The sequence below is a fragment of the Mus pahari genome, chromosome 1, assembly GCF_900095145.1.
Source record: "Mus pahari chromosome 1, PAHARI_EIJ_v1.1, whole genome shotgun sequence".
NCBI lineage: Eukaryota > Metazoa > Chordata > Mammalia > Rodentia > Muridae > Mus > Mus pahari.
The window spans coordinates 124,960,674-125,016,641 of NC_034590.1; the positions used below are offsets into that span (position 1 = coordinate 124,960,674).

The 55,968-nt window shown below is 37.4% G+C and overlaps 4 protein-coding genes and 1 pseudogene across 4 annotated transcripts; 2 read left to right on the top strand and 3 right to left on the bottom strand.

Annotated features, from left to right (window-relative positions):
• Nucleotides 1-12,477: 12,477 nt before the first annotated feature.
• LOC110330693 lies at nucleotides 12,478-15,910 on the bottom strand (annotated as a pseudogene).
• A 370-nt stretch (nucleotides 15,911-16,280) lies between these two features.
• Nucleotides 16,281-17,207, top strand: LOC110327430 (olfactory receptor 5B3-like). Its single transcript, XM_021206416.1, has one exon. It carries the CDS (start codon nucleotides 16,284-16,286, stop codon nucleotides 17,205-17,207), a length of 924 nt encoding a protein of 307 aa, XP_021062075.1. The 5' UTR covers nucleotides 16,281-16,283.
• A 4,290-nt stretch (nucleotides 17,208-21,497) lies between these two features.
• On the bottom strand, nucleotides 21,498-22,424 carry LOC110327614 (olfactory receptor 5B3-like). Its single transcript, XM_021206697.1, has one exon. It carries the CDS (start codon nucleotides 22,419-22,421, stop codon nucleotides 21,498-21,500), a length of 924 nt encoding a protein of 307 aa, XP_021062356.1. The 5' UTR covers nucleotides 22,422-22,424.
• A 16,335-nt stretch (nucleotides 22,425-38,759) lies between these two features.
• LOC110327351 (olfactory receptor 5B3-like) lies at nucleotides 38,760-39,686 on the top strand. Its single transcript, XM_021206266.1, has one exon. The coding sequence runs from the start codon at nucleotides 38,763-38,765 to the stop codon at nucleotides 39,684-39,686; it is 924 nt and encodes a 307-aa protein (XP_021061925.1). The 5' UTR covers nucleotides 38,760-38,762.
• An 11,946-nt stretch (nucleotides 39,687-51,632) lies between these two features.
• On the bottom strand, nucleotides 51,633-52,586 carry LOC110326566 (olfactory receptor 5B3-like). Its single transcript, XM_021205100.1, has one exon. The coding sequence runs from the start codon at nucleotides 52,584-52,586 to the stop codon at nucleotides 51,633-51,635; it is 954 nt and encodes a 317-aa protein (XP_021060759.1).
• Nucleotides 52,587-55,968: the final 3,382 nt, after the last annotated feature.

The following is a 55,968-nucleotide window of genomic DNA, read 5'->3' on the forward strand; positions in this document are numbered from 1 at the left end:
AGAATACAGACTCCATAAAAATCAAATAACCCTATGAAAAATTGGGGTATAGAGCTAAACAACAAATTCTCAACTGAGGAATAACAAATGGCTGGGAAGTTCTTAAAACAATTTTTCAACATACTTAATCATCAGGGAATTGCAAATCAAAACAACCCTGAGATTCCACCTCACACAAGTCAGAATGGCTAAGATCAAAAATTCAGGTGACAGCAAATGCTGGCGAGAATGTGGAGAAAGAGGGACATTCCTCCATTGTTGGTTGGATTGCAAGCTGGTATAACCACTCTCGAAATCAGTCTGGCAGTTCCTCAGAAAATTGGACATAGTACTACTGGAAGATCCAGCAGTTCCTCTCCTGGGCATATATCCAGAAGATTTTCCAACTTGTAATAAGGACACATGGTCTACTATGTTCATAGCAGCCTTATTTATAATAGCCAGAAGCTGGAAAGAACCCAGATGTCCTTCATCATAGGACTGGATACAGAAAATGTGGTATATTTATACAATGGAGTACTACTCAGNTATTAAAAACAATGAATTTATGAAATTTTTCTGCAAATGGATGGATCTGGAGGGTATCATCCTGAGTGAGGTAACCCAATCACAAAAGAACACACATGGTATGCACTCACTGAAAAGTGGATATCAGCCTAGATACTTAGAATACCCAAGATACAATTTGCAAAACACATGAAACTCAAGAAGAAGGAAGACCAAAGTGTGGATGCTATGTTCTTTCTTAGAATGGGGAACAAAGTACCCATGGAAGGATTTACAGAGACAAAGTATGGACCTAAGACTGAAGGAAAGACCATCCAGAGACTGTCCCACCCTGGGATCCATCCCATATACAACCATCAAACCCAGACACTACTGCATAAGCCAGAAAGATTTTGCCGACACGACCTTGACATAGCTCTCTTGTGTGAATCTATGCCGATGCCTGGCAAATACAGAAGTGGATGCCCACAGTCATCTATTGGATGGATCACAAGGCCCCTAATGAAGGAGCTAGAGAAAGTACCCAAGGAGCTAAAGGAGTCTGCAACCTTATAAGGGGAACAATGATATGAACTATCTAGTACCCCACAGAGCTTTGTTATGCATAGATAGCATGTCATATATAGCAGAGAATGGCCTAGTCAGCCATCAATGTGAGGAGAGGCCATTGGTCTTGCTAAGATCATATGCCCCAGTACAGGGGAATGCCAGGGCTACAGTGGGTATGGGTGTGTTGGGGAGTAGGGCATGGGAAGGGTATAGGGGGCTTTGTGGATAGCATTTGAAATGTAAGTGAAGAAAATATGTAATAAATAAAAGAAGATGGAAAATTCTCCCATGCTCATGGATTAGAATGATTAATATATTAAAAATGACCATCTTGCCAGAACAATCTACAGATTCAATGCAACCCTCATAAAAATTCCATCATTCTTTATAGAGTTAGAAAGAGTCATTCTTAGATTCATTTGGAATAAACAAATACCAGTAACTATTCTCAACTATAAAAGGAATTCTGGGGGAAATCACCATCCCTGACTTCAGGCTGTACTACAGAGTAATAGTTTTAAAAACTGTATGGTATTGGCACAGAGACAGGAATGTAGATCAATGGAATAGGATTGAAGACACAAAAATAGAGCCACAGTCTTACACATACTTGATGTTTGACAAAGAAGCTAAAAAGATGCAATGGAAAAAGGAAAGCATGTTCAATAAGTGGTGCTGGCCTAACTTGCTGTATGTATGCAGAAAATAAAAATAGACCCATATTTATCACCTTACACAAAGCTCAAGTTCAAGTGGAACAAGGACCTTCACATAAAACCAGATACACTGAATCTAATAGGAGTGGTGAAGAGCCTTGAGCACATGAGCACAGGGATATTTTCCTGAATAGAACACCAATAGCTTATGCTCTAAGATCAAGAATTGACAAATGGGACCTCAAAAAAATTGCAAAGATTCTGTAAGGCAAAGGACACCGTCAATAAGAAAAAATGGCAACCAACAGATTGCGAAAAGTTATTTACCAATCCTACATCCAATAGAGGGCTAATACCCAACATATAAAAAGAACTCAAGAAGTTAGACTCCAGAGAACCAAATAACCCTAGTAAAAATGGGGTACATAGCTAAACAAAGAATTCTCTACTGAGGAATACCAAGTGACTGAGAAACACCTAAAGAAAGGTTCAACATCCTTATTCATCAGGGAAATGCAAATTATAATGATCCTGAGATTCTACCTCAAACCAGTCAGAATCACTAAGATCAAAACTCAGGTGAGAGCAGATGCTGTTGAGCATGTGGAGAAAGAAGAATACTTCTCCATTTCTAGAGGGCTTGCAAGCAGGAATAACCACTGTGGAAATTAGTCTGGCAGTTTCTCAGAAAATTAGAAATAGTTCTACCTGAGGACCCAGTTATACCACTCCTGGGCTCCAAAAGATACTCCAACATTTAACAAAGAGACATGCTCCACTATGTTTATAGCAGTGTTATTTATCATAGCCAGAAGCTGGAAACAACCCACATGTCTCTCAACAGAGGAATGGATACAGAAACTGTGGTACATTTACACAGTGGAGTACTATTAATCTAGTAAAAAACAATAACCTCATGAAATTTTCAGGCAAATGGATGGAACTAGAAAATATCCTGATTGAGGTAACCCAGTCACAAACGAATACACATTGTATATACTCAATGATAAGTAGATACTAGGAAAAAAGTCTAGGAATTCCCATGTTAAAACTCACATACCATATGAAGCTTAAGAAGAAGAAAAACCAAAGTGTGGGTGTTTCAGTCCTACTTAGAAGGGGAAACAAAATAATCACAGTAGGAAGAGGGTGAGAGGGACTTGGGAGGAAGAGAGAAGAGGAGAGGACACAAGGAGAGCAGGACCAGGAGTGGGAGGAGACATGGGAGACTTACAGAGGATCAGGAAATTGAACAGAGGTGTGTAGCAATGAGGGATGGGTCACTGGGGGTAGCCACCAGAAAGTCCCAGAGGGCAGGAAAGGAAGAGGCTCCCAGGATCCAATAAGGAGGACATTAGCTGAAATACCCACCAAAGAGGGGAGAGAACTTGCAGAGACCATATCTAGAGGTTAGGCCTGACCCCCGTTTGAAGGATGGAGCTGCCCACCCATTTCTAAAATTTTAACCCAGAATTGCTCCTCTCTAAAGGAAATACAGGAACAAAGAGTGGAGCAGAAACTGAAGGAAAGGCCACCCAGAGACTGCCTCCCTTGGGGATACGTCCTATATTCAGCCACCAAACCCAGACATTATTGCTGATGCTAAAATGTGCTTGCTGACAGGAGCCTGATGGATATAGCTATCTCCTGAGAGGCTTTGCCAGAGTCTGTCCAATACAGATATGGATGCTTGCAATCAACCATCAGACTGAGTATGGGGACCTCAGTGGAGGAGTTAGGGGAAGGACTGAAGGAGCTGAAGGGGTTTGCAATTAATAAGGAACAACAGTATCTATTAATCAGACACCCTAGACTTACCCAGGACTAAACCACTGACCAAAGAATATACATGGAGGGACCCATGCCTTGATCTGCATTTGTATCAGAGGATGGCCTTATCTGGCATCAATGGCAGGGGAGACCCTTGGTCTGGAAGGCTGGATGCTACAATGTAGGGGAATGCTAGGGTGTTGAGGTGGGAGTGGGTGGTTGGATGGGGGAGCACCCTCATAGAAGCAGAGTCAGGGGAAAGGGATAGGGGGTTTGTGGAGAGGAAACTGGGAAAGTGGATAACATTTGAAATGTAAATAAATAAAGTATCCAAGAAGAAAAAAAAAAGATAAATGTAAAAAAAAGTTTCAGAGGACCCATGCATTTTAATGTCTGGGAATTCAGTAGCCATTCCGATCCTTGCAATTCCATGGGAGACAAAAGTCCTTGAAAAATTTTCGGGGGATGCCTTCTCTGCATCCTCTTCACTGGCCATGCAGAATTGGAATGATGCTCAGATCTATGTACATTTGGCAATTTCACTGGGTCCTCCAAAAATGAAAGATAAAGACCAACAGACTAATTAAGCCAATTATGAGTATAAAAGTCTTTTAATTTTGGCCAGTGACCAAGAACTAATTCTTAAGAGTCTCTTGGTTCCAGAGCTCAGGAATACTGTATTTTAAAAGGCAAATTTCAAAAAATTCACAGTAACATTACAGAGGCAAAGTAACATTGCAACATTTTATTTGGCAGAAAATAATGCTTTATATACAACATACAAATCAATTTTGAATTAAACATTATTTTGTTGAATACACCTGAACCATGAACCATGGTCAGAGTAATTTAAATCCCAAATGTGTTGGTAAGGCAGATGTGTCTATTGAGGAAAGGAGGACTAAGATTTTTTTAGTAGATAGAAAATGGAGTCAGGACAAGATTGTGTCACCTTAGTCACTTCGTTGACTTGACTTGTTTTCATAGTCTGAATATAAATACTTGATGCTCCATCCTGTAATATGTCTTGTTTTTATACTCATTTAATTTCATTGGTATCTTCAAAATAGCATACACAGAACAAACTCTTGGTTTTAGTTTCCAAATCTAAATTGTGAATATATTGAGAATAAATCTCAGAACTGTAGTCTAAAGGACTATATGACTCCAGAACTATCAGCATACTGATCATTTTCTACTTCATTTTTCTCTTTCTCTACATAGTCTTTTCAAACTGATCTTTGAACACAGGGTATATATTAACAGTTTACACATCTGAAGATATTTCCTTTGTCCATTCATCCAATGTGAACATTGAGCCCATTATATCTCTTGATGCTTATGGACAATGCCAAGACTGTATATATCTAATCCAAATCCTGTATTCAATTTGTGGACATCGGAAGGAAATACTAGCACTTGTTGTAATGCAATTTCTAAAATTTGGGCAGATACTTTACATTTTCCATAGCCATTTTGCTCTTTCCCCAAATAGTATGAAGACATTCTAGTTTATTTAAAATCTCAACTATACCTTTCAATGTTTATTTTCCATACTAGATACTTAAGAAGTATGAAGTAATATGTATATGCATATTATGCTTTTACTGTCCTGGTTATTTCTTTTCTCCCCTCTGCTTGTCATTATTATTATTATTATTATTATTATTATTATTATTATTATTACTAATTTCTTTTCTTTTTTTATTACACTCCAGATTCTATTCCCCTCCTGGTCTTCCCTCTGACTGTCCCACATCAAAAACCTCCTCCCTACTCCTGTCTCCACAAGGATGCCCCACACCCCTACCAGATCTCTAAACTCCCTGGGGCCTCCAGTCTCTTGAGAGTTAGGTGCATCTTCTCTGACTAAACACAGACCCAGCAGTCCTTTGCTGTTTATGTGTTGGGGGCCTCATATCAGCTGGTGTATTCTGCCTGGTTTTTGATCCAGTGTCTGAGAGATCTCGGAGGTCCAGGATAAATGAGACTTCTGGTTCTCCTACAGGGTTGCTCTCAACCTCAGCTTCTTCCAGTTTTCCCCTAATTCAACCACAGGGGTCAGCAGCTTCTGTCCATTGGTTGGGTGCAAAGATCTGAATCTGACTCTTTCAGTTGCTTGTTGGGTCTTCTGGAGGGCAGTCATGATAGGTCCCTTTTTTTGTGAGTGCTCCATAGCCTCAGTAATTAGGCCTTGGGGCCACCCGTTGAGCTGGATCCCATTTTGGGCCTGTTGCAGGACCTTCTTTTCCTGAGGCTCCTCTCCATTTGCATCCCTGCTGTTCTTTCAGACAGGGACAATTATGGGTCAGTGTTTTGACTGTGGGATAGAAACCCTATTCCTCACTTAATGCCCTGTCTTTCTGCTGTGGGTGGCTTCTACAAGTTCCTTCTCTCTACTATACTTTCTACTACAGGACATTACATCAAGGATCCCTACCTTTGAGTCCTGAGAGTTTATTTCCCAAATCTCTGGTACAATTTGTAGGGTTCTCCCAACCTCCTACCTTTGGAGGTTGTCTGTTTCCATTCTGGCCCTCAGGGCTTCAGTCCCTTTCCCCGACCCAATACCAGATCATGTTCCTATCTCCCTCTCTGCCTGTCCCATTTCCCTCCAAGGTTCCTCCCTCCCTCACCCCCCTTGTTGTTGCTTTTTTCCCCCTTCCAAGTGAAAATGAGGCATCCTCACTTGGGCCCTTCAGCTTGGTGGCTTTTTTGAGTTCTGTTGACTGTAGCTTACATATTCTTTACCTTTTATTTATTTATTTATTTATTTATTTTGCTACTATCCACTTGTTAGTGAGCAGAAGCCCCTCATGTCCTTTTGTGTCTGAGTTACCTCACTCAGGATGATATTTTCTAGTCCCATCCATTTTCCTGCAAAACGCAGGATGTCCTCGTTCTTATTAGTGGAGTAGTATTCCCTTGTGTAAAGGAAGCACATTTTCTGTATCCATTCTTCTGTTGAGGGACATCTAGGTTGTTTCCACCTTCTGGCTATCACAAACAAAGCTGCTATGAACATTGTAGAACACATGCTCCTATGGCCTGGTGAGGCATCTTTTGGGTATATTCCCAAGAGTGGTATAAGTGGGTATTCAGGTAGATCTATTTCCAATTTTTTAAGAAACCCCCAGATTGATTTCCAGAGTGATTGTACAAGTTTGCAATTCTACCAGCAATGGAGGATTAATCCTCTTTCTCCACATCCTTGCCAGCATGTGTTGTCACGTGAGGTTTTGATCTTAGCCATTCTGATTAGTGTAAGGTAGAGTCTTAGGGTCATTTTGATTTGTGTTTCTCTGATAACTAAGGACTTTGAACACTTATTTGGGTACTTCTTAGTCATTCTAGATTCCTCTGTTGTGAATTCTCAGTTTAGTTCTATACCCCATTTTTTGATTGGGTTGCTTGTTTGTTTTAGTGATTAGCTTCTTAAGTTCTTTATATATTTTGGATATTAGCCTTCTGTTGGATGTGGGGGTTTGTGAAGATTTTTTTCCTAGTCAGTACATTTGTCCTATTGTTCTTTGCCTTACAGAAGCTTTCCAAATTCATGAGGTTCAACTTATCAATTCTTGACCTTAGTGCATGAGTCTTTGGAGTTCTATTTAGGAACTCATTAGAGCCAATGAGTTCAAGGCTCTTTTCCACTTTCTCTTCTATTAGATTTAGTGTCTCTAGTTTTATGTTGAGGTCCTCGATCCACTTGAACTTGAGCTTTGTGCAAGGTGACAAATATGGGTCTATTTTTGTATTTCTATCTACAGACAGCCAGTTTGCAGCACCGCTTATTAAAGATACTTTCTTTTTTCCACTGTATCTTTTTGTGTTCTTTGTCAAAGATCAAGGGTGTAAGTGTGTGGTTTTATTTGTGAGTCTTCATTCCTATTCCATTGATCAAAGTGTCTGTCTCTGTATCAGTACCAGGCAGTTTTTTATCACTACTGCCCTGTAGTATAGCTTGAGGCCATGGATGGTGATTCCCCCAGGAGTTCCTTTATTGTTAAGAATTGTTTTTGATATTCTGGGGTTTTTCCTTTCCAGATGAATTTGAGTATTGTTCTTTCCATGTCTTTGAAGAATTTTGTTGGGATTTTCTTGGGGATTGCACTGAATCTGTAGATTGCCTTTGGTAGGATGGCCATTTTTACTATGTTAATTCAGCCAATCCATGAGCACGGGAGATCTCTCCATTTTCTGAGATCTTCTTTGATTTCTTTCTTGAGAGATTTGAAGGTATTGTCACACATATCTTTACTTGCTTGGTGAGAATTACCACAAGATATTTTATAATATTTGTGTCTATAGTGAAGAAAGTTGTTTCCCTAATATCTTTCTCAGCCTGTTTATCATTTTTCAAAGGAAGGCTACTGATTTATTTGAGTTAATTTTATATCTAGCCACTTTGCTGAAGTTGTTTTTCAGCTGGAGAAGGTCTCTGGTAGAATTTTTGGGGTTGCTTATGTATACTATCATACCATCTGCCAATCGTGATATCTTCATTTCTTTTTTGCCAATTTGTATCTCCATGGTCTCTTTTTTTTGTCTTATTGTTCTAGCTAGCACTTTGAATACTATATTGAATAGATATGGGGAGAGTGAGAATCCTTTTCTTATCCCAATTTTAGGGGAAATGCTTCAAGTATCTCTCTACTTAATTTGATATTAGCTGTTGGTTTGCAGTAAATTGATTTTATTATGTTTAGTTATGGGCCTTGTTTCCTGATCTCTCCAATACTTTTAACATGAAAGGGTGTTGTATTTTGTCAAATGCCTTTTCTGCATCTAAGGAGATGATCATGTGATTTTTTCATTTTTTCCCCAATTTTTTATTAGGTATTTACTTCAGTTACATTTCAAATACTATCCCCAAAGTTCCCTATACCCTCCCCCCCCCTGCTCCTCTACCCATCCACTCCCACGTCTTGGCCTTGGCATTCCCCTGTACTGGAGCATATAAAGTTTGCTAGACCAAGGGGCCTCTCTTCCCAATGATGGCCACCTAGGCCATCTTCTGCTACATATGCAGCTAGAGACACAAGCTCTAGGGGTACTAGTTAGTTCATATTGTTGTTCCACCTATAGGGTTGCAGACCCCTTCAGCTCCTTGGGTACTTTCTCTAGCTCTTCCATTGCAGGCCCTGTGTTCCATACTATAGCCGACTGTCAGCATCTACTTCTGTGTTTGCCAGGTACTGGCATAGCCTCACAAGAGAGAGCTATATTAGGGTCTTTTCAGCAAAACCTTGCTGGCACATGCAATAGTGTCTGGGTTTGGTGACTAATTATGGGATGGACCCTCCTGGGTTGGGCAGTTTCTGAATGGTCCATCCTTTTCTCTCAGCTCCAAACTTTGTCTCTGTAACTCCTTCCATAGGTGTTTTGTTCTCAATTTTAAGAAGGGGTGAAGTGTCAACATTTTGGTCTTCCTTCTTCTTGTGTTTCATGTGTTTTGCAAATTGTATCTTGGGTATTCTAAGTTTCTGGGCTAATATTCACTTATCAGTGAGTGCATATCATGTGAGTTCTTTTGTGATTGGGTTACCTCACTCAGGATGATACCTTCCAGATCCATCCATTTGCAGAGGAATTTCATAAATTCATTGTATTTAATAGCTGAGTAGTACTCCATTGTGTAAATGTACCACATTTTCTGGATCCATTCCTCTGTTGAGGGACATCTGGGTTCTTTCCAGCTTCTAGCTATTATAAATACGGCTGCTATGAACATAGTGGAACATGTGTTCTTATTACCAGTTGGACATCTTCTGGATATATGCCCAGCAGAGGTATTGCTGGATCCTTTGTTAGTACTTTGTCTAATTTTCTGAGAAACTGCCAGACTGATTTCCAGAGTGGTTGTAAAACCTTGCAATCCCACCAACAAGGGAGGAGTATTCCTCTTTCGCCACATCCTCACCAGCATGTGCTGCCATAGGTATTTTTCATCTTAGCCATGCTGGCTGTTGTGAGGTGGAAGCTCAGGGTTGTTTTGATTTGTGTAGAGAAAGGCCACTGATTTGTTTCAGTTAATTTTATATCCAGCTACTGCACTGAAGCTGTTTATCAGGTTTAGGAGTTCTCTGGTGGAATTTTTAGGGTCACTTATATATACTATCATATCATCTGGAAATAGTGATATTTTGACTTCTTCCTTTCCAATTTGTATCCCCTTGACCTCCTTTTGTTGGTTTGATTTGAATTTCCCTGATGATTAAGGATGTTGAACATTTTTTGTGTTGATTCTCAACCATTTGTTATTCCTCAGTTTAGAATTCTTTGTTTAGCTCTGTGCCCAATTTTTTAATGGTGTTATTTGGTTTTCTGGAGTCCATCTTCTTGAGTTCTTATATATATATATATATATTGGAAATTAGTCCCCTATCTGATTTAGGATTAGTAAACATCTTTTCCCAATCTGTTAGTGGCCTTTTTGTCTTATTGACAGTGTCTTATTATAATACAGACCTGCCAGACAAGATGGCCCTATGGGTGTAATGGTGATTATAACAGTTTTTGGTGTAAGCAATCACTTGATTTTCATTATATTTGAAACCTGATCATGGGGTGTTGGGGAAGGAGTATTCTTAGTTTTGTAACCCTTTTAAAACATAAATGACTAGAAAGGCCATTTACTTTGAGGGAAACCTACTAATGATTGCCAAATTTCTTTCTAAATATTTATATTTAAATCCATATATATGCGCTGCTACCAGACATAGATAGGGAATCTTCTTTTTTCAGTAGGCAGTGCTTAATTCAGTCTTATAACTGTGCAAAACTGTGAGGATAAGAACAATCACATGTCAGTGCTTGGTGTCAAGATTTTTGTAGCAGAGACATTGTTTTAATCTCCTGCCTATTCCAGTGGGAGTGAAAGCACATGGTGCCTCCTCCCAAACTGACCATATAATCGGTCACAAAGCAGGCTTCAACAGAAGAGTGGAATGTTGAAGTTTTCCACTATTATTGTGTGGGTTTCAGTGTGTGTTTTGAGCTTTAGTAATGTTTCTTTTATGAATGTGGGTACCCTTTCATTTGGGGCATATATGTTCAGAATTGACTTTCTCTTGGTAGATTATCCCCTTGAGGACTAAGATGCAAAATATACAAAGAAATCAAGAAGTTAGACTCCAGAGAACCAAATAACCCTATTAAAAATGGGATATAGAGGTAAACAGAGAATTCTCAACTGAGAAGCACTTATCTTTGATTAATAAGAATAGTTCAAATAACAATGATATTTCCATGGCAAATGAAAAATGCAAAGTTTTGATTTTAGGTTAGATACATTTCTAGAGATCTCCCAGTTTGGAGAGCACTTTCCTTAAACCCCACTGGAGTTCACCTCTGTGTACACCAGCCACTCTATGGCATACCTTCTTAAATATGGGTTGCACAACCCTACAGAGACCATATAACTGAATGTTGGGGACTGTCAAAAAGGTAACAACATAGGAATTCCTAAACATCTAGGATCCAAAAATTAAGCAAACTCACATATAATAATACCTAAGGTGTTTCTGGATGTACTTACCTTGCTCTATTGCAGATCCCTCAACCCCCAAGAAGTGTTGACCATCCTTAGTCATCAGTGAAATGAAAATGAAACTGACTCAGATTCCACCTCACACTAGTCAGTATGATTAAGAAAAAAATATCTGGTGACAGCAGATGCTGGCAAGGATGTGGAAAAAGAGGAACACTCCTCCATTGCTGGTGGGATTTCAAGCTGGTACAAGAATTCTGGAAATCAGTCTGCTGGTTCCTCAGAAAACTGGAAATAGTTTTATGTGAAGACTCAGCTATACCCTACTTGTTATCTATTAAGAACAAGGCCATCATTAGTTTTTCAGGCAAATGGATGGAACTTGGAAATATCATCCTGAATGAGGTAACCCAGTCACAAAAGAACACACATGGTATATACTTACTGAAAAATGGATATTACTCATAAAAAGCTCAGGATACCTATGATACAACTCACAGACCATATGAAATCCAAGAAGAAGAAAGACCATGCCAAAGGGTGGATGCTACAATCCTACTCTGAAGAGTCAATAAAATAATCTAGGGAAGTAGAAAGAGTTAGGGATCTGGGAGGGTGAGTGGAGGGGGTGGGGAAAATGGATGGTTCACATAGGGGAGGAGATGGGCAAGAATTTCAGAGGTTCAGGAATTTGAAAGGAGTTGTGTAGTAGTGGGAAAGGGGAGCCTGGGGCTACCCACTAAAAAGTCCCAGATGCCAGGGACCCAAGAGTTTCCCAGGACACAACAGGGAGGACACTAGCAGAAATACCCAACAACAGGGAGACAGAACCCTTAAATACCATATCTAGTGGATAGGCATCGCTCCTAGTTGAGGGATGGGCCATCCACCTACCTCAAAAATCTTAATCAAGAATTCCTCCTGTTAAAAAGAACTGCATGGACAAAGAGTGAGCAGATCCTGAAGGAAAGGCCATCCAGAGACTGCCCCACCTAAGGATCCATTCCATTTTCAGACACCGAACCGAGACACTATAGCTGTCTCTTCTTTATTTAAATGTGAGTTTTCTCCAAACTTAATTGATTTTGGAATTAAGATACCCTGAGCTTATTCAGAGAATTTGGAAGTTTGTCTCCCGCACCCCTGCTATTGATGTGATGTTCTATTACTTTCCCCAAAGTCATAAAGTAGTCTTTCATCTCATTTTTAAAAATCAATATTAGGTGAATTATCACTGAAAAGTTGATGATTGTTTGGATAATAAATTATTCTTTGGCTGTCAGAATCACTATGTTGCCTAACTCCTCTGGGTGATTTTGGTCCTTGAGGAGAGAATCTAGGTAGTTCTCAAGATGCTTGTTCTCACACACTTGGAACATCTGTAATTGAACTTCTAGTTTATTTCTAACGCTTGATTTTAGCAGTTCTTAAGGCAGAGAAGCAGAATCAGTGCGACAAGAAATGGTAGTCTTCTTTCTAACTATTCTAAGTTTTCCTTCATTTTTATGGTTTCAGCTGTTCAGTCTTTGCTTTATATTTGAGCTCAGGTTCATATTCAAGAGAAAATTCTTCTAATGGCTCCTCAATGACACGAATCAGAGGATGCACATCATGGCAACTGCTGTTTGCATTCTCTTGGACAAGTTTCAAAATGGCTGCCCTTCTTGCTCCTCCTCTACTTCATATTCTTATTCTTCACCAGTTCTGGTTGAGATTTACCACATACTTCATGTACATAGTGAAACCAATCATTGTATACATAAAAATCATTTGGACCAAATCTTTCAGGAGTCAGAACATAGGTTTGCATATACTTCTCTCTTAGACAGAAAGCCATACTTTGTACAATAGTACACCATTCCTAAAGATTGCACAAGTACTCGCATGAAACATTTTGGTATGACATTCACTGAAGTTAAGGGACAACACATCCACTCCACCGTTAATGTTGGAAGAAGTCCTGCCATAAAACCTATGTAAATACTCAGCAAAGTATAATATTGTCTCAGAAACTCCCACCATACTAGCAGTGGCTTTTCTGCAACACATTTCTTAGTTGCACAATGTCAAATGCTTGCATGAAAGCTTGGGTATTACATGCATTCATCCCACTGGAATAGACAGCAGATTAAAACAATGTCTCTATAAAAATCTTGACACCAAGCACTGACATGTGATTGTTCTTATCCTCACAGTTTTGCGCAGTTATGAGACTGAATCAAGCACTGCCTACTTAAAAAAGAAGAATCCCTATCTATGTTTGGTAGCAGCACATATATATGGATTTAAATAAAAATATTTAGAAAGAAATTTGGCAATCATTAGTAGGTTTCCCTCAAGGTAAATGACCTTTCTAGTCATTTATGTTTAACCAGGGTTACAGAACTAAGCATACTCCTTCCCCCACACCCCATGATCAGGCTTCAAATATAATGAAAATCAAGTGATTGCTTACACCAAAAACCATTATAATCATCATTACACCCATAGGGCCATCTTGTCTGGCAGGTCTGTATTGTAATATTCAGAATTTATAACTTGGGTAACAATATTAATTTCATTTCTAAGCAAGTTCCTGCATAGGACATTTTAGCAGTAACTTTTGATTTAGTTTGGATTTATATCCATACATCCTCAATAGTATGAAGTGTTTCCATAATAAACTCTACTAGTTTCAATAATAGCTTGACAAAATATCCACATGCTAATATTTGAAACCACTCAATAATATTATTTGTGTACCAAAAAAAACCCCTGCAGAGTTGTAAGACAATTATTTTTAATTTTTAAGAGAAATTTTGTTTGTAAGTATTTTAAAGATAATACATGTATTATAAAGTATAGTTAGGAAGAATGAACCACATAAGAAAGAGTAGTTGACAGCAAGACCAGAGAAATAACCCTGAAATAATGTGACTACAAATCATGAAATGCTAGCAGCCACTGTAGTAGCGAAGATGCAAGAAACAGTGTCATCTGGAGCATACAAGGAGCCATGGTTTTGATCATCCATAAGCTGAACCATGTGAAGCTTGAGATTTTGCATTTCTGGATTCCAGACATGGCAGATAAAAACATGCATCACTAGAAACCTTTATGTTTACAGTAATTTGTTAGAACAATTATAGAAGGCTAACACAAACTGTGACTTGTTTTATTCACTTGTAATAGAAAAACATAAATATTACATATTAGTTTCAGAGAATTTCCAAGTAAATTTCCGTCTGTTTCTTGGCTTTTATAGGTGAAATTGTTGTTTACTATTAATTCAAGATATGTTGGTTTACAGAATATTGCATTTATTTTCTCTCTGGAGTCAACACTAGAAAGTGAAATATTCCTGTATACAAATTATACATCAATTAGTAGATAAAAATGACATGTAATAAAAAATTGTGCAGAATAAAAATAACCAACTGAATCTCCACAGACAACTTAATTGCGTCTGTCCTGTAAGAGTAGGATGTTTAGATAATCTCACAAAATCGCTCTCCAGAGGTCTCAGGTCTCTAGAATTTTCCCCACAGATATCCCTGTATTGGCCTCTAATTGTAATGTAACTCAAAGTGATGCTACTTTATGAGGAACATACAGTAGGCCATGCTTCATTGGCCATGAGATATTGACAGACACTCTTAGCAGCTATAGCTTTCTTGATTTGTGGTTTTGCTAAGAGCCTTTAATCAAGATCTATGGGAAAAATAAAATCACATTGATTGGCTTTTAAATAATAATCACTTCATGACAAGTTTTGCAGAACTGCATTATTCACAGACACAGTTTGTGATTGACATGAGAGTTGTGGTAGTATCATTGTTCTAAAGCAAATTAAGAGGAAAATGGGAAACTCTTCCAGGCAACTAAGACTCAATTGAGGTTTGGAATTTAATCTGTGAAAATGCTCTTTCCTTCCTCATTCCCTGCATTAGAGAATTTGTAGCCTTTTGACAACTGCCTGAGAGGGAGCTTCTCTCATAGCACTTATACAGTATTCCATGGCTCATCTGGGGAGGTCAGTATGTTATTCAAGATTTGCTGTTTGCTCCTATGGGACTGGTAAGCTTCTACTTTCTATGAAATTTTTATGATTTTCGTATGGAAAACCAGCAAGGCAATTACATTCATTGTGAGTTATTCTAAAGAAAAATGGGTAATTTCAACATGCTTTCAAATTCTGAGGAAAATATGAAAAATTCCATCATATGAAATGTAGGCATTCGTATGACATATCATGCTTATTTCTCGATAAGATTGGACAAAAACCCTCCAAAACCATATGATGTCCTAGCTGATATAATCTAACATTAATTATGTATTTGTTCTTATTGGAGGAAAGAAACAAGAAAAGATAACAGCTAATCCTTAATGTGAAAGAACATTTCTTTCATGATGATAGCCTTTCCTTCATGATCTCATGTTAATTAACATTAATATACCTGTACATACTGACAATGATATGGATAAATCATAGATTTTTAATTAGGTTTGAGGTGAATTTAACTTTTGAATATTGACTTTTTTTTTAAAAAACTGGATATATGATTTTTAGGTTATTATACATGTTTTAATTTCCAATATTCTAAAAGTGAAGAATAAAAATGCTACTTGCTTCCTCCTCCAGACATAGACACAGAAACATACAGACATATATTTACATATACAGTTTTTATTTCTGATCATAGAGATAAGTATAGTGTAAGGTTTTTACATATTTGTTAAAGGTGAAAGCAATGTTAAAGAAAGGCTTATAAATTCACATTTGATTAATGTGAGGTGAACATAAAGTTGAGGAATAATAGAATTGGAAGGATGTTCTTCAAAAGCTTAAACTGTAATCAAGAAATGTAACATACTGTTATTACATGAGAAGAGACATAGATACAATAGCATATAGGATTGAACTTACCATCAAAATAAATTTCTGATTTAAAGACATCCTATGAATTGGTAACTCCAACTTATGGACTCTGTTTGGGTAATGTATCCCATTGACGGGGGATGGGATGATTATTAAGAGTTAATTCTTCATATCAAAAGTAGAATAAGACTTATCTACAATTTTTAAACTGTTTGCATTTTAGATAATGTAGCTATACAGTTGAAATTAGGCAGAACACTGCTGGAGATTCCACAGATTCAATAGTTTGCAACCTTGTATATTTCACAATCATTTCTTTCAAGCTCAAGCTTTTCTATAGAAAAACAAACTATATGTTCTTTGACAATGTCAAGTTCAATTCCACTTCTTTTGTCTTTTTGTAACTTTGACACTTTGGTACAGATTACCCATTGATTCTCTGATAACCTTGATGGAGAACAGGACAGAAGTGACACAGTTCTTCCTGCAGGGACTTGCCAATGACCCAGGCCTACAACTTCCTCTCTTTATCATCTTTCTCCTCATCTACACCATCACCCTGGTGGGCAACCTAGGAATGGTCCTGCTGATTGTCCTTGATGCTCACCTCCACAGTCCCATGTATATTTTTCTTGGTAATCTATCACTGGTGGACTTTTGTTACTCTTCAGGTGTCACTCCAAAAGTCATGGCTGGTTTTCTAGTAGGAGATAAAGTCATGTCATATAATGACTGTGCTGCTCAGATGTTCTTTGTTACAGGCTTTGCTACTGTGGAAAATTACCTGTTGGCCTCAATGGCCTATGATCGTTATGCAGCAGTGTGTAAGCCCCTACATTATGCTAACACCATGACTACAGGTATGTGTGTATGGATGATTGCAGGCTGCTATGCCTGTGGCTTCCTGAATGCCTGTATCTATACTGGGGATGCATTTAGTTTATCCTTCTGTAAGGCTGATGTGGTCCATCATTTTTTCTGTGATATTCCAGCAGTCATGGTACTCTCTTGCTCTAATAAGCATATAAATGAGCTGGTTCTTGTTTGCGTAGCCAGCTTCAATATCTTTTTTGCTCTCATAATCATCTTAATATCCTACCTAATGATTTTTACCACAATTCTAAAGATGCACTCAGCTTCAGGACATCAAAAGGCCATGTCCACCTGTGCTTCTCATTTCACTGCTGTTTTTATTTTCTATGGGACAGTAATTTTCATGTACTTGCAGCCTAGTTCCAGTCATGCTATGGACACTGACAAAACTGTGTCTGTGTTCTATACCATGGTGATCCCCCTGCTGAACCCTCTGGTCTACAGCCTGAGGAACAAGGAAGTTAAGAGTGCATTCAGAAAAATTATTTTCAGGCCAAAATGATATTATATTGATTTTAAATATTTGAGACATTCAACACCTGGATTCATTTTTCTCACATCCCTTTCACTGAATCAGATTTGATTTGTTATCTGTTTGCCTGTCCATCTGCCTACTGGTCTATCTATCTATCTATCTATCTATCTATCTATCTATCTATCTATCTATCTATCTATCTATCTGTCTATCATCTATCTATCCATCCATCCATTTATCTATCATCTGCCATTTATCTATTAATCCATGCATATATTTATCAGCTCTCTCTCTCTCTCTCTCTCTCTCTCTCTCTCTCTCTCTCTCTCTCTCTCTGCATGCATGTGTGAAGCCAGTTTTTCAGGATGAAATGGATTTGGGCTTTGTGTGGCACGTTTATGGTTTAAAATGTGTTACATAATATTTTAGTATGAAAGTATTCTTGTAAATGCATGGAATATCAACACTCAAGAGGCTGATATGCATAGATTAATAACAGTTTGAGACTAATTTAAGCTCTATACCAAAACAAAAAGATGAAGAAAAGAAAAAAATGGAAAAATTAACAAAAATGGCCCAACTGATGTCTTTCTGGGAGCTAGTAACAATGTTTTTGAAAGTAAATGCTCTTGGAAGCCATTGGTTTTACAATGATTTTTCCTAGTCTACGTGGGTGCCCGTCATCCATTCTAATAGGGCTTAGCTAGATAAAATGAAGTAGAAAATCAACCTGTCTATTTCTTTGTCTCTATTTATCATTCCTTACTTCCCTCCTCTCCCTGTCTTCATTTGTGTGAGAGAGATATCTATCTTCTGTCACATCTAGATCCCAGAACTACTGGATCAAGTCCTTGATTTCTCCTTCCCCTTCTTCTTTCTCACATTTGTGATCTGTGTCTTAACTCACAAGCCTGCCTGATTTACCAGATTTCACAGAAAACACAGTGGATATTTTTTGGCACCTATAATCACATGAACTGATTGCAACATTTCCATACATGGGGTTTGGCGCTTACTAACTGTGGAGATCTCATCCTTAAGAGGCCATCTGTATCATGCCTTCTACCACTATGGATCATGAAATAATATAGAAGAGAGGGTCAGAAAAACTGTTAAGAAACTGTTGTTGAGAGGACTTCTATGAAACAATGTCTTTTGGACATGACATAGCTACTGAATCTATGAACTTCAGTTATGGTTACCTGCATAAGGAATTCATAAGATTGGGAGCATCAACATTTTATCTTGTAATGGGGAAAGGCTTATTAGGGCTGACCCATACCTGAGGACTATTGCCAGTTAATGATGGATGGTGCATTATATTCTTTCATTAGTAAGTTGGTCATGCCCCAATAAATCATCCCTTCATGCCACTCATATAAGTAAACTTATTTTAACTCAGTGGGCCACACATAAAAGATATGAAAGTTGGAAGGAAAGTTGTTGAGAAGAAGGGTTTCATTGGGAGAAGAAAGGAGTGAGTAAGGGTAATAAGGGGTAAGAAGGGCAATACGTCCTTATAAACATGTATACAATTTTTGAAAAATAAATTTTGTAAATTGAATTGACACTTGATATTTAATTTTATGATCTAAATTCAAGCCTAATGTTTTGTTACTTCTACAACTTTAGATGTTTTTTTCTGTTCATTTATATACTATTTGTCATTCACCACATAGAATATCTCCTCACATGATATATCCTCTTCAAAGACTGTATTAAAGTTTACTTCATGGGCTTACTAGTAGCATTTCTATACTCTCTAATTAAACTCCTAATCACAGCATAGAAGTGACTCTAACTCATTTAAAGAAGCCAAAAATATACAATGGAAAAATGAAAATATCATCAATAAATGGTTCTGGTCTAACTGGCAGTTTGTATGTAGAAAAGTGAAAAAAGATCTATGTTTGTCACCTTGCACAATGCTCAAGTATAAGTGGATCAAGGATCTCAACATAAAGCCAGATACACAGAATCTAGTAGAAGAGAAAGTGGGAAAGAACCTCAAACGTATTGGCACAGGGGAAATTTCCTAAACAGAACTCCAATAGCTCAGGCTCTAAGTTTGATGATTGATAAATGGGACCTCATGAAATTGGAAAGCTTCTGTAAGGCAAAGGATATTGCCAATAGGACAAATCAGCAACCTACAGATTGAGAAACAAATCTTCATTAACCCCACATACCATAGCGGGCTAATATCTAAAATATATAAAGAACTCAACTCTTGTTTTTTTTTCTTTTTCTTTTTCTTTTCTTTTTTTTTTTTTTTTTTTTTTTTTTTTTTTTTTTGAGACAGGGTTTCTCCGTATAGCCCTGGCTGTCCTGGAACTCACTCTGTAGACCAGGCTGGCCTTGAACTCAGAAATCNNCCTGCCTCTGCCTCCCGAGTGCTGGGATTAAAGGCATGCGCCACCACGCCCAGTTAACTCAACTCTTGTAATGACCAAGAAACCATACAACTGAATCAAAATGTAAATAAAGAAAATATCTAACAAAAATATGGTATAGAAGTAAACAGAGAATTCACAACAAAGGAATATCAAATGGATGAGAAACACCTGAAGAACTGTTTGTTGTTGTTGTTGTTGTTGTTTTCTTTTTTTAACTTATTTTATTAGGTATTTTCTTCATTTACATTTTAAATGCTATCCCAAATGTCCCCTATACTCTCCCCCNACCCTGCTCCCCTGCCCACCCACTCCCACTTTTTGGCCCTGGCGTTCCCCTGTATGGGACATATAAAGTTTGCAAGACCAAGAGGCATCTCTTCCCAATGATGCCTGAATAGGATATCTGCTACATATGCAGCAGAAGAACCTGAGGGAAAGGAGGTCCAGTGACAGGCCCAGATTTGGCTCCAGGTCAAGGGGTGGCCCCAAGGCCTGACACTACTAATGATACTATGGTGTGTTCACAAACAAGACCCTAGCATGGTTTCCCTCAAAAAGCCCCAACAAGCAGCGGGAAAAGTCACATATATATATTTTCACCCAACCAATGGACAGGAGATAGTGAACCCTGTGGTTGAATTAAGGAAAAGCTGGAAGAAGCCTAGGAGGAGGCTGACCCTATAGGAAGACCAGCAGTCTCAACTAGCCTGAATCCTGGAGATGTCTCAGATACTGAACCACCAACCAGACAGCATACATCAGCTGATATGAGGGCCCCAACTCACATATAGCAGAGAACTGCTGAGTCTTGACTCAGCGAGAGAAGATGCACCTAACTCTTAAGAGACTTGACACCCCAGGGAGTGAGGAGGTCTGGTGGGGTGGAGTTGGGGTTTGGGGGCATCCCCTTGGAGATTGGTGTCTGGGGGGAGGTATGGGATGTGGAACAGTTAGAGGGTGGACTGGGCGGGAGATAAAGACTGGACTGTAAAAAAAATTAAAGAATCAAAAGTTAAAACAAACAAAAAAAGCAAACAAAGAGAAAAACATGGTCAATGGTACCTGATCAGAAGTCTTTGTTGTAGTATATCTCAAAAAGATATTTTCAACGAATAATTAGTAACATTTTAAGTGAATATTTTTTATTCTTTATGTATTTATTTAACTATTTGAGATTATTATTTTGTGGGTATTAGACAATACCCACCAGAAACAAAATAAGTTCTTGGTAAAACACAGGTTTCTCATTTATTAAGTGAGGGAGTATATTTGTATAGTTTTGAGTGCAATGGCACCATTTTTTAGAAATACAGGTCTTTAGTTCTTCTTCATCATCTCCTTCTCCTTTCTCTCTTTATTTTTTTACACTCAGGTACAAAATTTACAGGTCAGTTTCTAGCAAAACTGGAATTTATTTCATAGAAGAGAAATGAACTTATCTTCGCTATACGATTTATAGATTTTATAGAGCAGACAAACGTTTAAAATGTACTTTACCACGTGACATACTCAGGAGTGGCTTTTTAAAGTTATGTAAGGGCTCACAAATTTATAATAAAGATAAAATGTATGTGCTTCTCATATGCTCTGATTCTAACCCATTTTTATCATTCCATAAGCTTTGCTTGGAAGATCCATTAAGCTTGACCAAAATTATTATAAAGGATGGCTTATCTTCTTTATTTCAAGTAATGCATCTAATCTAGAAATTGCATTCGCAACTATTTGATATATCTATCTATATATAGTGTGTGTGTTATTGAAATATTACTAAAGAATATTTTCCCAATTCTTGCCCATTAATATGTCACTTTCAAAAGTATTTTCTGATGAAATAAACTTTGTAGATAATTAACAATAAAAAATATGAATGTATCCAAGTGTTTTGCATTCTAAAAGGCTAAAATCAAAGCCGTAGACATCATCTTGACCTCAATACAATCTTTGCGAATGCACTTTTCACATCCTTGTTCCTCAGGCTGTAAACCAGAGGGTTCAACATGGGGATGACCATGGTATAGAACACAGATGCAATTTTGTCAGTGTCCATGGAGTGACTGGAGCTGGGCTGCAAGTACATGAATATGATAGTCCCATAAAAAATAGAGACAGCTGTGAAGTGTGAGGCACATGTGGAGACAGCTTTGTGATATCCTGCAGCTGAGTGGATCTTTAGTATGTTGGTGAAAATGAACATGTAGGATACTAAGATGATTATAAGGGAAAAAAACATATTGAAGCTGACTACATAAATAAGAATCAGTTCATTAACATGTCTATCAGAGCAAGATACAATCATCACTGCAAGGACATCACAGAAGAAATGATGGACCACATTAGATTCACAGAAGGAGAGACTTAATGCATCCATAGTATAGATGGAAGCACTGAGGAAACCACAGATATAACAGCCAATGACTAGAGATGCACACACATGTGTAGTCATGATGGTAGCATAATGTAGGGGTTTACACACTGCTACATAACGATCGTAAGCCATTGAGGCTAAAAGGTAGTTTTCCACATCTCCAAAGTTTGCAAAAAAGAACATCTGAGAGGCACAAGCATTGTACGACATTATCTTATCTCCTGTAAGGAATCCAGCTATGACCTTTGGAGTTACTGTTGAAGAGTAACAAAAGTCCACTAAAGACAGATTACCTAGGAAAATGTACATGGGGGTGTGGAGCCGAGAATCAAAGAGAATCAACAGGATCAGTCCGAGGTTTCCTATAAGGGTGATCATGTAGATGAGGAGGAATGTGATAAGGAGAGGAAGCTGCAGCCCTGGGTCATTGGTGAGTCCCACCAGGATGAAACATCTCACTTCTGTCCTGTTCTCCATTAGTGATAACAGGTAATCAACAGAAGGCCTTAAAATTTTAAAGAAAATGTAGTAGAATAAAGGGCTGGAGGGGTGGTTTAGTTATTACAGCTCTGAATTTCTATTCCAAAAAACCCAGTTTCTATACAGCAGCTCACAATTTTCTGTAATCCAGTAGAAGGGGATCTGTCTGACAACTTCTTCTGGCCTGCTCAGGCATGAGACCCACATTTTGTGTAGGCATACATGTAGGCATGTCACCTATACACAAAGAATTAATTTTTAAAAATATTTAAGAGTAGGGTAATAAAACAATTGGAGTCTGAAAATTTAATTGATTGTCTTCCATATCTATCTATCTCTATCTATCTATCTCTATCTATCTATCTATCTATCTATCTATCTATCTATCTATCTATCTATCTATCTATCTATCTATCTACATGTACTTACCTGCCAAAGGATAGTATAGAAACAGCCTTGCTATGTTAATAGCATAATGACTTTGATAGATTATTATATCTGAGTCAATTGACATGCATAAAACATTTTAACATTTTTAAATAACACAATTATCACTTTCTGTTCTGTATCTTGGTAAACTGTTAACCTGTTGTAAGCTAGCAGTCGAAAATAATTTGCCTTAGTAATAATGAAAACAAAATTTATTTTGTTTCATCACAGTGAGCTGCATGGCAGACTATGTGGTAAGTTCTTGGTGAGTATATAATTTTTCTCATTGAACATCAATTGAGCAATCCATAACCAAACCATGAAACGTTTCTTCTGAATGCTAGAATGTTATCAATGAAGTAATGAGCTCTGGATTGCATTTTAACATTTTTTTCTACATAAATTCTCATGCTTTTAATATAACATATCTAGATACATTAATAGGGACATATCCAGAAGCATGAAGATATGACTAGGACACAAAAGGCTTAAACTTTAACCAGCATTATTCCACACTGAAATTGCTAGTTTTATTATAGTTAGAATCATGTTATAATAATGTTCAACTGCAGAATCAATTTGAAATAAAGATATAACCTTTAAACAGAGGGTAATTATTACAAAAATAAAAGAGCACATCAAATGCAATATGATGCAGGCTATTAACATGGCTTAGTGTGTACTACTGATCAGGATGCCATTGCTATGTGATAATAGCACAGAATGCTTTTGTTCTGGATAAGGTCAAGACATGAAATTTTTTCTCCAAATTGCCCATTCTGCCTTTAGGCCACTGGTATCGCCTCTGCCTTTTCATGGTCTTCGATTTGTTTTCACTCTAATACTATGCATTCTGGCCATGCTACTTCACATGAACCATTCCTTTCAAAGTTTCATTATTGTAGTCCTTAATTTTAGATACAACTTTTCTCCTTCTTAATTTTTTGTTTTCATTTTCTCCAGATACCATCCAACAGTGGAAACAGAGACCAAGATAGCCCAATTACCTAGGATATAGATTTCTTTTAAATCTGTGATACATGTAGATCTTACAGTCTAATGATACTTACATTTTCTTGTTTGGCTTACCATATTTGGAAGGATATCTACTCTATTATTTGCCATTATGTCTGCATTGAGCTTTTGGCAATTTTAGTTATATACTATACTTTTAAAACATTTAAGAGGTCAATCTTATCTCATATAATAACTTTCTGCAATGGCTATATTATATAAAAGTGGAGTTAGTGTGTACATGTGCATGTCTGTGTGTGTCTGCAAACACGCACATGCGATCATGTATAGAGAAGTAGAAAGGAAGTATCCTTTATTACTCTATTCATAAGTTAAATTACAATCTAAGAAGATAAATGAGAATCTCATTTTTTTGAGGATACTATGAGAAACACTCAGGTACAACATTTGCAGATTATATACAACATAAATCTGACCTAAGGGCATAAGATTTTAAATGTGACTGAAAGAGTATTCATGTATGTCTAAGCTTTCATCAGTGTACAGAAAGATCATTTTCTCTTCTAAGTCTGTGTCTTTTCTAATTGGTTCTTCTACCCATTTGAGTGAAGTATACACTGAACAATATAAATTTACATCAACCACCTTATACTTTCTATACTTTCTGAGAGGATTTTTTAATATTTGAATTATCAAAATTCCTGCAGTGTTTTGACATACTTTGACTCAGCATCTCAAAACTAGTTTAGAATAACCTTGGGCTTTTAATTTGTTTTAGCCCTCTAACCTATTTTTAAAGCACTGTTTTCATGTTACAGTAGGTATACACAGACCATTTATTTTATGGAACTTTCCTTCTCACTGGCTTATAAATGTCAAGTTTATAGAAGGATAATTACTCTAAATAGTTACTCTAAAAACTTAAAAATCTACTACGGAATATTTCTCAAATCTTCCACCTACTTCCTCTTTGGAAATGGTCAATGTTTCCAGGTTGTCTAAATCAAGAGGTCAGGACAAAATTTCCACACAGACCAAGTTCTGAATTCACAATGAATTCCTGCTCTTCCCTTGAAAGAGTCACATACCTTTTTATCTGGAATACCTACTACAGGAAAGAGGACAAGATCACTTTTATAATTCACAGGTGGTGTCTGTATATGAAAATACAGGAAACTGTCACTGGGCTCATGAAGAACTTGACAGACAAAAGTCAATCAATGTAATAAAAAACCAATAAATTTCATTATACTTACTGCAAAATAAAAACAAACAAATGAACAAAAAGTCAAACAATGTGACTTTTTATCTTTGAGTGCTTTCCTCACCTTTTCTGAAGGCTCATAGCTAATCCTCAAGTAAGTTCAAAGACCTGCATGTGTTAACAATGACTGCCATTAGTAAAGTAAATGGCATCTAATGGAGAATAGCACACAGTATTTATCCTAATTGTCATATCTGTATTTCAGAAACTAGTACATGGAGATGTGAGGAAAAGTTTAGATACTCAGAGATGTCTGGAGATTCCTCCAGAGTATAGCTGAAGATCCTCATTCTGTCTTCTTAGGGAAAAAATAATTAACTGGCCTTGGGGACCAAGCTTACTTCTTAGAAGTTAAATTTCATTTTTAATGGATGAATGAAAACACAAAAGTTATACATATTAATTACATGCTATGCAATAATTCCCTACATTATGTGCATTGTAAAATGTTCAAATTATATTAAGTATGCCTCTCTTCTCAAACACTATTTATTTACAATTAAAAAAAACTTTCTAGCTTTTTTCATTTCTTCCAGCCTATACACAGAGTATACTATATTATTTCTATGTATAGTAACCCTTTTGTCCAATAACACATCTGAGATTCATGATCCTAGCTAACTATAACTGTCCAAAATGTCTCATGATTACTTATTATTCTTTAAGTACTGTCCATTTTAGTATTCTACAGCATGGTCTGTGTTACTTTTTATAAAAATGTCTACTTATTTATTCTGACCATTAATTTTTAAAATTTTTTTATTACATGTATTTATTTATTTTTCTTCATTTACTCCTTTATGATATTAGTGTGTAGAGGTCCTAGAAAACTTAAAAAAGTCAGTTCTCTCCTTCCCTCACATGGATCCCAGGATTTGAACACTGATCATCATCTAGTAAGCAAGCTCCTTTATCCGTCAAGCCACCCTACTAGACACCATTTATTCATTACTCATATTGAGTTTTGGAATTATTTTTATACTTTGAGAACAAACCCACTTCCGAAATAATTTTGGCTCTTTTTCCCTATTATGAAATTGTTTCTTTTTATTCTACAGACTATGTACTTTGCCAAGCAGATTCTTTCTACCTTGAGACAATTATACTTTTTAATTTTATTTTTATTTGTTTTTGTTCTTTGTTTTTGATCTTCTTCAAAAAAAGGATGGAAAAAAACTTTCCACCCATTGCAGTCTAATACCTTCAAGTTTCTTCTGTATATTTCTCTCTAGTATTTTCATAGTTTGTGTCTTTTAATTCTAGTCTCTTATTTCTTTTGGATATCCTTCTGTAGTTGGAAGGTTATAGAGTATGTCATTTTGTTTTGTTATATGGATTTCTTCATCTCCCAATACCATATTGAAGACAGTTCAATGACCTGGTGTGGTATCTTGGGAAAATTTCAAACATTGCTTGACTATTGACATATATGCTTTGGAATCTAGAATCTCTATTTTATTTCTTTGAGGAAGATCTCATTTGATTATGATAAATACATTTTTTAAAAGTATTTCTCTATTTTGTTTCTGTGTACCTTGTTGAATTATTTTGACCTATGCTTTCTCTTGCATTGTGACCTATTTCAGTTTCATTTCTTGTTTCTATAGTAAAATGTTCAACATATACAATTGAAACATTAGCTGATTAATTTGGACCACAATTACAGGTTATAATATATCATTACCGGGAGCTCAAGGTAGAAGGAACCTGTAGCAGCCTGTCATATCAAAAAGCACAATCAAGAGCATATAGAACAATGAACTGTGTGCAAAATGATCAGTTCAGTCTCTACACTCATCAAAATTCAGGATTAAGGCTCTTTACCACTTTATCTTCTATTAGTTTCAGTGCTTCTGTTTTTATGTGGAAGTCCATGATGTACTTGGACTTGAGAATTGTAGCAGAGATAAGAAAGGATTGATGTGCACTCTTCTATAAGCTGACTACCAGTTGAACCAGCACCATTTGTTGAAAAGACTCTCTTTTTCCACTAGATGGTTTTAGACCCTTTGTCAAAGATCAAGTTACCACAGGTGTGTATGTACATTTCTTGATCTTCAATCATATTCTACTTATGTACCTGTCCGTCTCTGTACAAATACCATACAATTTTTGTCATTGCTCTGTAATGCAGCTTGAGGTCAGGGATGTTGATTTCCCTAGAAGTTCTGTTATTGTTGAGGTTATTTTTCCATATCCTAGGTTTTATGCTATTCCAAATTAAGTTGCAAGCTGCTCTTTCCAGCTCTATGAAGAATTGAGTTGGAATTTTGATGGGGATTGCATTNAATCTGTAGATTGCTTTTGGCAAGATTTCTGTTTTTACTATATTAATTCTGCCAATCCATGAGCACGGGAAATATTTTTAACTTCTGAGATCTTCAATTCTTTCTTCAGAGACTTGAAGTTCTTCTCATAGAGCTCTTTTAACTAGCTTTAGAGTCGCAAAAAGGTATTTTATATTATTTGTGAAGGTTCTTTTCTCCCTAATTTCTTTCTCAGCCTGTTCGTCCTTGAACACATGTGCACAGGGGGAAAATTCCAGAACAGAACACTAAGGGCTTATGCTTTAATATCAATAATAGACAAAAGGGACCTCATAATACTGCAAATCTTCTGTAAGGCAAAGGACACTGTCAATAGGACAAAACAGCAACCACTAGATTGAAAAAGATCTTTTCCAACCCTACATCCAAAAGACTACTCATATCCACTATATATAAAGTACTCAAGAAGTTACATTTCAGAGAATAAAATAATCCTATTAAAAATATAGAACAGACCTAAAGGTCATTCCCAAGTGAAGAAATTTCAATGGTTGAGAAGCACCTAAATAATTGGTCATCATTCTTAGTCATCAAGGAACTTCAAATCATAATGACCCTGAAATTCAACCTCATACCAGTCAGAACAGCTATGTTAAAAAACTCAGGTGACAGCAGATTCTGATTAGCATGTGGAGAAAAAGGAACACTCCTCCATGACTGGTAGGATTGCAAGCTGGTACAACCACTCTGAAAATCTGTCTGGACCTTCCTATGAAAATTGGACATAGTACTACCTGAATACTCAGCTATACCTCTCCTGGTCATATATTCAGAAGATGCTCCAACTTATAATAAGGACAAATTTTCCACTATGTTCATAGCAGCAATATTTATAATAGACAGAACCTGGAAAGACCCCAGATTTCCAACAGAGGAATGGATACAGAAAATGTGGTACATTTACACAATGGAGTACTACTCAGCTATTAAAAATGATGACTTCATGAAATTAGCAGGCAAATAGATTGACCTAGAAAACATCCTGAGTGAGGCAACCCAGTCACAAAAGAACACACATGGTATGCACTCACTGATAAGTTAAAATTAACCCAAAACCTCAGAATACCCAAGATACAATTCATAGACCATATGAAGCTCAGGAAGAAGAAAGACCAAAGTGTGGAAGCTTCAGTGCTTCTTAGAAGGGAGAACAAAATACTCACAGGAGGAAATATGGAGACAAAGTATGAAACAGAGACCAAAGGAAAGGTCATCTAGAGACTGCCCCACCTGGGGATCTATCCCATACCCAGACACCAAACCCAGACACTATTGCAGATGCCAAGAAGTGCTTGCTGATATGAGCCTAATATAGCTGTCTCCTCAGAGGCTTTGTCAGAGCCTGACAAATACAGAGGCAGATGCTCGCAGGCAACCACTGGACTGATCACAGGGACCCCAATGTAGGAGTTAGAGAAAGAAGTGATGGAGCTGAAGGCATTTGTAATACTAAAGGAAGAAAAACAAAATCAACCAACCAGAGCCCCTCCCTCCCCAGAGCTTCCAGGGACTATAGTCCAAGCCAAAGGGTACACATGGAGGGACCCATGGCTCCAGCCATATATGTAGCAGAGGATGGTCTTGTAGGTCATCAGTGGGAGGAAAGGCCCTTGGTTCTGTGAAGGCTCAATGACCCTAGTGTAGGTAATGCCAGGGTGGGGAGGAAAGAGTGGGTAGATGGGTGGAGGAACACCCTTATAGAAGCAGATGGAGGGGGATGGGGATATGGGGTTTCCAGGGCAGAGAAACCATAAAATGGGATAACATTTGAAATGTAAATAAAGAAAACATCCAATAAATAATTTGAGTATTAAATACAAAAAAAAAAAAATTCAGGATTCCCCTGCCCAAGAAATGTTGCCTTCCAATGTGTAGGTCTTCCAATAAGTCAAGACAATCTTCCAAAATTAAAGGTTATCCTAATCTAGACTATCCCACACTAGACTCATTTGCCAGGTAACTGTAGATTCTGTCAATTTGCTAAAACAAACCTCTACCTTTCCTTATCTGACTTTGGTTACAAGATAAAGTAAATTTCATATAAAGTATTTGAAATAATAGCATTCTCATCTATAGTTTTTTAATTAAAAATTTAAAATATATTAAAATTGAAAAATAAAATATATGAATTTCAACTTTTTCTTTCTTTTCTCCAATCCCTATGATCTGCAATTTTCTTTATGGCAAAATAAGCTAGGGCAATGGTGGAACAAAATTTATAGAAGTAACCAACCAACATTTGATTTGACTTAAGGCTCACTCCACAGGATGGGAACCCATTACCCCACACTGCTTGGGTTATCAAGAGCCAGAGATTATATAATGCAGAAACCTAAGGCAAAAACAAATCCTACTGGTATTTAAAACAAACAAAGGTAATAATAAAATTATTCATAATAATATTCTGCATTGTTGGGCCATCATGAGGAAGTCTTCCTCCTACTGCAGATGGAAATGAATACAAAGACCCATACCCAGACATTACCCAGGGAGAGAACAGGGAACACACAGCTCTACATGGACTATTTCCATCAAATCCCTTACTTCATGGAGCCCTGTAAAAGGAAGAATAGTGTAATAGCCAGAGGGGATGGCACACACCTGGAGAACAGGACCTCTAAATCAACTGAAAAAAGCTCATAGGAACTCACAGAAACTAAAGCAGCATGCATAGGGTCTGCACAGTCTTTGTTCACCAGGCTTTCTGTGTATATATTATGGGTTTCAGTTTTGGTGATTTTTATGTAATTTCTGAGTATGTGAACAAGCTGGTCTCTGATTCTTGTGCCTTCTCATGGGCTCCATTCCTTCTGTTGTTTTGTTTTGTCCACATTCAAACAGATGGGTTTTGTTTGATCTTAATATATTCGATTTTCCTATGTTTTGTTGTTATCTCTTCAAATTTTTCTTCTATAATAAGAAATAGAAATGGTGTGGAACTGGATATGAAAGTAATTGGGAAATTGGGGTGGGGACAGACTGAGAGATGCAGAGAGAAAGAGAGGAAAATGTAAATTGGATATATTGTATGAAAAAAGAAGCTATTATCAATAAAAGGAAAAAATGAAAGATTTTGAATTTGAAAAAATTAAAACATAATTATATTAAATTTTGCTTCTTTTCTTCTCCTCAGTTCCTCTCATATTCTCCCTTTACTTCTTCTATAATTTATGACTTATGGTCTCTTTTTCTCTAATAGGTTTTTCACATGCACATTGTACTCAATGATAACTAGGTAAAGGAAGAAATAAAGAAAGAAATGATAGACTTTTTAGAATTCAATAAAAAGGAAGTGACAACATACCCCAAATTATGGGCTACAGTTAAGCAGTGCTAGGAGGAAAAAAATCATTGCTCTGAATGCCTTCAAAAAAATGAACAAAGCATACACTAGCAACTTGACAGCACATTTGAAAGCTCTAGAACAAAAAAAGCAAATACACCCAAGAGGTATAGATGGCAGGAAATATCAAACCCAGGATGGAAATAAACCAAATGGAAACAAAAAGAACTATACAAAGAATAAACCAAACTAGGAACTGGTTCTTTGAGAAAATCAACAAGATAGATAAACCCTTAGCCAGACTAACCAGGGGACATAGAGACTGTATATAAATTAATAAAATCAAAAATGAAAATGAAGACAGAATAATGGAAAATGAGGAAATCCCCAAAATCATCAGATCCTACTACAAAAGCCTATACACAACACAACCAGAAAATCTGGATGAAATAGACAATTTTCTAGCTAGAAACCACTTACCAAAGTTAAATCAGGATCAGATAAACCAGCTAACAGTCCCATAACTTACAAAGAAATAGAAGCATTTCAGAAAATCACTGTTTTTAATAGCTGTGTAGTACTCCATTGTGTAAATGTACCACATTTTCTATATCCATTCCTCTGCTGAGGGATATCTAGGTTCTTTCCAGATTCTGGCTATTATAAATAAGGCCACTATGAACATAGAGCATGTGTTCTAATTACAAGTTGGGGCTACATCTGGTTATATGCTCAGGAGTGGTATTGCTGGATCTTCCAATAGTACTATGTCCAGTTTTCTTAGGAACGCCCAGACAGATTTCCAGTTTGGTTATACCTACCAGCCATGGAGGAGTGTTCCTGTTTCTCCACATTCTCACCAGAATCTGCTGTCACCTGATTTTTTGAACTTAGCCATTTTTAGACAAATGGATGAATCTAGAGGATATCCTAAGTGAGGTAACCCAATCACAAAAGACCACACATGATATGCACTCACTGATAAGTGGATATTAACCCAGAAGGTCAGAATACCCAAGATACAATTTGCAAAACACATGAACTCAAGAAGAAGGAAGACCAAAGTGTAGCTACTTCGATCCTTCTTAGAAGGGGAAACAAAATACCCATGGAATCAGTTACAGAGACAAAGTTCAGAGCAGAGACCGAAGGAATGAGCATCCAGAGACTGCCCCACCTGGGGATCCCATAAACAACCACCAAAACCAGACACTATTGCAGATGCCAACAAGAGCTTGGTGAGAGGAGCCTGATATAGCTGTCTCTTGAGAAGATCTGCCAGTGCCTGACAAATACAGAAGTGGATGCTTATAGTCATCCATTGGATGGAGCACAGGATCCACAATGAAGTAGCTAGAGAAAGTACCCAAGGAGATGATGGGGTTGCAGGCCCAGAGAAGGAACAACAATATGAACTAACCACTATCCTCACAGCTTCCTGGGAATAAACCACCAATCAAAGAAAACACATGGTGGGACTCATGGCTCTAGCTGTATATGTAGCAGAGGATGGCCTAGTTGGTCATCAATGGGAGGAGAGGCCCTTGGTCCTGTGAAGGTTCTATGTCACAGTATAGGGGAATGCCAGGACCAGGAAGTGGGAGTGGGTGGATTGGAAAGCAGGTGGAGGGAGTAAGGGATAGGGGATTTTCAGAGGGGAAATGTAAATAAAGAAAATATCTAATAAAAATAAACATAAAAAAGAAGAAATAGAAGTAGTCATTAATAGTCTCCCAACAAAAATAAAGCCCAGGACCAGATGGATTTAGTGCAGATAAGACATAATGCCAATACTCTTCAAACTATTCCACATAATAGACACAGAAGGAACACTACCCAGTTCATGTTATGAAGCCAGAATTACTCTGATACCTAAACCACACAAAGAACCAACAGATAAAAAGAACTTCAGACTGATTTCCCTTATGAATATCAATGAAAAATACTCAATAAAATTTATGCAAACCGAATCCCTGAACACATCAAAATGACCATCCATCATGATCAAGTAGGCTTCATTCCAGGGATACAGAGATGGTTTAATATAAGTAAATCTATCAACATAATCCACTATATAAACAAACTCAAAGGAAATAAACACATGATCATTTCATAAGATGTAACCTATTTTTACATTGCATAACTTTTTGATATCTAGTGCATGAATTCTTTTAAGTATTTTAAGTATGTACTCTACTAAATGTGGAATTTGTAAAAATCTACCTCAATTCTAAATGATGCAACTGTGTAAGAAAGACTGTGCCATTTGCCTTTCAGAATCTTTTCACTTGCATTAGGTCCCATTTATTGATTGTTGAAACCTATGTCTGTGCTATTGGTGTTCTGTTGAGGAAATCTTATTTGTGCAGACGAGTTCAAGGTTAGCTCTCATTTTCTCTTACATCAGATTCAGTGTATATAATTTTATGTTGATATATTTTTTTAAAAAAATTATTAAATATTTTCTTTATTTACATTTAAAATGCTATCCCAAAAGTTCCCTATACCCTCCCCCTGCCCTGCTCCCCTACACACTCACTCCCACTTCTTGGGCCTGGCATTCCCCTGTATGGGGCATATAAAATTTACAAGACCAAGGGGCCTCTCTTTCCAATGATGGCCAACTAGGCCATCTTCTGCTGCATATGCAGCTAGAGACACGAGCTCAGGGGGTACTGGTTAGTTCATATTGTTGTTCTATCTATAGGGTTGCAGCCCCCTTCAGCTCCTTGGGTAATTTCTCTAGCACTTCCATTGGGGCCCCTGTGTTCCATCCTATAGATGACTGTGAGCATCCACTTCTGTATTTGCCAGGNACTGGCATAGACTCACAGGCGACAGCTATATCAGGGTCCATAAACTTAGAAGCCCAGAAACTTAGAACATCCAAGATACAATTTGCAAAACACAAGAAAATAAAGAAGAAGGAAGACCAAATTATGTATACTTCATTATTCCTTAGAATAGGGAACAAAATATTCCATATATTCCATATATAATTCCATATATAATATGGAATTATTGCATGACCCCTAATTAATACGGAAGAGTTTTATGTTTTCATTCATCCATTAAAAATGAAATTTAACTTCTAAAAGTAAGCTTGGTCCCTAAGGCCAGTTAATTATTTTTTCCCTAAGAAGACAGAATGAGGATCTTCAGCTATACTCTGGAGGAATCTCCAGACCTCTCTGAGTATCTAAAATTTTCCTCACATCTCCATGTACTAGTTTCTGAAATACAGATATGACAATTAGGATAAATACTGTGTGCTATTCTCCATTAGATGCCATTTACTTTACTAATGGCAGTCATTGTTAACACATGCAGGTCTTTGAACTTACTTGAGGATTAGCTATGAGCCTTCAGGAAAGGTGAGAAAAACAGTCAAAGATAAAAAGTCTCATTGATTGACATTTTTCTGTCAAGTTCTTCATAAGCCCAGTGACAGTCTCCTGTATTTTCATATACAGACACCACCTGTGAATTATAAAAGTGATCTTGTCCTTTTTCCTGTAGTAGGTATTCCAGATAAAAAGGTATGTGACTCTTTCAAGGGAAGAACAGGAATTCATTGTGAATTCAGAACTTGGTCTGTGTGGAAATTCTGTCCTGACCTCTTGATTTAGACAGCTGGAAACATTGACCATTTCCAAAGAGGAAGTAGGTGGAAGATTTGAGAAATATTCCGTAGTATATTTTTAAGTTTTTAGAGGAACTATTTAGAGTAATTATCCTTCTATAAACTTGTCATTTACAAGCCAGTGAGAAGGAAAGTTCCATAAAATAAATGGTCTGTGTATACCTACTGCAAGTAACGTGAAAACAGTGCTTTAAAAATAGGTTAGAGGGCTAAAACAAATTAAAGGCCAAAGGTTATTCTAAACTAGTTTTGAGATGCTGATTCAAAGTATGTCAAAACACTGCAGGAATTTTGATAATTCAAATATTAAAAGTCCTCTCAGAAAGTATTGAAAGTATAAGATGGTTGATGTAAATTTATGTTGTTCAGTGTTTACTTCACTCAAATGGGTAGAAGAACCAATTAGAAAAGACACAGACTATGAAGAGAAAATGATCTTTCTGTACACTAATGAAGGCTTAGACATACATGAATTCTATTTCAGTCATATTTAGAATCTTATGCCCTTAGGTCAGATTTATGTTGTATTTAATCTGTAAGTCTTGTACATGAGTGTTTCTCATAGTATCCCTAAAAACGGAGATTCTCATTTTTCTTCTTAGATTGTTATTTATCTTATGAATAGAGTAATAAAGGATACTTCCTTTCTACTTCTATATACATGATCACATGTGCGTGTTTGCACACACACACAGACATGCACGTGCACACACTAACTTCATTTGTAGGTAATATAGCGAATTCAGAAAGTTATATGAGGTAAGATTTGCCACTTAAATGTTTTCAAGGTTTAATACATAACTAAAATGGACAAAAGCTCAATACAAAGATAATAGCAAATAATAGAGTAGATATCCTTCCAAATGTGGTAAGCCAAACAAGAAAATGTAAGTATCATTAGACTGTAAGAGCTACATTTATCAGAGATTTAAAAAAATCGATATCCTAGGAAGTTGTGCTAACTCGGTCTCTGCTTCCCGCTGATTGATGGTATCTGGAGAACAGTAAAACAAAAAATTAAGAAGGAAGAAAGTTGTATCTAAAATTACGGATTACAATAATGAAACTTATTCCATTTTATTATTTTTTGCTGTTTCTCACTTTTATTTTTAAGCATGAGGTCTCTTTTCATATATTGCAACCATACAGCACATTATTGCTCTTACCGACATCTTCAAAGTTTACTTTTACTTCTACAACCCACTTCAATTTCAGTCATTTTGTGACTACAATTAGTTCTTTCAATCATTCAAATTTAAATACATCCTAGATTTTTTTGTAGATGCATTTATTTTTATTTTATTATAATTTTTACTTATTCATTTTACATCCTACTCACTACCTCTTTCCTGGATACCTCCTTCCACAACCTTTTCCATTATTCCTCTTCCCCTTCTCCTCTGAGCAGTTGGGGGTTCCCTGGGTATACCCTCACCCTGGCACTTCAAATCTCTGCACGGCCAGGCACACCCTCTCCCACTGAGGCAGACAGGGCAGCCCAGCTAGAAGAACATATCCACATAGAGACAACAGCTTTTAGAATAGCCCCTATTCCACTTGATGAGGGTCCATATGAAGACCAAGCTGCACATCTGCTAAGTATGTGTGGGAGACCTAGGTCCAGCCCATGTTTGATCTATGTTTGGTGATACAGACTCTGAGAGCCCCAAAGATCCAGATTAGCTGACACTGTTGGTCTTCCTGTGAAGTTCCTTTCCTCCTATTCTTCCACAAGAGTTCCCAAGCTCCATCAACTGTTTGGCAGTGGCTGTCTGCATATCTCTGAGTCAGCTGCCTAGTGGAGCTCTCGAAAGACAGCCATGCTAGACTTCTGTCATGCATGCCCTTTTGAGACTGGGTACCTCACTCAGGATGATATTCTCAAGATCCATTTGTTTGCCTGCAAAATTTATGATGTCTTTATTTTAAATAATCGAATAGTATTTCATTGTCTAGATGTACTACATTTTCTTTATCTATTCTTTTTTTAAAAATTCTTTATTAGATATTTTCTTTATTTACATTTCAAATGCTATCCTGAAAGTCCTCTATACACTCTCCCCACCCTCTTCCCCAACTCACCCATTTCTGCTTCCTTGCCCTGGCATTTCCCTGTACTGAGGCATATAATCTTCACAAGACCAAGGGCCTATCCTCACATTGATGGCCTAATATGCCATCCTTTGCTACATATGTAACTGGCGACACAAGCTCTGGGGGGGGGGCTACTGGTTAGTTCTTATTTTTGTTCCTCCTATAAGGTTGCAGACCCCTTCAGCTCCTGGGGTACTTTCTATAGCTCCTACATTGTGGACCCTGTGTTCCGTCCAATAAATGACTGTGATCATCCACTTCTGTGTTTGCCAGGCACTGGCATAGACTCACCAGAGACAGGTGTCTCTGGGTCTTTTGAGCAAAATCTTGCTGGCATATGCAATAGTGTCTGCATTTGGTGCCGTATTATGGGATGGACCCCCCGGGGGCAGTCTCTGGATGGTCCATCCTTTCGTCTCAGCTCCAAACTCTGTCTCTGTAACTCCTTCCATGGGTGTTTTATTCCCTATTTTAGGGAGGAATGAAGTATCCATGCGTTGGTCTTCCTTCTTGATTTTCTTGTGTTTTGGAAATTGTATCTTGGGTATTCTAGGTTTCTTGGCTAATATCCACTCATAAGTGAGTGAGTGCATATCAAGTGAGTCCTTTTGTGATCGGGTTACCTCACTCAGGATGATATCCTCCAGATGCATCCATTTGCCTACGAATTTCTTGAATTATTATTTTTTAAAATTACTGAGTAGTTCTCCACTATGTAAATGTTCCACATTTTCTGTATTCATTCCTCTGTTGAGGGACATCTGGGTTCTTTCCAGGTTTTGGATATTATAAATAAGGTTGCTATGAACATAGTGGAGCATGTGTCCTTATTACAAGTTGGAACATCTTCTGGGTTTATAGCCAGGAGAGAAATTGCTGGATCTTCTGGTAGGAATGGTTCAAGTGAAATAACATGACCAGCATACATATTCTTAGAGTGAAAACAAACCGAGTATCTTGAGAAGGCACAGACAATACCAGTGGTCCATAGGCAAAACATGCAAGTTGGAGAAAGAATCTCAGGACTTGACCTTACACAGAACTAAAGCCTTATGTGCTATTATCACATAGCAAGGACACCATGACCAGTCATATGCACTAAGTCATATAAACAGCCGTCAACATATTGCTTTTGGCATACTCTTTTTTTTTTGTAATAATATCACAAATTAGACCTCATTACTGTCTTCAATTTACAGATGGCAAAATGATGTTTAGAGGACGTAGATGCTTTCTAGGTAGTTAGCCAATGATCTTGTATATACCTCTTATAAGAACTTGAAATGTCTTTTAACTAATATGTCTTTATTCAAAACTGATTTTGTAGTTGATCATCCTCCCAACATAATTCTAAGTGCAATAAAACTATCAATTTCAGTGTTATACAAGGCTGACTAAAGTTAAAGCCTTGTGTGACCTAGTCATAACTTAATAATTCAGGATATGTCTTTGTTAATGTATTTAAATATGTTATGTTAAAAGCATAAGAATATATGTAGAAAAATGTTAAAATGCAATCCAGAGATCATTTCTTCATTTATAACATTCTAGTATTCAGAAGAATCAGTTCATGGTTTGGTTAGGGATTGCTCGTTTAATTGATGTTTAATGAGAAAAAATTATGTAGTCACCAAGAAGAACTTACTACATAGTGTGCCACTCAGTTCACTGTGGTAAACAAAAGAAAAAATATTCATTATAATTAAGTCAAATTATTTTAGACTATTAGCTTGCAATGGATTAGCAATTTACCAGGATCCAGAACAGAAAGTCATAATTGTGTTATTTAAAAGTGCAGAAAATATATATGTTTTATGCATGATAATTTACTTGGATGTAATAATAATCTATCAAAGTCATTATGCTATTGACAGAGCACAGAATGTTTCTATACTATCTTTTGTCTTGTAAGTAAAGTAGTGTTAGTTTTACATGGTCCAGGAATAGTTTACAGGTACATAGGCACAGTAAAAGAAACAATTTTCATAGTTACAATACTCTCTATATTTATCCATTCTTAGTAGAAAATTAAATAAATTTTCATGGATTCCAACTATTTTATTACCTCATCTTAAATACTTTTAAAAATTAATTCTATGTATACAGGTGCCATGCCTACATGTATGTCTGTACAAAATGTGGGCCTCATGCTTGAGAAGGCCAGAAGAATTTGTCAGACAGATCCCCCTTTACTGGATTGCTGACAATTGTAAACTGCTGTGTAGATTCTGGGTCTTTTGGAATAGAAAGCCAGAGCTGTAACAACTAAACTACCTTTCCAGTCAAAATTTTAAGGCCTTCTGTTGATTAACTGATATCACTAATGGAGAACAGGACAGAAGTGAAATGCTTCATCCTGGTGGGACTCACCAATGACCCAGGCCTGCAGCTTCCACTCTTCATCACCTTCCTCCTCATCTATACCATCACCGTTATAGGAAATCTGGGGCTGATCCTGTTGATTCTCTTGGATTCTCGACTCCACACCCCCATGTACATTTTCCTAGGTAATCTGTCCTTAGTGGACTTCTGTTACTCTTCAACAGTAACTCCAAAAGTCATAGCTGGATTTCTTATGGGAGACAAGATCATGTCTTACAATGCTTGTGCCTCTCAGATGTTCTTTTTTGCAAACTTTGCTGATGTGGAAAACTATCTTTTGGTCTCAATGGCCTATGATCGTTTTGTAGCAGTGTGTAAGCCCCTACATTATGCTACCACCATGACAACACACATGTGTGTGTCTCTAATCATTGGCTCTTATATCTGTGGTTTCTTCAATGCTTCCATCTATACTGTGGATGCATTAAGTCTCTCCTTCTGTGAATCCAATTTAGTCCATCATTTTTTCTGTGATGTTCTTGCAGTCATGATTATATCTTGCTCTGATAGACATGTTAATGAACTGATTTTTGTTTATGTAGCCAGCTTCAATATCTTTTTCGCCCTTATCCTCATCATAATATCCTACATATTCATTTTTACCAACATACTAAAGATGCAGTCAGCTGCAGGAATTCGCAAAGCTCTCTTTACTTGTGCTTCACATTTCACTGCGGTGTCTATTTTCTATGGGACGATCATATTCATGTACTTGCAGCCCAGCTCCAGTCACTCCATGGACACTGATAAAATCGCATCTGTGTTCTACACCATGGTCATCCCCATGTTGAACCCTCTGGTCTACAGCCTGAGGAACAAGGATGTAAAAAGTGCATTCACAAAGATTGTATTGAGGTCAGGATGATGTTTACAGCTTTGATTTTGGTTTTTTAGAATGCAAAACACTTGGACACATTAATCTTATCTTAATTCTGTTATGAATCACATTTTCCCACCCTGTACCAAATTCAAGATTGTGAAGTGATGGCCTCACCTCTGCAGTAGCGTGTTGTTTTTCAGAATGTTCTTGTATTATTCAGAAGAATAACAAATGAATAACACAACTGTGATAAGTTTGTGGTGTACTGTAAAAAACTTAATTCACTATATTATCATATTCAGTCCTTTTCCATGCAATGTTCTTCCTGTCATATCAATACAAATCTATGTATGCAGGTGCATAGGAAGTCCTTTGAATTGAAGATATACTCATGGCTTTCTTGAGAAGACTAGTACAAATGGATGTCAGAAATTTGCAGTAATATGACAGGGATTTCTTATGTGTTTACACTTTTGTGTTCAGTTAGTTGTGCTTATTTTATAGAGACATCCAGATGAACATAACAAAAATTTGCTCTTTTTAATGACTAGTATGAGGTTATATTTAAAAGTAATCTTGGAACAAGTAGACTTCATTAAAAAATGTTAACTCTTATCATCCTCCAACCCACTGAGGTCTTACTTGGATAGATTCAAAAGTCATAGAAAAAGAGGCTACCTCCTTCTTTCTTTATATTTTATTTTTCTATGCCTATTTTTCATATATTTTTATTTGCTTTACATCCTGATCACATCCCCCTCCCTCCTCTCTTCCAAATACCATCCTTACTATTCCCTCCTATGTTGCCCCTCCCTTTATCCTAATAGAAGGGGAGACTTCTTTGTGTACCACCTCACCCTGAGGCATCTAGTCCCAGCATGACTAGGCACATTCTCTCCCAATGAGGCCTAAATCAGGCAGTCCACGAAGTAGGATAGGGAATCCAATAGCAGGGAACAGAGACTGAGACAGCCCCTGGTCTACTTCTTAGGGGACACACATGAAGACCAAGCTGCACATTTGCTACAAATATGTAGGCTGTCTAAGTCCATCTCCTGCATGCTCTCTGTTTGGTGACTCCAGCACTGTGAGTCCTCATGGCTCCAGGTTAATTGTCTCTGTGATTCTTCTTGTGATGTGTTTAACCTCTCTGAATTGTACTTGTATCCTCAACTTTTCCACAAGACTGGGCTCTGCTTGATGTTTGGTTGTGGTTCTCTTCATCTGCTTCCATCTGCTGCTGGTAAAGCCTGTAAGGTGACAGTAATACTAGGTTCCTATCTTCAAGCATAGCAGAGTATCATTAGTAGTGTCCGGATTTGGACTGTTCACATGGGATGAGTCTCAAGTTGGGGCAGTCGTTGGTTGGCTGTTTACTCAGTCTCTGCTCCATTCCTGCATAACTTGTAGGGAAGACAAATTTTCAGTTGAAAGTTTTGTCACTCGATGGATGATCCTTCCCTCATGTGGAAGTCCTGCCTAGCTACAGGAGGTAGTCACTTCAGATAGGAATCTCAGCTAGGTGCATCCCCATATGCTCCCTGTATTTTCTTACATCCCAGGCTTCCAGCTAATCACCATAGATTCCACCCCAGCCAATTTCCATTTTAACTCCAGCTTTTTCTTGCTTAATCAGGGATGGGGAATGATGAAACAGAGAGGGAGTTTTAGCTAAATGAAGGCTGTTTAAAAAAGTAACATGAAAACCGACTTTTTTGCAATTCTTTTTGTTTTCTGATATTATATAATTACATCATTTATCCCTTACCTTTCTTCTCTCTAAACTCTCCAATATACCCCTAGCCACTCTATTTTCAAATTCACATCTCATTTTTCCCACTAATTGTTCTAGTATGCATTAATGTACTTCTATAAACATATATATTCCTAAATATCACCTGTTCATTCTGAATAATGTTATTGTATGCATGTTTCTGACAGTTTTGTATTAGACATCAGATTGATTTACCTTACCCTGGGGGAAAGCAACTTCTGTTCCAGCTTTTCTCATTTGCCCATAGATGTTTGTGTAGGTTTGAGGCCTGATGAAGTTTCCCTTATCCACTTTTGCATGTGTATTGGTGTCATTGCTCATCTTTGATCAGCCATGTTGGTGAGACTTTATGGGTGTGGTTTTTGATGCTACTAGGCATAGTTTTACTATTACTTCTGATTCTCTTACTCTTACAATTATTCCATGTCCTCCTCAGCAATGCTCCCTGAGCTATAAGTGCAAGAGTGTTTTTTAGATATATCTATTGGGACTGGGTTTTATAATTTTGGATTTTGGTTAGTTACGTGTTTTGGTATCCAGGAGAGAAGAGTGAAGAATAACTGGATACAAGTGTTCTCATATGAACAAAGGTAAAAGGTTTGCTTCTTAGTGGGAGAGACAGAGTTTGAAAGAGAGAGAAAGTATAAGAAAGTCACAAAGAGAGATTCTATTAACTATCTACATAAACAAACTTTATAAAATACACAATTCAGTATAAGTATACATATATACTTTTAAAAATAGTTCTCATATGTGCTGACAATAAATTCTCTAAGACCATATAGCAAAATCATTAATACAAGACATGAAAACCCTTCCTTTGAGTTGTTGGACAAGGATGCTCAAGAGATTACCAAAACATATAGCTAATCACTATTCTACTTCATTGCTCCCCAGAGATGAAAGAGAAGTCAACATTGCTCAAGATAAAATGCACTTCAGAAACAGAACCCATAAAACTCTGAATTGAAGCTTACTTGAAGGACACAACCCCTACCTCCATTGTGACTAGTTTTCATAAGAACAGAAGACACCACACAAACTTCCAAAGGACAGAGAAAACCAAGGGTCCTACCCAGGTACTCTTATGAACCTTATCAACCACTGACATTACATGATAACCCTAATGGGTGACAGGCCCAAACTGGGGTCCAGCTCAGGAGGAGGCCCCAAGGCCTGACATTATTACTGATGCTATGGTATACTTAAACACAGGGGTCTGTCATGACTGTCCTCCAAAAGGCACAACAAGCAGCTGAAAGAATCAGTTGCAGATATTTATACCCAACTAATAGACAGAAGATGCTGACTCCTGTGGTTGAATTACAGAAAAGATGGAAGAAGCTGAGGTGGCCCTATAGGAAGATCAGTAGTTTCAACTAACCTGGACCCCCAGGAACTCTCAGACACTGAGCCACCAACCAGGCAGCATACACTAGCTGATATGAGGCCCCCAACACAGCAGAGGGCTGCCAGGTATGGGTTCAGTAAGAGAAGATGCACCTAACCCTTGAGAGACTTTGGACCCTGGGGAGTGGGGAAGTATGGTGGTCACAATTTATAGACTAGACTTATAGTATCACTCATAAATTCCCTTTTATTGAGAATGACTTAAGTGTACTTAGACATTGTTGGTTGCTCCACACACATAGGAATTTATAGAAAGACACACACACACACACACACACACACACATACACACACACACACACACACACACACTTATTATAGGAGCACTGCTTCTCTAATGCAAAGAAAACTGGCAGAAGAACACAAGAATGGATCAAATTTCAAATGAACATGAAATCTATGGAATTCTTTTTCCTGGGAAAAATCACTTACCTCCTCTTCATAGGTAAAACAATTATGTTGTAATCCATTCTTGTACAACTTACATGTAATTTCTGTAAATAATGAAGTACCGTTAGCTACCTGATACAGAAGCAATAATTCAAAGTCAATCAATTAGTAGTGGCTATGAGCCACGTACATTATATACATGTAGAAAACTTTACAATGAACCTCACTCTTCTGCACAGTTAATATGCACTCATAGTAGACAAGAGCATCCTATGAGTATTCCTTGTGAAAATATCTTTGATGCTGGCTAAACATTGACAACAAAGCTTCAAGTAAGTAGAGGATTTTTGTACTTACAACGATGATCACTCACATGGTTAATGATGTCCACTGAATCATGCCCTGCAGGATGTAGTTCAAAACACTGTGACCACAGTGAAATAGGTATTTAGAGGCTAGTGCAAGGAGAACTTGAGAGAATTAAATAGACTGGACAAACTCTGGAGGTTTCCTCTATGAGAATAGTTGAAGAGTTGCCATCCAGATTTCCTGGGGACGAAGCAATTTACCTGCCTGCAGGGACCTAAAGTGTTTTTACATTTTTAAAAATGAAAGTGTTTTTTAGTGTTAACTGAAGTTATGTAAATAGCAGATAAATCATACTTTTTTCATTATTTTATAATTTTATTCAGTTTGCACATTATGCCTTCTATTATTTTCACTCCATTCTAGCCTGTCTTCCTTTCTCCTGACCTTTACTCCTGATTTTCTGGACTCATGGTGTTTAAGCAGGATTATTTAAGTGGTCTGAGGTTTGCATTTACTCCTTAATACTGTAATAACTACATCACATAAATAAATGAAGACTTTGATTGTGTCTCGCCAATAATCTAACAATGGCTAACCGTTCAGTAGTATGTTTAATCCTGTGAACTCTCTCTAGCTATAACTGCACCCGGTTGAGTACAAGGAGTCCAGGAAGCTGAAGCTGTTTTAAGAACACGATTTTAGTGCCTGTGTCTTAACATGACCACACTATTTTGTAACCATTATCCATAATTTCTGGCAATCATGTAGTTTATATCTCCTCCACTGTAGTTATTTGACTCTTGAGTGAATAGCATAAATGCCCTCTCTGGAGCTGAAAAGTGAATGTCACTTTATCTCTCTACCTTCAATGCTGTGAAATGCATGTCCTTACTCACTGCCCTTCATACCAAAAAAGAAACTTTTCTGAACAAGGCTCATAATTTTCTGTGGTTAGGGCTGAGGTGTATTGTCTTTTTTTTCTGATGTGAACATAAATATTTAGAAAGTAGTTTGACACCATCTCAATTTACCTAAACAAAAGTAGCAGGTGTGCCCGGTCATGTTTTTTTGTTTTTTTTTTTCTGTTTGTTTTTTGTTTGTTTGTTTTGTTTCCTTTTCACTAGTATTTTCAGCCATAAATTCCCCTCTATAGCCTAGGCCTCAAATCAAGGGGACTCTTACTTGCCTTCCTAACAGCCAACCTACTGTTGCACTGAGTCTATATTACCTGGGAGGTTAGTCTTTTAGTTCAAAGTATTCAGAGCAGTGGAAGACCATTGAAAACTTTTTTCTCACAACAGAATTTCTAGCACCTTCTAGAATTATGAATGCTCATTTCTTGGCTAAATTTTTTATATCATGCAACAATTCTTTTTCTTTCAAATTTTTATTAGGTATTTACTCCATTTACATTTTAAATGCTATCCCCAAAGTACCCTATAACCTCCCCCCCCCCCGAGCTCCCCTACCCATCCACTCCCCCTTCTTGGCCCTGGTATTCCCCTGTACTGGGGTATATAAAGTTTGCAAGACCAAGGGGCCTCTCTTCCCAATGATGGCTGACTAGACCATCTTCAGCTACATATGCAGCTAGTGACATGAGCTATGGGGGTGCTGGTTAGTTCATATTGTTGTTCCACCTATACAGTTGCAGACCCCTTCAGCTCCTTGGGTACTTTCTCTAGCTCCTCTATTGGGGGCCCTGTGTTCCATCTGATAGCTGATTGTGAGCATCCACTTCTGTGTTTGCTATGCACTGGCATAGCCTCACAAGAGACAGCTATATCAGGGTCTTTTCAGTAAAATCTTGCTGGTGTATGCAATAGTGTCTGTGTTTGGTGACTGATTATGGGATGGGCCCCTGGGTGGGGCAGTTTTTGGATAGTCCATCCTTTTGTCTCTGCTCCAAACTTTGTCTCTGAACCCCTTCCATGGGAGTTGTGTTGCCAATTCTAAGAAGGGGCAGTGTCCACATTTTGGTCTTCCTTCTTCTTGAGTTTCATATTTTACAAATTGTATCTTGGGTATTCTAGGTTTCAGGGTTAATATCCTCTTATCAGTGAGTGCATATTATGTGAGTTCTTTTGTGATTGGATTACCTCACTCAGGATGATACCCTCCAGATTCATCCATTTACCGAGGAATTTCATAAATTCATTGTTTTTAATAGCTGAGTAGTATTCCATTGTGGGAATGTACCATATTTTCTGTATCCATTCCTCTGTTGAGGGACATCGTGGTTCTTTCCAGCTTCTGGATATTATAAATAAGGTTGCTGTGAACATAGTGGAGCATGTGTTCTTATTACCAGTTGGAAAATCTTCTGGATATATGCCCAGGAGAGGNATTNCTGGATCTTCTGGTAGTACTATGTCCAATTTTCTGAGGAACTGCCAGACTGATTTCAAAAGTGGTTGTACAAGACTTCAGTCCCACCAGCAATGGAGGAGTGTTCCTCTTTCTCCACATCCTTGCCAACGTCTGCTATCCACTGAATTTTTCATCTTAGCCATTCTGACTGGTGTGAGCTGGAATCTCAAGGTTGTTTTGATTTGAATTTTCCTGATGATTAAGGATGTTGAACATTTTTTGATGTGTTTCTTAGCCATTCTCTATTCCTCAGTTTAGAATGAACCCACACACTTGATCTTTGACAAGGGAGCTAAAACCATCCAGTAGAAAAAAGACAGCATTTTCAACAAATGGTGCTGGCACAACTGGTTGTTATCATGTAGAAGAATGAGAATTGATCCATTCTTATCTCCCTGTAGTATGGTCAAGTCTATGTGGATCAAGGATCTCAACATAAAACCGGAGACACTGAACTTATAGAGGAGAAAGTGAGGAAAAGCCTCGAAGATATGGGCACAGGTGAAAAATTCCTGAATAGAACTGTAAAGCCTTGTGCTATAAGATCGAGAATTGACAAATGTGACCTCATAAAATTGCAAAGCTTCTGTAAGGCAACAATTCTTAAAAATTATTTATTGGAAGACTTTCTTCCAGCCTTTAACTCTGAGGTAGTGTCTGTCTTTTTTATTGAGGCGTACTTCTTGCATTCAGCAAAGTGCTGGATCCTGCTTGTGTATCTAATCTGTTAGTTTGTGTCATTTTATTGGGGAAGTGTGTCTGTTGCTATTGAGAGATATTAAGGACAGAGAATTGTTAGTTTCTGTTATGTTTATTGTTGTAGGTGGCATTATTGTGTATGTGATTCTTTCTTTTTGGTTTTCTTGCAAGATGATTAATATCTTGTTTTTTTTCCCCTTTGGTGTAGGTAATCTCCTTGTGTTGGAGTTTTCCTTCTAGAATCCTCTGCAGGGCTGGATTCTTGAAAAGATATTGTTTAAATTCGGTTTTTTCACAGAATATTTTGTTTTTTTCCATCTAGGTTGATTGAGAGTTTTGCAGGATATAGTAGACTTGGTTGGCATTTGTGTTGTCTTAGTATCTGCAGGACCTACCTATGTCCAGGCTCTTCTGGCTTTTAGGGTATTTGTTGAGAAGTCTTAGGGTAATTCTGATAGTCCGTCTCTATATGTTACTTGGCATTTTTCTCTTAGATCTTTTAATATTCTTTCTTTGTTCTGTGCATTTGTTGTTTTGATTATTATGTGGCAAAGGATTTTTTGTGGTCCAATCTATTTGGTGTTCTATAGGGTTCTTTCCATTTTGATATGTAATAATATAGACTTTCACCCAAATTTTATCAAAAATGATGGGGAAGGACACTTCACATTAATCAGAGGAAAAATCTACAGAAAGTAATTCTCAATTCTGAACATTTATGTCTCAAATGCAAGGGCCCCCTCATTCATAAAAGAATTTTTACTAAAGCTCAGAAAACACATTGAACCCCACACAATAATAGTGGGAGATGTCAATAGCCCATTCTCATCAAAGGACAGGTCATTGAAACAGAAACTAAACAGAGACATAAGTTTCACTTTTCATTCCTGATTTTGTTAATTTGTATACTGCCTCTTGGCCCTTTAGTTAGTTTGGCTAGGGGTTTATCTATCTTGTTGATTCTTTCAAAGAACCAGCTTCTGGTGCTGCTGATTCCTTGTATTGTTTGCTCTGTTTCCATTTGGTTGATTTCAGCTCTGAATTTGACTATTTCATAACTTCTACTCCTCTTGGGTGAGTTTGCTTCTTTTTGTTCTAGAGCTCTCAGGTGTTTGGATAAGTTGTTAGTGTAAGATCGCTCCAGTTTCTTTAAGAGGGCACTTCGTGCTATGAGCTTTCCTCTAAGCACTGCTTTCCTTGTGTCCCATAAGTTTGGGTATGTTGTGTAAACATTTTCATTAAATTCCAGGAAGGCTTCAGTTTCTTTCTTTATTTCTTCCTGGACCAAGTTATAATTGAGTAAAGAGTTGTTCATTTTCCATGTATATTTGGGCTTTCTGTAGTTTTTGCTGTTCTTGAAGAGCAACCTTAGACCAAGGTGTTCTGTTAGGATGCATGGTATTATTTCACTTTTCTTGTATTGGTTGAGGGTTCTTTTGTGACTATTTATGTGGTTGATTCTGGAGCAGGTACCATGAGGTACTGAGAAAGTATATTCTGTTGCTTTAGGGTAAAATGCTCTGTAAAAATCTATTAAATCCGTTTGGTTCATAACCTCTATTTGTTTCACTGTCTCTTTTTAGTTTTTGTTTCAATGACCTGTCCATTGATGAGAATGGGTCTTGAAGTCTCCCACTATTATTGTGCGAGGTTCAATGTGTGTGTTGAACTTTATTAAACCTTATTTTATGAATGTGGGCACTCTTTCATTTGGGGCATAGTTGTTCAGAATTGAGACTCTCTCTTGGTGGATTTTCCCCTTTATGAATACGAAGAGTCCTTCCTCATCATGGTTGATAACTTTTGGTTGAAATTCTATTTTATTGGATATTAGGATGGCGACTCCAGCTTGTTTCCTGTAACCATTTGCTTGGAAGACCCTTTTCCATCCTTTTACTCTGAGGTAGTATCTATCTTTGTTATTTAGGTTTGTTTCTTCTATGCAGCAAAATGCTCCACTATGCTACAGGGGCACATGTTCCACTATGTACATAGTAGCCTTATTTATGATAGCCAGAAGCTGGAAACACCTCAGATGTCCCCTGACAGAAGAATGTACACAGAAAATGTGGTTCATTTACACAATGGAATACTACTCATTTATTAAGAATGAAGGACATTATGAATTTTGCAGTCAAATGGATGGAACAAGAAAATATCCTGAGTGAGGTAACTCAGACCCAAAAGACACGCATGGTATGTACTCACTAAGTGAATATTGGACAAAAAAAGTACAGAATACCTAAGATAAAATCTACAGAACTCAAAACTGTCAGGAGGATGAAGGACCCAAGTAAGGATGCCTCACTTCCACTTGGGAAGTAGAAGAAAGCAATCACAAGTGGGAAGGGAGGGAGGGACCTGGGAGGGAAATTACACCAGGGGTGGGGGGAGGGGATCCTAATCTGGAATTTGGTGAGGGAAAGGGACTGAAGTCCTGAGGGTCAGCAGAATGTATGGGAACAGGATACCTAGGGAGGTAAGAGGTTGGGGGATCCCCCAGAATAGACCAGAGATCTAGGACATGAGAGACTCTCAGGATTCAAGGAGGGACCTTGGTTGAAATGCCCAAAGTAGGGCCCAAATCCAGCAGGAAGACAGGATATCAAAAGAGGTGGGGGAACTCCATCCCACAGTCAAAACTCTGACCTATAACTGTTCCTGTCTGAAAGAACTGCAGGGAGAGAAATGGAGAGGAACCTGAGGAAAAGAAGGCCCAGCTACAGGCCCAAAGTGGAATTCAGCTCAAGGGGAAGTCCTAAGACCTGACAATATTACTGAGGTTATAGAGGGCTCAAAAAATGGACCTAACATGACTGTACTCCTGGAGACCCAACAATCATCTGAAAGAGTCAGATGCAGATATTTGCAAACAACCAAAGGACAGAAGCTGCTAACCCCTGTTGTTGCATAAGGGAAGGTTGAAAGAAGTTGAGGAGAAGGGCAGTCCTGTAGGAGGATCAGCAGCCTCAATTAGCCTGGATCCCTGAGATCTCTCAAATATTGGACCACCAACCAGGGACCATGTACCAGCTGATACAAAGTCCCCAACACATATACAGCAGAGGACTGCTGAGTTTGGGTTCAATCAGGCATGATATACCTAACCCTTCAGAGACTGGAGGCACCAGGGAGTTTAGAGGTCAGGTGACATCAGTGGTGGAGACATTCTCGTGGAGAGCGGTGGTGGGGAAGAGATATGGGATATGGAACAGGGGAGAGTAGATCATTGGGTGTCTTAGTCAAGGTTTCTATTCTTGCACAAACATCATGACCAAGAAGCAAGTTGGGGAGGAAAGGGTTTATTCAGCTTACACTTCCATACTGCTGTTGATCACCAAAGGATGCAGGACTGGAACTCAAGCAGGTCAGAAAGCAGGAGNTGATGCAGANGCCANGGAGGGATGTTCTTTNCTGGCTTGCTTCCGCTGGCTTGCTCAGCCTGCTCTCTTATAGAACAAGACTACCAGCCCAGAGATGGCACCACCCACAAGGGCCCTTCCCCTTGATTACTAATTGAGAAAATGCCTTACAGCTGGATCTCCTGGAGGCACTTCCCTAACTGAAGCTCCTTTCTCTGTGATAATTCCAGCTGTGTCAAGTTGACACAAAACTAGCCAGTATATCAGGGAAGGGTAATAAGATCTGGAGTGTAAAAATGAGTAATTAAATAAGTAAATAATTAAGTAATTATAATCTTAAAAATTCATTTTACATGCCGTTCAATTCATATTTAACATGTCACATTATAGGCTTTTGTGATCTGTTATAAGACTGTTCCTATCACATCATTTACCACCACTGTATTGAGGGCTTGTTTATCTGAAATTTTACAGTTATTGTAAAAAAATGATATTTAAGGGACTTTCAATTTAAATGGTTATGACCTTAGGAAATACAATATAAGCCAGTAACCACACTCTTGGGTGCATGAATGTATGAAATCAGAATTTTGTACAATTATTTTATTAGTTTCTAGTTCACAAATGTATTAAGATTAGTAAGAATAGTCTCCACAGGGGAATGATAACTTTCCTTCTGGTAACTGTATGCCATTTTTTGTATCCCAATGTAGAGCTTTGAAACTCTAGTTTAGATAATGTCTAGAGAATGCATTTCACAGAACTACTAAAAATGATTTTAAAAAGACATGTAATGTCACCATTATTGAAGTAAAACACATCTTTAGCATCCTTTGATCTGAAGCTTTAGAGCTGACTGCCAATTTCTTAAAAAACTAATTCTTTACATACAGTAAGAATTTATGTAAAAGCACCTAGTTTCCGAGCATAAGAGACACATTAAGTCACTGTGATCTAATCATTCCTTTTTAGAAATTGTGCAATTATAGTATGCTTCAATGACCTATGTTATCAATTCTTACTTCAATGGCTATATGTGGCTCTTGCTTATCCCACATAAAATAAACAACTACTATATAAATCTTCACTGACCAATAAAAAAAGTAATACTCAAAAAATGTCATTGTTGGGCTGGAGAGATGGCTCAGCAGTTAAGTGCACTGACTGCTCAGCCAGAGGTACTGAGTTCATTCCCAACAACCACATGGTAGATCACAACCATCTGTAATGGAATCCAATGCACTCTTCAAGTATGTCTGAAGACAGATACAGTGTACTCATATAAATAAATAAACGTTAAAAAATGTCATTGAAACATAAGGCAAAGGTTCAAAATGTGCCAGCCTAGAAAAATGTATATGAAACGTTTCTTTTTGAGCTGTCAATTAACATCAAATATATAAATGCATGTTTATAATTGAGTTTGAATATATTGTTTATATTTTCCTAATATTAGGATTACACTTCAGCAGAGTGTAATTAAAAGAGTACATAAATATCCTTCACAGGGGTATTGTCATGAAGGCAAAAAAAAAAAAAAAATCCTCATAAGCTCTGGAATTCAATAGAGTTCATTTTTCTATACCTCTATACCTTACAGGTACAGGAATATCTGAATCCATTCTGGAATTTAATAGTATGGAGCATTAAATGATGAATATTATTTATCTTACAACATTAAAAATAAATCATTCCAGACTGTTTTGCCACCTGAAAAATTTTTGTGAATGCTTTCTTGACTTCTTTGTTCCTCATGCTGTAGACCAGAGGATTCAGCATGGGGATGATCATGGTGTAGAACACAGAGGCTACTTGGTCAGTGTCCATGGAATGACTGGAGCTGGGCAGCAAATACATGAATGTGACAGTCCCATAGAAAATAGACACTGCAGTGAAGTGTGAGGCACAAGTGGAGGCAGCCTTTCCATATCCAGCCCTTGAGTGCATTTTAACAATTGTGATAAAAATGAATATGTAGGATATAAAAATAACCAAAAGAGCAAAAAATACACTGAAGCTCCCTACATAAACAAGAAGCAGCTCACTGACATGCCTGTCGGAGCAAGAGAGAACCATGACTGCTGGAATGTCACAGAAGAAATGGTGAACCATATTATACCTACAGAAGAAAAGAGTAAAAGTATTTCCAGTGTTGATGGAGGCATTCAGGAAACCACACACGTAAGAACCTATAGAAAGATAGATGCACACTCTTGTAGTCATAGTGCTGGCATAGTGCAATGGCTTACACACTGCTGCATAACGATCATAGGCCATTGATGCCAAGAGATAATTTTCCACAGTACAGAATGCTACAAAAAAGAACATCTGAGTAGCACAGTCATTGTAGGAAATGACCTTTTTCCCTATTAGAAGCTCAGTCATGACTGTGGGTGTGACAGCTGAGGAGTAACAAAAATCAACCAAGGACAGATTTCCTAGAAAAATGTACATGGGAGTGTGGAGACAAGAGTCCAGGATAATCAGCAGGATCATTCCCAAATTTCCCACCAGTGTGATGGTGTAAATGAGGAGAAATATCATGAAGAGGGGAAGCTGTAATTCTGGGTCATTGGTGAGTCCCAGCAGGAGAAACTCTGTCACTTTTGTGTTATTCTCCATCAGAGTCATCTTTCAATCACTAGAATATTCACAGATATTGGAAATGAGAAACATGATGATAAAGAAGAATTAAAATAGAAATGCATAAGTGTGGAACTATGACTTGGTTGAACAATAATTGGTATTTTGGAATTACATAGAAAATAAACCTTTCCCAAATTAAATTTGGCATTTTAGTTATATGAAAGGTTAGATGTGCCAAAATTTAGTGATTATTAATCATTTTCCTATGTTGTTACCCAAACTTAAATTTGTGTTGTTCATGTACAGAAATTGAGATTATTTAATAATGTGATTAAAGTGATGTGTGAATGACTTCCAATTCAGTTCTGAGTACAATCAAAATTTACTTTCTCTGTTGTGTTGTTTCCAGTGTCTTCTCTAGGGAATGTCCATTCCACATATCTTCTTAATTATATTAGAATTGTCATTGTATCCATTTAAGGTATAGAACACAAAGTTTGGGTAATTTATTTATATTTATTTATTTATTTATATAAAATGCTAGTCTTTGCTTTGGGTTCTTGATTTTATTTAACTCATTGTGATTTCTAAGCATGAGACTCCAAACAGAATTTTAGATAAATTGAAGATACGATAAATTATAAATACATGTGTACCTTGGCACAAACTCAGCATTACTAGGATTTCAGAGTTCTGTTTCTATTTCTAAACACATGTTCCTTGTTCAATCTTTTGCCCTGGGAAACAAGGGCCTAGACAAGTGTGTCCTCTAAAATAAATACTGTGTCTATGAATTCACGAGGAGAGAAGACATGGAGGGAACATTTGGGCGAGGGAGTGGCTGGTAGGGGTTGCAATGAGAGGGATGTAAGTGAATAAATAAAAAGATTAAAGATATAAAGAAGTCATGCCTCCTTAAAATCCATTCTTTGTCTTATTAATATTGTGATATTGGCTACTCACAGATTGTGGCAAACTGTCTTCAACATAGATGTCTTTCTAAGTTTCATAATATTTAAATTTTATTTAAATCTCACCTTGTACAGAAATATTACTATTTCTAAACTTCTCTTCTGAAAATCTTAGTGAGACATCATCACCCCTAGCTAAGCATTTCTGATTACCCTTAGTCCCATCAATCTTTAGCAAGTTCAAGTATCTCCTGATTTTGAAGTTATCAGGTTGCCAATTTTAACACACATGGTCAATTTTAGCATTTTATTGAATTAATAATGAAGGAGTTGTGTATTAGTGTCCCTCTCTGTCTCTTTGTGTGTGTGTGTGTGTGTGTGTGTGTGTTTGTCTGTGTGTCTGTTAGGAAAGGAAGCAGATTTCAAAGCTTAAGCCAGTCCTTAAGAGTAAGCATGGGATTAAAATAACTTTGAAATGAAGTTTGGAATTTATTAATTCATAATTCAACATGACCTCTTTCAACTTGGCATAGTCACATTCCACATTTTGCATTTTTATCTGTTTTACACAGCCTGGGAAGAAAGGATACATCTAACATAAAGTCAACAATCAGTCTGCTTGTATTTGTTTGCATTTATTGGGAGATAGGGTCATGATTTAGAAAGTAATCTAATGACGTCTCCATGGTATACATTATAGCATTCAAGGACCCCTTTCACCTCAGTGATATAAAACGTGCTCTTGAACATCTCATTTGGTACACATCTAATTCATAAAATTCTATTCTCAATTATGTGCTTACATATTGTATAAGCAAAGTATTTTGAGGGAATCCAAAGAATATGCAATATTGAATAATATTGAAGTCATAAAGCCCACTACTGCCTATTGCCAAAATTGTATTATGGGAGCTCTGCCTTCTCTAATGCAAAGAAAACTTGTAGAAGAACAGGAGCATGGATCAAATTTCAAATCAACATTAAGTCTGTGGAATTCTTTTTCATGGGAAAATTCACTTACCTCCTCTTCATAGGTAAAATAAATATGCTGTAATCCCTTCTTGTACAACTTTCATGTCATTTATGTAAAAAATGAAGTGCAGTTAGCTACCTGATAAAGAAGCAACAATTCAAAGTCAATCAATTAGTAGCGTCTATGAGCATCATACATTATAAACAAGTAGAAAAGGTTGTAATGAAACTCACTTTTCTGCACAGTTAATTTACACTCACAGTAGACAAGTGCATCCTGTGTGTCTTCTATGTGGAAATTTCTTTGATACTGGCTCAACATTCACAGCAAGTCTTCAGGGAAGTCAAGGACTTTTGTACTTATAATGATGATCACTCACATTGTTAATGATGACCACTCAGTGATGCCCTGCAGGATGTTATTCAAAACTCTGTGACCACAGTCAAACAGGGATTTAGATGCTAGTGCAAGGAGATCTTGAGAGAATTAAATAGACTAGGGGAACTCTGGAGGTTTCCCCTATGGGAATACATGAGGAGTTGCCATCCAGTTTTCCTAGGGAAGAAGCAATTCACCTACCTCCAGGAACCTAAAGTTTTATAACATTTTTAATAATTAAAGTATTTTACTGATAACTGAAATTATGAAAATTAGTAATAATAATGTTTTTCCTGTTTTATATAATTTTATTCAATTTGCTCCTTGAAAATATCACTCTGGCACATTATGCCTTCTATTATACTTTCTCCATTCTAGCTTGTCTCTCTTCTTCCTTACTTTCACTCCTGACTTTGGGGACTCATGGTGTTAAACCAGGACTAGGCATGTGGCCTGAGGTTTGCAACTACCCCTTAATACTGTTATGCTCCCTCTCATGTACACCATTGAAGAATTTGATTGGGGCTCACCCATTTGCCAGTAATGGTCAACGGCTCAGAGATGTTTAGAGTCCCATGAGCCCTACCTCCATGTATAAATGACTTCAACTGGCCTAGTTCAGTATAAGCAAGTCCAGGAAGCATAAGCTATTGTAAGGTCATAATTGTGATGGCTATGTCATTTTGCAGTCCTTCTCCATGTTTTCTGGCACTCATGCACTTTATGTGTCCTGCTCTGTGATGGTCTCTCACCTATTGAATAGGTAGCATATGTGGCCTCAAACACATGCCACTTAGCTCAGCACATTGAGCAGCCATGAGATGGGTGTCTGTGCTCATCACTATTCATAGGAAAAAAGAAACTGCTCTGGAGAAGGCTCAGAATAGCACTTTACTTTTTCTTTGTTTCTCTTTCTTTCTTTCTTTCTTTCTTTCTTTCTTTCTTTCTTTCTTTCTTTCTTTCTGTCTGTCTGTCTGTCTGTCTTTCTTTCTTTCTTTCTTTCTGTCTTTCTTTCTTTCTCTCTTTTTCTTCTTTTTCTCTTTCTTTTCTTTCTTCTTTCTTTTTTCTTTTTCTTTCTCTCTCTTTCTTTCTTCCTTCCTTTTTTCCCCTCCCTCTCTCCCTCCTCTCCTCTCCTCTCCTCTCCTCTCCTCTCCTCCTCCTCCTC

What these genes read in the sequence shown, in the direction of transcription:
- LOC110326566 (XM_021205100.1), bottom strand. Translation starts at nt 52,586, where the DNA reads ATGACTCTGATGGAGAATAACACAAAAGTGACAGAGTTTCTCCTGCTG.
- LOC110327430 (XM_021206416.1), top strand. Translation starts at nt 16,284, where the DNA reads ATGGAGAACAGGACAGAAGTGACACAGTTCTTCCTGCAGGGACTTGCC.
- LOC110327351 (XM_021206266.1), top strand. Translation starts at nt 38,763, where the DNA reads ATGGAGAACAGGACAGAAGTGAAATGCTTCATCCTGGTGGGACTCACC.
- LOC110327614 (XM_021206697.1), bottom strand. Translation starts at nt 22,421, where the DNA reads ATGGAGAACAGGACAGAAGTGAGATGTTTCATCCTGGTGGGACTCACC.